Source organism: Thalia democratica, chromosome 3 (assembly GCF_965202585.1).
Source record: "Thalia democratica chromosome 3, ktThaDemo2.hap1.1, whole genome shotgun sequence".
Lineage (NCBI taxonomy): Eukaryota > Metazoa > Chordata > Thaliacea > Salpida > Salpidae > Thalia > Thalia democratica.
The window spans coordinates 50,894,796-50,966,884 of NC_139167.1; the positions used below are offsets into that span (position 1 = coordinate 50,894,796).

Genomic DNA, 72,089 nt, shown 5'->3' on the forward strand with positions numbered 1-72,089 from the left:
TGGCTAACATAGACCAATCAAAAGGTTGGAACTTTCCTCTTTACATATCTTTCCAGGTCGCACGCACGTAGGGTTGTTACGTCAGAAGGTTTGTCACTGATTTCGCGGCGGACTTGTAAGACAACCGTCTTTTAGAAAAGATCGCAATAAAGGGTGCGGAACTTGATTTCCATAAAGGTGAAATATTAGTTTTTTCCAATATTTAACCAAAGCATATCCGCTTAACTAGTTTATATTTTTTGGCAAAAGCATCTCCTCTTGAAGGTCTCCGCGGCGTTTTCCGGACTGGTCAAGGTAGTCTTCTTTGTTTTTACATGAGAAAATGATCAAGGTGATTTCGAGGAATTTGACTGAAGCTTCAATGTTGCTGAAAGATTTGTGTGTGGCTTTGTTTTCAAAGTTGAGAAGTTTGATTTTGATGAATTCGAATGCATAAAATCTACAGTGAAGAAAATTAAAGGTGATCGAATTCTTTTTTTTTTTGAGATTAAACGAGTTTTGTTTGACTTTGTTGTGTACCTTCAATAAAACTTTTTTTATGTTTATTTAAACTGTTATGTTGTATAAAACTGTTTTTGTTTACTGTTGAAACATTAACGAACTGCGCAAACTTGTTCATGTAAATTTTATACAAATTAATAATACTGTTGTATAATATATACATGTTCAAAGAAAGTCTAACAACAGATGTCGCTGAAAATTCAAATCAAATCTTATATACTAGTATTAGAAAGTGCCTGTAGGCATGACAGAAATTAAAAAGAAAAAAAAAATTAAAATATTTGTATAATTTCGATTTTTAGAGATAAATCCAAAATACTTAACCCTATCCTCTTAATGAATTTTAAATATTTATAAGTGATAATTATGCATGGAAAATAAAAGTCTCCAAGAGAACATTTATAAACACTTTTACAAGGTTGGAAATTTATGACAAGTTTTGTTTGAATAAAAGTTGCGTGATGCCAAAATAAAGTTTCCAAAGTTTAATAAACAGTGGGCTGGCAAGCGGTAGTTGACTATTATGATAACCAGATAATTAAACTTAAAAAGTTCTACTTTGTTGAAAAGAACTAGGTGCATTCTTTTTACAACTGCTTTTACTTCATTTCTGCTTTAAGTATTTTTTTAAGATTTATTAGTTTAAATTAGAACATTTAAAGAACAAAATACAGTTGAAAAATTACTCGAACTAACTCTTAATTTTACGTAAGAATTGTTTGCAACAAATATACCAAAATTCTTGAAAAACTTATATGGATTTATCCTTCTTACGTTTTTAAATTGTATGGTATAGTTCCCACTGAAAAATAGTAAAACTGCTGTTTTATTTAAAACTTCAAGGTAGCTTTAGAGCAGGGTCGGCAAAATGCGGCCCGCGGGTAAACTGCGCAAACCAGCGGGCAAAGGTTAAATTTGCGGCCCACGAGCATTTAAATGTGGCCCGCTTAGCAAAAATAAATTTCAAGTTCGATAAATTTGTTCGATAACTTGATTTAATTTGATTAAATTCGTTTTAAGTCCCTGTATAACATTTTAAACAATTAAAAGACTTTACTGTTTTAGCTTATAAAAGTTAAAAACACAGATTTGCATTCCACAAGGATTTTTTTTTTCATGTCCTGTAAAACATAATTGTGTACACACTACAGACACTTTTTAATCAATAAATATGACATAAATTTAAATAGTTTTTGTTAGGTGTACAATTTCATTTTTCAAAAAATGTTTTTAACAAATTAAGTTAATTTTTATGCGTTGCATCCTAATATACACAGTTGGTGTTTTTTGGAACTACCTATTTAACGCAAACTAGATTAAGGGATGATAAATCTATTGAGCTTGCACATTGTTAATCAAAATAATTCAAATTCAAGCAAATAAACAACTAAACATTGCCACACACTAAGACTATGACTATTTGAAGACTTAAAATCTCAGGCAATTTTAGTCATTTTTTTCAATTTTTGGCTTGAATTGTTTTTTGTATACTAAAATATCAGGCTAGTTTTTGATCACTCAGGCTGGCTTTTTTCCTTTAAAGAATGGCATATCAAACTTATAATTTCTGTTTTGTTGAATTCACAGTGTTGATTTTAATTATAATAAATGTCAAGTTGATATGCAGCTGATACAATTTGAAATATTATTTATATTAATTGTATACATATAAAAATGAACAATCAGTGTTACCAAAAACATTGAATCTCGGAAAATTTGTAATTGTAATTTGACAATTTATACTTAAAAAACCTGCAAAAACCTTGAGTTTGAGAATTTTTGAAAAATCCTGGAATTCCAAACTGTTTTTACATGTAAAGTAATGAAACTTCGATTTGACAAAAAGAATCTACCGTAAAGTATTTTATAACAAAAAACACATCTAAAGTAGCCTTTTTATAGTTCTATATTATTGAAGATCGTTTTTTTATCTTTAACTTAATTTATACTATAAATAGAAGTAAAGCTTTTACTTTCAAAAACTTTATATTGGTGCACTGCAACTTTGCTTTTAAAATGTCTTTGCCTATTGCTGTGCTTTGCATTGGAACTAAACCTAGAAGTTTTTCTAATATGTCAAAGTTAATAAAAGTATCTCTATTAAAAATTCTTAGATGAGCAATGTTTGTTGGATCAGTGCTTTCATCTCAACAGATTCATTAAAGTCCTAATTTGATTTATTCGGCTTTATAATCTTCAGAAATTTCCTAAACACGACTTCTTGTTATCATTGAAGGAATAAACAAAACACTTTTACTACCGCCAACACAAATTATATTGAAAGTTTAAAATTCTAAACGGTATCTTCTTTTTAGTAATTTTAATTTTGCTACTTTATAACCTACATTAACAATTTTTTTTGTCTAGTCTGTAGTTACTGAAAAAAGTTATGTGCTTTATTGGAACTGACTTAAGCGATTTGTTTTTTTCTTTTCTCGCAATAACTCCTAACTAATGTTTTTTAATTCTTGTAGCTCGTCTTATATTTCAAACTTACTCTTTTTAAATGCAATATTTTATTGCTCATAAAGAACTGCTATAAATATCAATAAAAATAAGTTTTTCTTCTTCACTACTGACTTCAATTTTTTTATACTTTTGTTAAAAATACTTTAGAAACTTACTTGTCCATTCAAGCTGACTTATAATAATTTTTTTGGCTATATGTTTAAATTCACTGTAAATAAACTTCGTTATTTCATTATTTTGTAAACTTAATTTTAAACAGGATTTCCAAACAACAGGCTAGTTTAAAGTTTTGAAAAATTCAGACTAGATTAAACCTGTTTGAAACACTTTTTAACAACTCAGGTGTGTGAAAGTTTTATTTCAAAAGCTTTGAATAAATCTTCGAAATCTCAGAATATTATTTATGACTGTGGTGTAGTTTACTAGTTGTAATTTTTTTGCTTGTCTACTTACATATTGTGATTTTTTTTATAATGATGATATTTTAGTTAGGTATCCAAGCTTGATTAACAGCAATTTTTTAGCTTTTTGAATTTTTAATAAACTTAGGTTGGTTTGTTATAACTCAGACATTTTTGCTTTTAAAGTGGCAACCATGTAAAAGACTAGTTAGTTACTAATAATATATTTTGTTAAAGTATTCGAGCATTAGTTATGTTAAAGAATTCGTTTTAGCTTTTCTACTATACAAAAAGGTATTAATAATTTATTTAACTAGCTACTGAACTACTTAAAGAGTGCAAACTATTTTAGACGCAAAAATTATTTTCAAAGGTTAATATCTTTAAGAATATGAAAAATTGGTTCACATAAAAAAAACGTACAAAAGTGACCCAAAAAGGTTTTTAAGCTCGGTTTTTATAGAAAGTTAGGGTAGAAGTAAATTAATAGAAATGTTAAGTTTAAACTATTAAGTGTTTAAGAAAAAACATAGTTCATTAAGACTTAAGTATATTACTAGTCAGTGTAAATTTTATTCTAAAAAATATTTATAATTTAAATAGGTATTCTATGTGTAGCTAAAAGTCATTTAAAATAATAAAGTGAATAAAAGTAGAACTTTCTCTTGTGTGACTAAAAGTAAAACCAAAAGATTCCTTTAATAACACTAAAACTAAAACTGCGGCCTGCGAAGATTTTTGAAACTTGAATTTTGGCCCGTGAACACCACCTGCTTTAGGGCAACTTTAGAGAATATTGAGGACAGTTATAAGATTTAACAGTTATAATTTTTTCACGCTAAAGGATATATAATAGAGAAGCTTTTTAAAAAATTTCAGTAAATTTGAGCTTGTAAAAAACACTTATTTAATTTGATGGTTTTGTAAGCAACAGTTTGATATATATTTACGTTTTTTTCGATAATATATTGATTGAAAAAATCTAAAATTATGAGTTATTTTTACAGATTATTTTTTTTTTTTCATTGAACAGTTTATAAAACTTAAGTTCTAAAATGCTTAAGCAAGCTATAGATATAAAGAAAAGGATGAAGCTGAAAACATTTTGTTAATAGGTTTTTTAAAGATTGCTAAAAGTTAAATTTCTGAACAAAAAATTGACATTTAGATTACAGACTAGGTTATACTTTTCAAAAGAGTGAACATTACGTATGTAAAAAAAAATTAAACATAAATCAACGTAAACCTCTTAATAAAAAATAGTTAAAAAAACTAAATCTCCCCAAAAAATCATGGAAGCAATTTAACTGAAAAGTTTGGTTATTTCAAATACTTAGTGTTACTATAAAAAAAAATTGTATCCTAAGATAAAAATTGCAATGAAGGTAAGGTCTATTAGCTAATTGAAACAAAACAAAATACTTTTCTTACAAAGCTTATACCAATATTTCAATAATAAAGAAGTTAAAATGAAGAAAAACGGTAGTTTAAGTGAAGAACCTTTTTTTGCTGAGTGAAGCTTTTTACACAATATTTCAGCAAAAATTTAAGAAATTGTTTTTAAATAAATTAGTCAAAAACTTTTTTATCGTCCGTTATACAAACATTTAAAAATCTAAAAACCAAATGGTTCAATTAACTTTCAAATTTTTAGAGATTAAAAAAGAGGTTATAATTTATTCTAAAATTGTTGAATATTTTACATTAATTTAATTACTACTTGCATCTTAACACAAATATACTTTTCATTTTCAAAAATATTGTAAAACTTAAAGCTTTTCGAATCTTATCTCTGAATATTTTTCAAAAGTTAAATGAAATTTTAAACAGTTTCGAAAAAGAATCATATATAAGATTTGTAAAGATTTAACTTTTGTAAAATTTTCAAAAATGAAAAATATGTTTATGTTAAGTTGCAAGTTGTACTTAAATACAACAAAATTTGATTAATTTGTTTTTAACTTTTTCAGAGAAATTATATTAGTGAATTTCTTTACATAGCTGCTTTGTTGTTTTTATAAAATTAAAAAGCATCAATTACCAATTAAAATATAAAACTATGCGTAAATTGTTAACTATTTTAAGAAAAATATTTTTTAATTTGAAGATAATAAAACTATACAATTATTTTTGACTGTAGAAAAGTATAATACTAAAATTATTAAACAAACGTTTAAATAAAGCATTTCACATTTATTTGATTTTCATCTTTTAAAAATAAATTACACTAAAACTTTAACTTGTATTTATAATCTATACAGCTTAATTTTATTCAAGTTTAGTTAGTTAGTTAGTAAGTTTATTCAACAAAAACATAATTAAAAGATGCTTAAAAACAAAAATTAGTATAAGAACCTTGGATTTTTGACTCTACGGATTAGGAAAGTTTTTATCTATTTATTTAATTTTTTGTGTAAACTATTTTGTTAATAATTGTAATTTTTTTTGACAATAAAACTAAACAAATGTTATCAAATGAACAAAGTAAGTAGATCATGAAATCATCAATAACGTATGTAAAATTTTTATACTACTCATATTTCCTTTATCTAATAAAGAAAAATATATTATTTAAAATTGTTCATTAAACTATGAAACTAGTTAATTTTATTGTGTTTAATTTGGTGTTGCATGAAATTAAAGAATGCATAGGTAAGTTTTATTGTTAATATGGTTTCAAGTTTTACTGTAGCTGATATATTTTATAAACATTTGCAGAAAATTTTTCTTTTTACTGATTGAAAAATTTCTGATAAAATATTTGTTTATTAAATTTTTTGTCAAAATATGCATATCAAAAATCAGTTAAAAATTACGCAAGTTTGTAAATCAACGATTTTTTTTTACTAATTAAATTAACTAACATAGAACTCTTAAATACTTGCCTAAACTTAAGAAAGCTATACAGTTGTAGTTTATTAGTCGTCTTAGCTAAGTAGGAGTTTGTTAAAGTAAACTAATGACAAATATTTCTGTTTAAAGTTTTTTTCGGTGTGCGAATCTATGACCGATATAACTTTTCGTGTAGCAATGTCTTTAGACCAAAGTTTTAAGCTTCGTTTTGTTTTTGTACAATAAACTTAATTTTAAATAATAAAACAATCAGTTTTTGAAAATAACATTTTAGTTAGAAGTTTTTAACGAGTTTGTATTAAACAATTTTTTTTAGCAATTTTTATTGTTATGTTCATAATTACTATTATTTGTCATTAAGAAGAGTTGTTTAAAGTTTGACACTAACGCTTTTCTTTAATTAGATAAAGTTTTATATGATAGTGTTCTATCAGAAAAATAACTTAAAAAGTTAAAAACTGACGTAAAATATTCAAAACTTGATTATTTGAAAATATTTTATTTTAAGTAAATTAATTTGTGGTTATAATAAAAAAATACTAAACAATGTTTGATATTAAGTTAAACACTCACTATTTTGTTAAAAAATAAGATGCCATATAAAAAGTAACTTAATGTATACTATAACTTTATTAAGTTTTAGTCTTATAGATAACTTTTTAAGTTACAAAATTTTTAGTTTTTAGCTATTCATCATGTTTAAGTTTATATATTATTCATTAAAAAAAAAAAAGAGCTGTATACTTTTTATTTATCTTCACTTGTATCTTTGTTTAAAGTTAACAAAATTAAAAGTTTTTCTTATTTACTTTATGATTAACTGTTTTGAAAGTAATTTGTTTATATGTAAATAGACAACAGTTTATCTTTTTACTTAACACAGATATTTATATATATATATACATATATGCTTACAAACAAAGATAAACATTAAAACTTAATTGTTTTATTTTAACTGTCTAAAAAACAGTTGTTTAGATAGCATTTATAAAGAGTTCAGTAGGTTTGCTACATCATTTAACACTAAAACTTTTTTTTTCATATTGCTTTAATAAGTGTTTGATAGCTTGTACTTTGACAGTCTCAAAAATTACCAATGATGCTTGTTTGCGTGAATTAGTTGTATTATATCTTAACCTAATTTACTAGCTTATCAGTTTTTATAAAACAAAAAAGTAATAAGTGTTTTGTAATATTGGGTTACATAAGATGTAGTTTAAGTTTTATAAAAACTAAAAAGTATAGTTTATAAAACTTAACTGACTTTGTTTTAGTTATAGGTAACAATTTAGGGTTAAGTAGTTGTTAAAATTTGAGTGATTTATAATTAAGACTAGTGATGTACCGGACCCACAATTTCGGGTCCGGCCGGACCCGGATCCGGACTTTTTTTTCAAACTAGAATCCGACCGGAACCGGATCCGGACTTTTTTTTCAAATTAGAATCCGGCCGGAACCGGACCCGGACTTTTTTTTCAAATTAGAATCCGGCCGGAACCGGATCCGGACTTTTTTTTCAAATTAGAATCCGGCCGGATCCGGATATCAGACAAAAATGGCAATATCCGGCCGGACCCGGATAGTGAGTCCGGTACATCACTAGAATAAACTAGCCTGAGTCAGAATGAGGTTTTTAAAAACTGAAGTAAAGAACTTTAATCTAATAATAAGTAGAACAGCTAGCCACAAGGTTTACAAATTTAGATGTTATTTACAATTAAAAATCTGAAATCAAGTTCATGAACAAAATACACTAGAAAATTACAAAATATTGAAAACTGGATCAGCTCAAACTCATTCAAAATCTAAAAGAAAACTAGCCTGAGTTTTTATAAAAAACTTAACTAGCCTGAGGCAGTCAAAGATTTTCTAAAATTCCCAAAAAATTTCAAACTAGCAGGGTTGCCACTGTTTAAGTCAATAAAACTAGCTAGAGTGAGTATAAACAAGCCTGAGTCAGAATGAGGTTTTTAAAAACTGAAAAATTACTTTATTCTAATAATCAGTAGAACAGCTAGCAAAGGTTGACAATTTGGTAGTAAAGTTGTGGACTGATTGTAGTACACTTAACTTATTAGTACTACCCATCATAATTAAATCCTACCTTATTTAATTAATATCTAACAAATACTAAATTCTAACTGAGACTGCTTTCTATAATCAGACACGACAGTTTTGAGTGATGAATCTTTTATATAAAACACAACAAGAAATACTAGCATATACAAAATTATTAATTACTTTGGTAACACTTTAAAAACTGGAAGCTATTTAAATCTATATCAAAAGACTTAAAACAAAAAACTAAAAATTAAATAAAACTTTTAGTAAACAAATAACTGTAAAATTTTTAATAAACAATTAATCTATAAACCTGGCTTAAATATTTAAACAACTAAACACCTGTTGAAATATTCACTTTTAAGACAAAACACCACTACTTACAATAAGCACTCACAAAAACGTTCAAGATATTTTGTTGCTTCAAGCTACACACCAAACTAACTAACTGCTTACATATAAACTGCCTGTCATGTTCTGATGTTTTGCTGCATCAGTATTTAGTTTGAAACATTTCGTCATATGATTCTCATTGACTCGTACATTCAACCGTATTAACTCTAAATATTCTCTGAGCTCGACTTTAAACAATAAATAATGCAAGTATTCATTCCAAAGTTTTCAATTTTACAACATATGTAAAGAGTTACATTTCATGAAATGTGTATTTATAGTTTAAATGTAAACAAATGTAAATTAGTCACGTGTACAAAATGAGCCAATCACGGTAGGTGTTTAATTTTAACTGATGAAAATGAATCTTATTAATTTTCACAGGGTTTGTTTTTGAAAAAATACTTTTCAGTATGCTCTTTTTTACTAACTAGATCCGGGTCCGGCCGGATCTCTGTTAGGATCCGGCCGGACCCGGATCCGGACTTTTTTTTCAAATTAGAATCCGGCCGGAACCGGATCCGGACTTTTTTTTCAAATTAGAGTCCGGCCGGATCCGGATATCAGACAAAAATGGCATTATCCGGCCGGACCCGGACCCGGATAGTGAGTCCGGTACATCACTAATTAAGACTAAGTGCGGACATACAACATTTTATACAAAAATAAGTCTATATAAAGTATAAACATAAATTTTTTAAACAAGTTGTTCTGCATTTGTATTAAAACATTTAGTTGCATAAATACTATTTTACTGTTACTGTGTAATACTATTTATATTTTTTATTACACCATAACTGTAGATTGTATGAAACAGTATTATATACAACATTTTAAGTTTTGAAATGTTTCTTCATACAAATTTTTGCTTTATTTTTTCTTGACTTATTTTTGATTATATGTACACACTTAATCTTTTAAAAGCTGTAACTATAAACAAACACCTTTTGAAGTTTTGATAAGAACTTTAGCTTAATTAAGTTTAGCAAAGTTTATAAACTTAAAAATCAGATGGATTTTTTTTATATCATCCTGAATTTTTTTATTAAAATTCAAACAAAGTCTTCGACTTAAAAGTACGATAATCATACAAAAGTATTACTCATCACGCATAACTTTCACAGGCGCAGAAGAAGAATGCGGTTTAGTAAAAATTCAACCGAACCGAAGAACTAAAAGAGTATCAAAAGGCTCCAGCTGCTATTATGGGGAAGCACCATGGATGCTCTCTTTACTAGTGAACAAGTAATTTTTCTATAACTAAAATTTGCGTAACCTGTTCGAAAATCGATAAATTTACACAGTGTACGGACATGTGGGGCTGTGCTGGTCTCCTCTCGTTGGGTAATCACCGTTGCACACTGCGTTGATAAGAGGTTCATGATAAGTTAAAAATTAATATAAACATAATAAATTAATAAATATATTTTATAAATTTTTTGATTTTTTTTTGATAAACAAAATTTTGTGTCGTCTGATGCTTTTAACAATTTTTTTGTAAGCAATATCAATTTTAAGATCAAACATAATGTTTGTTTAGTTTTGAAAAATATTTTAATGTAAATGCGCCACGACTAAAATGTTAGATCTTTTAAACAAAACATAAATTTATTTGTCAGAATGTTTAAGTGTTTCCCCGTTGCTTATTTTAAGTATTTATCAAAGTACACTATGATGTTCTACTACAATTGGTAAATAACACTGGGCGTTTTTTTATGCTAACCATAACTTAATTTCTAGTTACATGAACCCTAACATGGAATATGAGTACAAATTAGTGGCAGGTGACCATTTAGCATTATATACTGACAAATACGAAACATCTGCTTACGTAATAAAAACTACTATTCACCCAGGCTACAACCACGTGACTTTAGAAAACGACATTGCTTTGCTTGGTTAGTAGCATAGTTGTGAAAATTCCCTCTTTAAAAATAACTTTATACTTAATTGTTCTTATAAATATAAGAAAACTAATTGTAAACTTGTTTTTTAATTTACCAGAAACTGATGAAGCATTTATATTAAATGATTACATTAGACCGGCTTGTTTGCCTAAACACGATGAAACCCCGTTCCCATTTGAACAGTGCACAGTATTTGGTTAGAACTAAATTAAATATTTTAATATAATCTTATTCGAAAAGCTAGAAGTTAACTAAATGACGTAAAATTATACTTAATTTTGTTTAATTTTCATTAAATGAATTTAAAATCAAGAATATGCGAAAACAATGAAAGTTAATAATGAAAATGTTTTTCTTTAATTACTTAAACTTTAAAAGGTGCTTATAAGGGTGTTTAAATAAAAAAAGTACAATTACTTTTTCTATTTAAAAAAGATCTCGTTAAACTCAACAAAAAGTTTTACAAAATTGCTATAACTTTTTTTAAATAGCAACATTGCTAAATATATTTTCTAGTGGTCGGCTGTTTCTAAAATTAACTTAAACTGCGAAATATTTTTTAAAACTTTTACTTTGTTGTGGCTATTTTGTGAGAAAGTTTTTTATAGGGCAAATTAGTTCTAAAGTATTGAATTTAACTGAAAAACAAACTTTCAAAGCATGTTCTTAAGAGTTATTAAAAATAAAAGTTTTGTTGCAGCTTACCGACCTGTATACCGCAGCTTACCGACCCTTGTTTATAATTATGCTTAATTTTTTTTTCAAGTTAATTTATTAACTTTTGATTTATAAGCTATAGTCCAAATATGTTTTACGTTTCATTATTTAAACTAAAATTTTTAAGCGTATGTGTACTGTGTTCAAAATTTTTCACATATGTTTAATGTAGTTTAGTTAGTATTCAAACTATTCAATATATACTTATCACATGAAAAATAAGCTAACATAAAGAAAAAAACTTATAACGCTTTTTTAATCACAACTAAGGCTGGGGCTTCATTACTTCAAAAATCAAAGCAAACGAACTTCAGAAGCTGCAACTCGCCAGCCGGCCACACAAGCACTGTGAGGCGAAATTTTATCCGCATGTTGGCCTCGCGAGCAAGTTCTCTCACGAGATGATGTGTGCCAGTTTGCAGGAAGGCGGGGTTTGCGCGGTTAGTTACGTCAAAATGTCAAAAAGCAGCTTGCGTTTGAATTTGGCCGCTCTTTTGACTTTTTGTTAAAGTTTTTCTTGCGCGTGCGCTACATTTGTAATTGTTATCTGGTGTTTTCAACTATGGAAATGTTTTAATTTGTAACTTTACTTTTTCAATATAATTTCCAAAAGCTTGATTAAATGCTGATTAAAATACTATTGTTTTATAAACTGAAACTAAAAAAAAAACTGATGTCTTGTAAAGTATTAGTTTTCAATTTATTTTATTTTTTAGTTTTATAAAAAATAAAAACTTGTTATCAAACAGCTAAAGAATTAAGAAGAATGTTAAAACTTTTAAAACAATAATTTTCACTACATTTTTTTTAGTTATAAAAAAAGTTAAAAAATGTTATCATACAACTAAAAACATTAAACATAAATGTATACTATATTTTTTTTTACACAATTTTACAGTAGTTATTAATGTATACTTTTTTAATGTACAATATCAATCTTAATTTTTTATAAGATTAAGACTGATTAAAATTAAAAAATACTTTTGCTTGTAACACTTATATTAAAGTTTACTGTTATTTTGATTTATATATTTTTTGATGTATTAAAATTAACTAAAACAATTTATTTAGTTAGAAATAGTTTTAAAACATTACTGTTATAAATATTAAGCTAAAACCATAATAAAGACTTTATAATTCAAACCTAAACTAGGAGCTAAAATAATTAAGGACAAGTTACTATAATTAATATATAAGATTTTAAGGTTCTTTTGTTTTCTAAAAATAGCTGAAAATTTCTTTAAAAAAATAAAACTAAGTTTAAAATACACGCAAATAAAAATTTAGTTTTATAGCTTTTACAACAAAAAATAATTTAAAACTTCTGTAAAAAATAAAACTAAGTTTTAAAACACACACAAAAACAAATTTAATTTTACAGCTTTGATAACAAAACAAAAGTTTCAAAAACTATAAAACAAGTATCGCTTAGCAAAAAATTTCGAAATGTGTTATGTACTTGGTACTTGATTATGTTTAAGAACAAATCTTAAAAAAACATATAAAAGATCTGTACTAGTAAGTTTAACTGCCTTACTATTTTAAAACTTACTGTCGCGAGCTTTAAGAAAATCATAAGTTGTTCTAATAAATAATTTTTAAAAGAGTATTTTTTAATCAATAAAGATTTTTTTAACTTCAAACATTTTTTCTCTTTTATATTCTGTTTTAAAGTTTTAAATGTACAATTTCAAACTTAAAAATAGATTAATCCACCGTTTTGAAAATAACAATAATTATTATAGATAAAATAAAGCGTTAAAGTTTTTGCTCATTGAAACTTTGTGTTGTGACTAAAACATGTTTCATTATAAATTTGGTTCAAGTAAGTAAGCTCAATTAACTAAAAGAGAAACACTTAAATCCTAAAAAAATGTATAATACATATTTATTTACTCACTAAGACATCGTACTTTAAGACATTAACACATTTTTAAGCAACATAAAAAACTATATTTTTATTTTAAAACTTTTTAGGGTGACAGTGGTGGCCCACTCATGTGTGCGAGGTCAAACAAGCACCAGCAAGTGGTGACTGGTTTGACATCATGGACGACTGCGAAGTGCGAGGAGGGAGGAAAAAACACCTTTCCGGTGTTCACTCGAGTGGAAAGTTACGTCGAGTGGATCCAAACCATGATGAGTATGTTGAGGAACATTTTAAAAACAAACCATAGATTTAACGTTTAAAGTTATACCAGCTTTTTATTATACTTTAAAGGGTAATTAAACTTGGTAGCTGTCTAAATTGCACGAGCGTACATTATTGCACGAGGGGACAAAATTGCACGAAGATACTTTTGCACGAGCAGAACATTTTGCACGGAGACAACTTTGCACGGTTTAATTTTTTTTTAGTTTTTTTATTTATTTTTTTAGCTTTATTATTGGTTTTTTTAATTTAGCTTTTTTTTTTCACTGTTATCCCTAACCCTTACCCTCGGTCGGTAAGATTATTTTTAATTAATTTTTTTTATTATAATAATTTTTGTTAGGTTTTTTTTACTATCTTTGTTACCTCTAACCCTTACCCTCAGTCAGTAATTTTTTAAAATGTTTTTCTGTACTTTTTTACTCTCGTGCGAAATTGACCCTTGGTGCAAAATCGTCTTCGTGCAATTTTGTTCCCTCGTGCAGTTGTGTGCCCTAGTGCAAATTTTGCTTCGTGTAATTTTGTTCTCGTGCAATTTTGTATTTGTGCAATTTAGACCCGTTCTCTAGTTTAACAAAATAAATAGCTTTTTATATATTTTTTTTATGCTTTTTTAACACTTAAAGTAGAATAAAAGAGATATGTGAAATAAATACTCCATATAAATTATTTTAAGCTCAACTGTATAGATTTTCAAAAAAGACATTTTTAAATATAGTTCAAACTAAAAAGTAGTAATAAAATATATTTTTTATAGTTTTTTAATAACTTAATTGTATTTTGATATTTGAACTTTTTGTATTAAATTTATACTTAAAAAAATATTCCCATGGCTTTATTTAAGAAGTAATTTTTTGAGTGTACTTGTTTTAAACCAAATACCTTGTAGAATAAATAAACGATACTTTACTATTTTAAGTTATTAAATCGTTTACAGGAGCTACAATGTTTATGACTTTTAAGAAAATAAAAAGTACCATTACAAACTAATATTAGCATTTTGAGCTATTTTTATAGTTTTAGAGCTTTTGTTGGCTCAAACTCCATATCTAAGTCAACTAAATAAAGAATAAAATACATAGTAAACTTACTAAAACTACTTTATTTTCACCAGTTTATCAATTATTTATATAATAATGATATTTTGATGCTTTTAAAATAACTTTAAAATTAATTAAAACTGTTTAGTAAGTTGTTTATAATATAATCAATCGATTTATTTTTAGTTTTAGAAAATATAACTGTAAATTTTTTAATATTAAAAAAAAACAACAAGATTTAATGAAAAATACTAAATAATGTACGTACAAACATCGAAAAATAATCTTTCATTAACATTACATCAGGTCAGAAACCAACGGTGAATTCAGATCCTTGCAAAATGAGAGGCATAACTTATCTCGATAGATCTAGTGATGAGATAAGGAACCCAAACTTTGGAAGTGGAGACTACTTACCAAACAGGAAATGCTCATGGAAGTACAATGTAAATATTCAAATAATAACTACCATAAAAAACAATTATGAAACAACATAAAAACAGCGAAAACGAATAACTAAATTAAGAATTAGTAATTATTTTTTAATATAGAAGTGTCACGTTTCAAATTAAAGTACTACAGTATAACTTCTAAACTAATCGGCGACATCAATGTTATAATTACTAAATAAACACATAATAGAAAACAATCTAACGATTTTTTGGTAAGGATTTATGTACATTAATACTTATTAATTTTTTTACGTTCGATAAAGTAATTTCTTTTATAAACTTAATTTAGATAAAAACTTGATAGTTTTAGAGATTTAATTTTTTAAAACCTTTAAATCTTAGTTTTATTATTAAATGTTGAAAATTAAACCGGTTTAGATTAGAAAGTTAAAAAAAAAAACAATTGACTTTTTATTATTATGTATTGTATATACTGCTTAATTCTAGAGCTTTTAAGGTAACTTTAATACTTATTACAATTTATACTTTCTTTTTTAACCTTATATTATACTTTCAAGCATTTACTTGTTTCAGCACTGTAGTTACAAGCTTCTTGCAAAAAAAGTTTTTTTGATAGCTGCTAATTTCTTTTCAGCTGATAAATTATTTAAACAGCTGGAAAAATTCAATGTGAGCAAAGTAGTTATAAGATTTATCTACTTCGATTTAGAAAATAAAATAAACGGAATCTGTTCACAAGACTACTTGAGTATTTTCAGCGGAAAGTACTATAACAAACCGTTAGGTAAACAAATTTAATTTTGAATTAAAAATTGTGATTAAAAATTTAGTGCTAGAATAAAAAAAAAAAAATATATTATAAAAAACTGACTTAATTGGAATTTTGCATGCGTACATTGATAATAATAAAATATTGTAGCTGTCAGAATTAAATAAACAAACCACTTTTTTTCTAAATTATTATTAAAACGTAATTTTAAGCATAAATTTAATTTGGTTTCATTTTTTACCTTTAACTTATACATTTGCATTAAAACCAAACAGTAAAAAAAAATAAAAAGTTTTAAAATATTTCTAAACATAAATCTATAAAGAGCACTAAATAAATTTTAGGAACATTCTGTGGAAATGAAAAGATCAACGACATTACAATTGACATTAGAGCAGAAGAACAAAAAAACGTAAAATTTGACTTTATCTCTGACTTCAGTATTAACAAAGGTGGATTTGCGGTCACTTTTGAATCTTCTTAAAAACAAAGACTAAAACAACTTTTTATTTTATTTAAGTAGCGGTTTTGAACAAGATTTTATTGCGTTTCAAATGTTGGGTTTTAATATCCTTGACCTCGTATTCTTTTAGATAAACATTTAAGACATGATTAAACGTTTAAAAAGTATTTTGCATAAAATTTTGCTATACATCTAGTATGTTTTATTATTAAGAAATTTTAATCACAGTTTTTGTACTTTTAGAAATATGAACTTAAAAAAATACTATGCACAACTTTATAGTGTTAATAAGTTTCTGAGAAAATAGTAACTAAGTTATTTAAAAGTTTATGAAAAGTTATATGCTTGTTATAATAATTCCCATTACCTAAAACTATTTTGTAATTTACGTAACTTATTGATAAATTTCGAAAAAAGCAAAAATATGTCGTGTGATTACGAAAGCATTAGATTTGCGTTGTTTTGCGTTTTAATTAAATATGCGTGGTATATCTAGTGAACCATTGTTGTTTAACTTGTTGTTTTAACCAACAAAAACTTTTGTACGAATATTCAGTTCTATTAACTTTAAACCCACAGTAAATCAAAATTATCTAGTGTTAGATGCATTAGTGAGAGATTTTAGAGAGCTTAGACTGCAAAGTAAAACATTTCCGTATAAATTAGTTTTGGCCGACGTTCCAGGCAAAAATAACTGTAAGACAACAGCTTTACGAGCTCGTAAAACTTAATGTTGTTTTTTTATTTGATTTACTATAATGTGTTTTTGTTTAATTTTTTTGTTTTGTTTATTATTACTTTTAGTTTTAAAGTATTATACTTGCATTTTTTTCTATAAAGCAAAGAAATTAGTTTAATAAGTGAGTTGATCGTCGCGAAGCAATTTAGTTACAAAAACTTGCTAAGATTTCAAACAAGCTGAACTATGTTTTTAAACTTTCTTTAACTTTTTGTAGTTTTCAGTAGTAGTATATCTTAGAACAATCACTCCTTTGTTCAAAATATTATTTTAAATTTGCAAACAATTACAGTTTTGAAGCCGATGCTTTCGTTAATCACAATGTGAGACGTTTGCGCACTTTACTTGGAATTCAAAACCTTGAAAAACGCAAAGTTGCCAAGCTAAATTGGTGTAGATTTCTTATTTAATTGTAGTTTATTGCTATAATTGGTGTCAAGGCACATCAAGTTAATGTGTTGAACAGCAGTTTTACCAAGATGTATAATACCTTTAAACTCGGAGCTAAATATACTTTTATTTAAATAAAAAACTTAAAGTTTTTTCAAACCTTAAAAAAGTATTTCAAGTCAAGACGTTTTTTTTTTAGTTTTTAGAAAGATCGGAAACTACTTAGTACAGTACTAAATTATGTTTTGTCTGTGTAAAGATTAATAAATGTTTTGTCTGTGTAAAGATTAATAAATGTTTTAAATATCTTAATGTAAATTAACTTATATTTTAAGTTTATAGTTTATCAACTTCATCATTACTGCTTAATAACAGTAAATTGCTGAAAAAAAATTAAGTTTTTGAGAAAATTTTTCGACTTTGAGAAAATTTTAATAAAGTGCTTGTTTTAAACAAAGTTTTTGTTTTGTACACGAGATTGTATATTTAAAATTTTTTAAAGGCTATTGTAGTTTTTACTGCATTAAAACTTTACCCAAGTTTAAAAATAATATAGTTTATAAAAATTTACGGTAAAAAAAAATGACTACTAAAAATGTTTCTTAAAGTTTATTAAATTTAAAATGTTTTCATTTCATTTTAACAGGTCATGATTTAGAGTTTTTATAATTTAAAAAATATAAATATTTTAAACTTTACAAACATGTAGTTAGGTTCTAGAAATATATATTTTTTATATTTAAAGAGAAATATACTATAAGCTTACTTTAATAGTAACAATTAAATTTCTCAACTTAAATTTCAACGAGATAAATACAAACTTATTAATTCACAAATTTATTCATAAAACAACGTTTAACTCAATTAATCAAGGAGGTTAATTTAAATAAAGATGACGTACTTCTCATAGATTAAATGAGTAAAACATTGTTTTGTAAATAAGTTCGTGAACTAATAAGTTTGTTACCAAAAATAAATAATATGGTTTGAAAAATCTAATAATTTGGCATATGTAAATTAATTTAAAAAAAAAATGAACGCTAGCTTCAATTACTTTATTATAAATAAATATGTCAAGTATATGAGTGTATTATCACTTATCTTTAAGTTTACTATTATCTAGTTTACTATTAATTTTCTATGTAAAAGTAGACTGTGATACAAAAGTCTATTTTTTTATAAGATAACAGTTAGACTTTAAAAATATGGTATATAATTCTTTATTTCAAACGTGATTTGTGCTTTTTACACATTACTATACATTTTAAAGTAACTAAATTATTATCAAAATAGCATTCACACTTTTACTTATTTTTAAATCAACATTTTAACTAATTTACTTATAACAAGAAGCTTTATTTTCTTAAAGTTTATCGATATTAACGCTTTTTTAATCAGTACTATTAAAATTCGAACATAAAAATAAAAAAGGTAGCTGAGTTCTTGAAAAAGTATTTTTTATTTATCTATATGTCTACCAACTGTAAAACACATTTAAAAAAATTGGTTAAAAATTTAAACAACTTGGCATATGTAAATTAATTTAAAATTGAGTACTAAAAAGTGAAAGTAAGCTACAATTTTTGTATTTTGTAAACAAATAAGAATAGTAACACTGCACAAGTTAAGATCGATCAAGTTAGTTTATTTTTTATTTTCTGTGGAAGTGTATTTTAAAAATAGTACAGATCAATCTAAAATACTTCACGAGCTAAAATATGATCTAAGAGACAACAAAGTTTTCTTTTTAGGTTTAAGACATTAAGGTGATCAATATTCAAATTCTAAAACGTATTTTATATTCCTAATTTATGTTTTAATATATGAGTAAAAATAAAACGAACTATACTATTATTATTACAAATTTTTTTATTAGGATAAATAAAAAATATATTGTAAAGTATATTTTTAGTAATTTTCTTTTTATAGTAGTGGCTAGTAAAACTGTTTTATTACTTTAATTTAAACTTTAAAACTACTCTTTCTCACTACCTTTTAAAATGTTTACCTCTTATAATACCTCTATACGATTATAAATTTTAGTTTGTATTAACAATTATAAAAACTGCCTCAAGTAAACAATTAGAGTGTTCAACTTTTCTTAAAAATTTAGTGAATTTGCTATAACTTTCTATATTTTCAACTTATTTTCAAATTCCATCTTTTGATATAAATTTTAAGTATAGATACTTACTCTTATAAACACCAAAATATCAATTGCTGTACAAATTAACAAGAAATAAATTGACTAGATGTTTATGAAGACAAAACATGGAAAGCAGCTCTGATCTTATTGCGGTTAGAAACTTCAGTTATTCACCTGTTTTTAATTTTGATAGTTTTATTATACACTTGTATAGTATTAAGAACTACTTAAACACGTTAATAGTTGAAAGTTAATTGCTTCCAACTATTAAATACTAATATATACGTATTTTTTTATAGTAGACTGATTAGGAAAAATAATAAAAACGCTTATTTTGCCAATGAAATGCTTTTAGCGTTTAGTTGATTTGTTTTAGTCGACCAAACAACGAAGCTTTTTTAATCTTCGAAATTTTAAGGTACTTTAAAACATATGCCAAAATTTTACGCTAAGTAAAACAATTTATGACAAAAAGAAATTAAAGCAGTGTTACTTTTTACTATAATCGACCAAAATTTTGCAGTTTTAATAGTTTATAAAAAACTAAGTTTATTTTTTAAACAAAAATTCATTAAATATTTTTGTCATTTTTAATCCTAAATTTCAGGTGATTTCTTAGTTTAGTATTTTGATTGATAATGCTTTGTAAATAATATCTATTAACTTACTTGGAAAGATTTTATTTTAAGTAGGCAAAGTATAAATTCTATATCCTTGAATTTATCTCTTAAGATATAAATAACACATTATAAAATTGAAAACTTAATTATTAAGTATTACAATTGAAGCAGATTGTATTATTTTTATATAGAAAAGTTGTTGTAACTTGAACAAAAAATAAACTATATAAGTAACTTTCTCACCTTTACAAATATTCTAAAAGCTTGTATGCAAACTAAGTAACTGGATATTTTTAAGCTTTTTTGTTTTGATAATTTTATATATTTATTTTAATTTAATGTGTACATTTTCGTAATTTAAAAGTTTTTTCTCTGAAGTACTATGATAACGTAAAAACTTTTACAAAAACTACCAGTTTTAAAAGTTTAATTTCAATAGCACGAAAATTAAAAGAAATATTTTGACTCAATGTAACTTTTGAAATTGAGTTATTTTAGTCTGTTGGTTTATATAACAAGTTATAGACTTATATACATTTTTTAATGTTACTGTACGCTAAAATATTAGTAATTAATACTTTAAACTTTTAAACTGTGGTAAATTTAAATAGTTCGTTTATATGTTCTTATGTCTGAGATAATTTTCTATTTTTAATGTTATATTTGAAAATTTATATTTTTAGATAAAAGTTAAACATTTTAGGATACAATGTAAAAAATAGAAATTTGTCATTTTTGTAAAAAAACTTTTCTTTTACAAACGAACTATTATTAAGGAACTATTTAATTATTGTATAGTTTTATTTTATGGTGCAATATTAGTTTAAAACTCTAGAAGCTTATTTAATTCTTAAAATAAATTAAAAACAACCGTTTACACAATAAAAACCTTAGTTGCTGAAAGTAACTTTTTATATAATTAAATGCAATTTTAGATTGTATATAAACGTTTAAATTTTTGTGAAGCTTGATAGTATATTAAACAAAGACTAAGAAAAAATTAATTTTGTGATTAAAGAATTTTATATAATAATAAAGTTCAAATTTTTAGATAATTTTCAAGAGAGTTTAAAAATAAAATTCAAGTTATTTATACAAGTAAAGGTGAGAAATACAGATTAAAAAGTAAAGCTTTTTAAACTTTGTCGAAAATTTTTAAGTTTTAGTAGATTGTTACAAATGTTTTTTTGTTAAAAATTTATTCAGTTTAGTTTATTCAGATATAAAGTTTATAAAATGAGTTTAAGAGCGTGATTTTGAAACTTTTATACTTTCAAAATAATTTAATTCTTAACTAAATCAAATAAATTTTACATCATAAAAGGAATCCTGTTCAGATTCCTTTTTAACTTTTGCTTAATAAAACGAGTTAAAAAAAATATTCTAAAACTGATAAAAATATAAGTGATAAAGTTGTTTTTTAAACTTTTTATAGTCTTTTAAACCTTAAAAATCTTAAGTTTATGCCCATTTATAAAACATTATAAGTACAGTAAAATATCAACAAATACAGTATTGTCTTTTTTAAGCTATAAATGTTCACTGTACGTACTAAACAAAAAAATTGTTTTAATTTTAACTGCTATAAATTTAGTGATAATTTGCAAATTCTATTAGAACATTTTGTAATTTGAAATCAAATTTTTAATATAAAATAAAAAACTTATCAATCAAAACATTTTATAGTTACAACAAGTTCTTAAAGCAGTTTAAAACTAATTAAAATAAAAAAAAGTAAAGTAACGCGTTATAGCTAGTTTTTTACTACAATAAATGTTGTACTTTAAACAATTTAAACAATTATTTTTCAGAAAATACTATAGGTAAGTAGCATTGTCTGTGTCGAAATATTCGAAATTTTTACTTAAAACTATATAAAACAAACAATAGTATTTGTTTAAGCTAAGTCTTTTTCATTTTTAGCTCATTATAATTTTGATTAAGTTTGGGTATGCAACTCGATGACCGAGAGGTCTTTTTGCTATCCAGATCATTGAACCAAAAAATTTTTGAGCAATTTTTTTTTGTTTTTGTTCAACAAACTAAACTAAACTAAGCATCATAGTTCGAGCTATTAAATATTTCAACAAAAAATAACTTCAGTTAAACAGTATAAACTTTGTTTAACACAGTTATAAGTATATACTGATATTTACATTTACCTATAAAATATTAGACGGTCTACAATATATTTAGATAGATTATTTAATAAAACAAAATACAGAGAACCATAAAACTAATTTTTAATTATTAGCTAGAAACAAAACTATTCAATTATAAAATATTAACTTTTAATTTTTTTCATTGAACCGACAAAAATACTCTTAAATAACTTACTAAAAAACCGAACCTTGCTTTTTTTTGAAGAATACCCATAAAATACTACTTATAGTATTTTAAGTCATAAAAGCATTTAAAATAAATTAATATAATAAGTAGAAAACTCTAAACTAAAGTTAAATAACATCATTTTCAACCGCTATAAAAGTAGAAAGAATAAAATTTCAGTTATAATTTAAAGTTTCAAACTAATAAAATCAAAATAAAACCTGTTTAACTTTGTGCAAAAGAAAAACATATAAACGAAATAAAGTTAGTAATGATTTTTGTTACTTTTGCGCATAAAATTTAATTCTTTTTAGACACGGTTAAACCATTTTTTTATGCGCTTTAAACATCGGATATTTTGCTACTTGAATATTGAATTTACTTTTAAAGAATGAAACGTATAACTATTTTCAGAAAAAAAGTTGTAAATTGCACGTAAATCAGAAATTACTAAAATTTTTGCTAGTTAAGAAAAACAAAGAAAAATTACAAAAGCTTTTAATTTCTTTTTTTTCTTAATATTCGACGTAAGGATTATTATTTAAGTTATTAAAAAAGTCAAATCACTTCGCTTTACTTTGTATTTTTGTCTGATACTGAAAATTTAAAGCAAAGAAAAAAACTTTAGTAAAGTATGTATCGATATTTTTTTGAAGTATAAATAACCTGTATAAAAATTAAGGATTTATTAATTTAATACTTGACCTATAGTTTAGAAGTTTTTTTATCATGCAGTTAACTATCTGTTTAAAGTTACACTTTATTAGTATAAAAAATAAGATGGGGTAAAAGTTTAATAAGTTTTAAAGACTTATTTTGTGTATCAAAATTAAGAATTTTAAACAATATATTTCTTTTAAAAAATGAATTATAAAAAAGATCTTTTATTGAACAATAAAAACAACAGGGATTTCAAATTTCTTTATCAAACACAACAACTTTTATTTTTAACAGTTTATAGATCAAAATCCTAGAAAATGTTAGTTCCAAGTATTAACTTGCTCATCAAAAATGTTTTTCTTACCTTGGTAAGGCAAAATTTATAAACTCTTTCTGCTAAAAATTTATTTTTATACCAGTTTTTTTCTTATCTTAACATATACATTTATATATTTTTTAAATATTTTATTTTTCAAGGACTATTGTTTTCCCTTACAATTTATTATCAGTTGTCTTTCTTCGGAGTTTTTACAAACAAATGCTACAAACAATGCTACAACAAATAAAAGTAAGTCGAACTTTTTATGTCAACACTAAACTAAATTTAACATTTTTTTAATGTTTTAGATGATGAAAATTACTGTCCAACCATGTATGGTCTTTTACAGTGTTTTCAAAGATTACCCTTCGGTGGAACTAAAACTTACCAGTGTCCAATGGTCATACGATCGGGATTTAATGAAAGTTAGCTTTGCTATGCAAATTTGAAATAAGTTAGCTTAATTACGTCAACAAATAAATTATTCTTTTTAAGTTACATGATACGATTATAACTTTTCTACGTATAAAAAGGAAAAGATCTTTTTTAAATTCATAACCTAACAGTATAACTTTGAATTTTTTGTTGGGTGTATAATTTTCGTAAAAATTGCATGTTAGTTAAATAACTTCTTTTATTTTTCGTTATATTTTGTATAGATTTTTAGTACTTTGTAAGCTTTAACGGAATATTTTAATGAGAAACTATTTTTTTCTAAAGTAAAAAATATATAACTATTTGTGTTGGCTAAAAAAATTGCTCAATTTATTTTACTAATATTTGAGAGGGTCGAAATTTTTTCGCACTCAATTCTGGTAATAAATAGATTAGTTAATTTGCACTTGTATTATTATTTAAGTTGAAAATCTAAAATCGACTAGAATTTTCTGAAAAATCCTGGCATCAAAAAGTAAATTTTATTAACTAGTTTATATTTTGCATAGTTTCGTGGTTAGTTTTTTTAAATGTTATTGGCACTGCCAAATTGGCAGTACAAAAAAAAAGGAAAAAATAATAAATCAAAATAAACTTCTCCGAACTTAAGTTTAACCGAAAATCAATAGTTAATTTAAACTGACGTCATCAGGTCACGTGGACAACATGCAGCAGAACATTTCGCTTCACAACGTCACAACGTATTGCGACCCGATGACATCAACATTGAAAGTCCACCAGTACTGCGTGGACACTTCCAAGAAAAATACAACAACCGATTACGACATTGAAGTCACCGGAGTGAAGGTAGAACTGTTTTTTTATTTACTAATCTTTTTTTTATTTCATTTTTAACATTTATATAATTTTATGAACTTGTTTTTTTTTTATAAGTGTTATATTGGTTTTTGAATAGCTTACACTTGTTTTACAAAAAAAAAAGTTACTATTAACACCTAAAGTTTTATCTATATTTTTTAGCTTAAAATTTTGTTTAATAGAAGTTTATAATTATTGTTTAATAAATACATATAAGCATTTTACGATTATAAGTAAACAATATTTGATTTTCAATAAACAATGGTATAAAATTATGATTTTTTATAAAATTTAGTACTATCTTTAAATTAATAATTTTAAATCTCTTTAAATTTTTTTAGTTCAGCTTTTAATTTATATTCGATTCTTGATTATTAAGTTATTAAAAAACATTGTTAAATATAGGTTGAAGTACTTTAAAAGTTCTTTTTTTTTATATATAAACTTTGTTATATACTTTTACCGTATTTTTGAGCTGTTAATTAGATTAGTCTAACTAAAAATATACTTGTAATAATTAAAATTTATTAATTACAGTAGTATTTATTCTTATGTTATTTTATCAAATAAATATTATTAACAAATAAATTTGTGTGTATTAGACAAACTTGTTTTGAAATTAATTCTATAACCAAATTTGGCTTTTTGTTTACATTTTGTTGCGATGTAAATTAAACGCACAGTAGTATCTGTTTTTTATACAACTCAAATACAAAACTTCATTTGCTAAACAAAAATTGTTTAATAATGTTTGTTTAATTATTTATCAAGTATGTGTTCATAATTTATGTCACTAGAATATAATTCATTCATAACAGAAAGCCTACAATATTATGGGTCTCATCAGTAGAGTTGGAATGTCGTTTTCGCTCGTATCTCTTGTAATAGCTATCTTTCTTTTGTCTACATTACGGTATGTTTTATTTTCTTATCCAAAATATAGAAATTTAAAAATATGAAGCAAAAGTACGCTTTTTAATAAATATATAAATATACATAGAAAAATAAATTTACAAAATAAAAAAGTCAAATTATTTTGATTGTCTATGTGAATAAAAGAAAAAAGCTTGTTACTTGGTAATAAGTTTGCTTCAAAAATTATAACTAATGTGGTGGAACTAAATCAAGTATAATACTTACGTTTTATACAACAATTTTAACTTTTTAAACCCTAATAAACTTAAATACTTAAGTACTGTTTAAATATAAATTATGTCGATAAGGACAATTAAAGCACAATGATATTACTTTTGGTATTAACGCTAAAAAGTACAGTTTTTTTCAATATATAAAACTCTGTTTATAACTTTGTTGGTTATTTTGTTACTTTTTTTACAATTATTTTTGCTTAGCTTTAACTTATAAAGTATTAAAAAAAAAAATTTTCCTACCATACGAAAACTTACATTACTAGCACAACTGTTTTAAGCCTAAAAATACTTTTGCTCTAATTCAATTATGGTGAAGTTATGCAGCTTTTTCAAAATTTTGGTAATACTTACGTCATCTAAGTTTCTTCGCATACGTGCATTGTAAGTGTTCAGTCTGAAGAATATGAATTAGTATTCGTTCTTATATTTAGTAAAAACTTTTTAACTAATGTTTTAACGATTGTTAAATTTAGGAGTAGACTTAAGCTTGTTTTTCATATAATAAATTTTTAACGAATATTTTATACAATAATTTTTACAATATTTATAACAATTAATGCACTGCAGTATATTCAAAACAATCTTCTTTAACAGTCGACTACACTGTATGCGAGTGAGAATCCACCTTAACCTGATGATTAGCTTTTTGTTGAGAACTGTTCTATGGTTTCTACACATTCCGGCTTTTAAAAGTATGTTTACGTCACAAGTAGTTTTTGAAAACAAATTAAAAAGAAACTTTTAAACAACTGATTTTTGAAAATTTATATGTCTCGTTGCAAACAAAAACAGTTACTGCACATATTTTTGTATAAAAGTGTGTAAGCTGTGAATTTCTAAAGTATGCAAAGTGGCATGTATAGTCTTATTACAGCATCGACAAGTATTTCATACAATAAAGTCTAAAACCGATACTACAAACTATTACCACGAACTTACTTTAATACAACAGTACAATTAAGAAAACAGGTAAGCCGTAATCAATCAACAGTACAATTATTAACAATTGTTGTTATCAGAATAGTAAAAGGCGTAAATTCGAAAATTTATATACTTCTGGTAACTTTGGTTACTTTCTTGATTTGGTACTTAACTCAATTTAAAGTTAAAACTTAATGAGCTTGTCTATAAAAACAATTTTTAGAAAATTTGAAACATATAACGTTTCAAGTTTTCCAGGGTGATTTTGTGATTTTGTAGCTTTAAAAAAACTAATTGAAAGAACTTCTGACTGTCTTTTTTTTCTAATTAATAGTAATTGTTTAATTTTAATATTTCAATTAATCCAGAAACTTTTTTCTTTAAGAAAAAACATATACATAAATTTTAAAACAACAAATGATAAATTATATTTTATTAAACAAAAACAAATAAGTTACTTTAAATTATTTGTAATTAAATAAGAATTAACTTTAAACTAAATAATTTAAAATTGTTTGTAGAAAAACTAAAGAATTATAGAAATTCAAAAAATAAAAATAGCTTGATGTTTTAGCTTACTTTCCAATTTTAAAGTAAGTACTTCGCCTGATATTAATATCTAAAAGTATCGTTCTTTTTTAGTAAAAGAATAACTTCGTTTTAATAGTTATTATAGAGCTTAGATTAAATTTTAAGTTTACTTAAATTGATCTTACTTGACAAAGACGTTGTTTACCGTTTAGAAATTTAAGTTGTCATAAACTTATACTTTGTCAAAACTAACTGTTTAAGTACTTATTTAGAAACTCATACTACACATTTTATGCTGAATTAAACGTATTTTTTATCAGTTAGCAAACAAAATTTATAAATAAAACAAATGTAAATAATAAAAAATTATGATAGTTATTTAGTAGCTTACCTTTTATTTAATAAAGTTTTATAAACTTAGTAACTTTAGGTTTTTGTTTTGTAGATTTTTTTTGAAACAAGAGCAAAAAATATTGATATCTAGTAATTTTAATGATTACTATTGTCTTTAAGAATTATACTATACTTAATGTAGTTTAAATTAAGGACTAAAAAAAAATTCGAGACAATAAACAAAAGTAAATATTAATTTATTTTTCTTTACAAGTTTTTTATCAAAGAATTAGGTTCTATTTTAAGAGTTATATGTATGAAATAAATAAAAAAGGGTTTTTAACTAAAGTAGTTGATAGCTTTAGATATCATAATAAAAATTCATGCCAAAATAAACAAACTTTAAATATAAATTTAGTTTCCCTTAGCAATGTCACTGCAATCGAAGTTATTTAATCTTACTTAGCAGTTTTTAATGAACCGGAATAATTTAATTCCTTAAAGACTTTTAGAAATTTTTAGCTATAAAAAGACAAAGTATCAAATAAACAAACTTTTTTTTCTAAAACAAAATGTTATAAGTTTGATTAGCTTTATATAGTCAAATTAGTAATTATTTTTACAATAAATAAAAGTTGTGTGATACATAGAATATTTTAGTAAAGGGTTTCGACTAAAAAACCGATTAATTCATTAAGAGCTTAAGTTTATTCTAAAAACATTTCTTTTATTATAGACAAATTTATTTTTATATTTAGACGGTCAAAAAACATTTACAAGCTTATAACACACCAAACGTACTTAAGTACATAATCGGCTTAAGTAAAAAAAAAAAAAAATTTATTTTAAATAATGTTCTATTTAATAGCCGAACGACTGAATGATCCTGACGAAGTTGTTCGCATCTTGGCTGAACATCAGCATGGAGAAGACTTGCACGACATACAAAATATGTACAATTCAATTTGCCTCACAAAGAGTCATGTAGGTATAACTTTTAATTGTTTACTAAACTTTTCAAAACACAATTTACCTTAGCTAACTTATGGTCAAAAAAATTTGAATTAGTTTTTAAGCCGAAAAATATATTTGAATTAGAAAGCTTGAACTTTATATTGTCTCTGTACAAAAGCGTTTGTATAAAGCGATCTAGTAAACAAGTATTTCAGTAAATACCTTTAAAAAAGCAAGAAAAGTTCTTATCAATCAAGCTTAAGCTTAGTATAAACAAATTATATTTACCTGAATGCGACTTTTTAAGACATTTTAGTCAGGAAAACACGCATTGATGTTAAACAGGTCAATAAAATCAATGAGATCTTTAGTGTATTTGTCTCTATTAAAAAAACTCCTTTTTTTCTAGTAAATCTACTTTTTTTTCTGTAAGTTAACTTTTTTTTATATGGTCTAGACTCTAAAGGAATGTTTAAACAAAAAGTATTTATCCATTAAAGCCAAGTTTGTTTATTACCAATACTTGTATCCGATTTTAAATTACTCTAATTTAAATAAATAGTTATCATTTATTTAATGACTTAGTTTTTTAATAAAAAAATAGTATTAAGTTCGATGTACTCTGAACTTTACAGCTCATTTTTGAAAAGGTACTTTCTTAGTATCGGTATTTGAGTAACGATGTCACTTTATAAAACCATTTTCCTTGGTTGAAATTGTAGAAATATTTAGGTAATACGTATTTTGTAATATTCTTAGAGTACCGTCAAATGTTAACTTCCAAAGTCAAACCTATTATTTTTTTACAAAATTCCAATTATATAGTAATTGCGACTTTCTGTTTAATTGGAATAAAACTAATGAAATTAAAAGAGCTTAAAATATTAAACTACTTCCTTTATATTAACTTCGTTTTAGTATAATTTTATAAAATCAATATCTTTACACGAAACTCGTGATAGAATGTTTGGTTTCTTGTTAGAACTACTTGAAAAAATCAAAAACGTAATTTGAGTTACTATAGCATAAAGTATAAAATCAAGAACAGTTTAAAATCATAGTTTATAATTTAAAAAAAACTATTTATGAAGTTTATCTTTTAAATTTTTAAGATATTAAAAACTTTATTAAAACTATTATCACCAAGTAGAACTTTCTAAAATACATTATTGACATAAGTATATAAGAGTGTTGAAATATTTAACAGTTTCTAAACCAAAAGCGTTCCAAATATTTTACTAGCAAGTAATCAAATAGAACTTTATATAGTTTATTTTAACTTAAACCTATCATGGTAAAATTATAGAAGAACAAAATTATCAAACAAGCAGCTTTCATTAGTTAATTACTGTTAAACTAAAAAATTGTATACACAAATTTACTATATGAAAGGTTTTGCCGTTTAATTTTAGATTTTAAACCATTACTTATATTGATTTAAATCTAATTTAAATACCTTGCAAAACTGTTACCAACTGTCTTACATAAAATATGTAACTAAAAGTACTTTTTTAAATTCTATAATTTTTTAAAACTTTCCTTATGACTGTAAAGGTAGTCTTTGGTATTTTAGACGTTACAAGTGATTGAGCTTAGGCAGATAGTACTGGTGTAATTATTAAACGGTTCAATTAAGTATTGACCGCAAGCACAATTAAGTCCCATAAAATAAGCAAAATTATATAAGCCTCGTATATTAAGCATGCGTTAAAAATACATGTTATTTAGCTGAGTCAACATTATAAAAATTTAATTATGTGCATGAATTTTAACTAAAAATTAATAGTCTTAAAAACAAAATATCAAGTTGTAAAGTTTACCAAACTTTTTAAATATTTTTTTTACACTTTGCTTTATTCTTATTATTTTAGCATAACTTTTCTTAATATATACACTACACCCTCATAAAAATATTAAGTTACATTTACTTACTTTCTTAAAGTAAACAAAATATTAAAGTTAATATTAATGATAAAAATCAAAATTTCAACATCAACAACAAAAAAAGTAAAATGTTTGTATAAGAGTTTTTACTAACAATAATAACTATGCGTATCATTTTTTTGAGATCAAATTGTTCTTAATAAACACATTAATTTTCTTAACTTAAACTCTTAATTACACTCAGTGTAATTTTATGATTTTTACTTTTACAATAAAAAGTTTTTTAGAAGAGCTTATAACAGTATACTTTTGTATTTAACTTAATTTTTAAACGTGGGTAAAAGGTCTAAAATTCTAAATAACTTTCTTTATTTTTGTTTTCATGAAATAATTAAAAACGAAATACCAAAATAACACCCAACATTTTTCATTAATTTCTTTTAATTACTAGTTTAAAACATTTATTAAAGACGATACTAAAAGATAACTAACAGCTTAAAAAACTTAAACAACAATTAAATTACAGTATACCATGAAAATATCAGTTATTTTTGTAAATTTGGTTATACTCTTGAGGCTTTTGTTGTCAACTAGTTAAAATTATAACTTCAAGTTTTCAATAGTGCTGTTGTTGTACTTTGATAAGGATAAAAAACGACAAAAACATAACAGGCTACCTGCAGAGCATATACAGTTATAATGCACTACATAACTTTAGCAAACTACTTTTGGATTTTAATCGAAGGTTTTTACTTATGGATTTTACTTCGAGCTAACACTAACCTTGGAAGAAAAACTTTGATCTGCTTTACTTTGTTTGGTTGGGGTTAGTTTTTTTTTTGTTATAAATGGCATTCTACATAATCATTATAATGTTTAGAGTTTAAAATATTTTAAGACTAGTTTATTTCTATTTAAATATTAAATTTCTAAACTTAGTTCATAGTTTATATGACATAAATTCTTAAACATTTTTAACTTGATTGTAAGTAGTCCATTTTTTACTTTTTTTTTTAATACTGTTGAAAATTATAAACGATCTATCTGTAAAAACACGTTTGTTTTGTTTTAGTTGGACCTCTATTTCCAGTGTCTTTCTATAGCTACATGTACTATGATAAAGGAGAGTTAGTTAATCTTGTATAGTTTAAATAAAAAAAAAATTTGATTTTTAATAAAAAAAACTTTGTTTTATTAAACCTTTTGATTTTTTGTTGTTCGCTTAATTATGTTTCAAATTAGATAAATATATGTAGTCTAAACTAAAAATTAATGTTTTTATTTAACTTCTATAAACAAACTGCATTTCAAAAAAAAATAAAGACTTTTCATTGTTCGCTTAAAAATGTGTGCAAGTTACGCTCTTTTTATAAAAACAGTTTTAAATATTATAACTTAAGTAAATTTTGTCACATAACACTTTCGTATACATACTGATATTATTTTACCTTTGCGTATTTTTTTTTGTAGCTTTAACACAACTGTTTGAAATAAAAGAAGGATTAGCAATGACCTAGCATTAAATGAAAATAAAGTTTACTGAAAACTTGTAGTTTTATACATTTTTCATAGTTAAACGTTACTCCAGGTGTCTTGGTGTGACATCGTGCAATTTTGGTCTATACTGGATTATCTTGGCTCCCCAAGCTTTTTGCCTGGTTGTAAGTATTATAAAGTTTAAATTACAATGATAGTGCGTATTTTCGCTTTGATATTTTATCTTTTAGTTTTTGTTCTTTATACTTTTCGATGAGTTTTTGGAAAATGTATTAAAAAAAATTTATAACTCAAACGTTGAAAAAGTTCAAATATATATTTCAGAAAAGAAAAACAGTTTTAAAGCAATGCATATGGTCTTAACTTTAACATTCTTTAAAAGGATATTTTTATATAACATAACGCAAAAAGTGTTTAATAGTTTCTCAATAAGTAGCTTTTCCTCTTGCTATTTCTGCTAATTACATTACAACTTATTAAAAGAACTAAACTTTTTAGCGGGTATCTTAGTTTAAAGTGATATACAACAGATAACTACCTTATTAAAAACAAATTATCAGTTTAAATATTTCTATATTTTTGAAGTCAATTTAATTAAAAAGAATATAATGTTCAATTGTGTGATAAATTATTAAGTTTTTATTGAGAACGACTGAAATTCAGTTGTATAATTTAAAAACACTTGTTTGTGTTTTGTAGGCGAACTTGGTGTTTTTTGTTTTGGTTATAAAAATGGTGGCCTCAAAACTTAAATTTACACACAGTCTGACATCAACGACCAGTAACAATCGCATCAAATGGAGGTAAATTGTTTTTTACATTTTTCTTTACGTTTACTACAATTCAGTAAATTTTTATTAGATTGGCCAAAGCTACATTGTCACTTCTTCCACTTTTGGGAATTTCTTACTTAACTACCATTTTTTTACAATGCACAAACTACAAGAGTACATTTGTTATCGCACTTAAGTTTTTCGAACAGTCACTTCAATCTTTACAGGTTTGGCAGACTAAAAATAAGACTACAGTTGTATAGACAATACCTAAAGTATTTCAATGATAGATATCTATAGATTTTTATAATTAACAACAGTAATTCACTTATAAATTTTTGTTTTAATTTTTTAACATATATTCAAAAATTATGATTAAATTTTCACTTTATTTACCTAGTAATGTCTGAATATAAATTTAAAAGTTTGTATTGAAAGAGTACAACTAGTAAATCTAAATTGGCTAAATATTTCCTTTTACTTTTTTTGGATTTTTTTAAATTTTTTTTAAGTATAAAGCTAAAGTTTAAAACTCATTAACAATTAAAAATTAAACCATAATAGAGTTTAATTATATTAAACTTACCATCATAAAATCTTAAGTAGACCAGGCGTTCTCAAAATTTAAAGTTGTGCACAACTATTTACTGAGATAAATTTTGTGCACACTACGAAACTTAGTACATACTTTTTCACTACTAAAAATAATCTTATCTAAGTTTATAGTAAATCAAATACTGAACTAGTAAACACCTAAGAAGAACAAAGTTGTACTACACCTTTTTTAAGTTTCTGTACACATTAAAACAGTATCTAATTAAACAAATTTATAAATTGAAAAACAGTGATGTTAACGTTACATAGGTTACATAGGTGCACTAATTCACTTGTGCTTAGTACCTTTAAAACAAATACTAATTTCAGCTATATGTTGGTTGCTACACAGTTCTATCTTTTTTATTTACTTTAAGCTGTACAATCTCTTTTTTATGGTTAGAAAATTATTTATATAAGTTCTAAAGAAATATCTATTTTATTACTCTTATGTTATGAACATTAATTATGATGATATTCCACATTTAAAGCTATAACTAAGGTAAAGTATCAAACAAATTATATTAAATTATTTAGTTTTTCTGTTTAAGCAATCGCTGTTTTTGAGCAGCTTTGTTTATTTATATTAGTGCTTAAAATTTTATGTTAAACTTTTAGAAAAAAAAATTGAATGGTAGGACACTCTATTAAAGTTTAAAAAGCAATAGTATACTTAGTTTAGCTTATAAGTGTTTTGAAGAAAAGTTTTGTTTTATTTAAAAGCTAAAAACCCATGTTGATGTTATAAGTAAATATAAAAAATTTCATATGTATACTTATAAATTGTTGTTGCGGTTATTTTTTAAAAGTTTTCAAGAAAATTAAACTTTACGTTTTTGCAGATAAATATGTTTTAATCAATTGACTTTTTCATGTGTAAGAACTTTTAATTTTTATATTCGATGATTTACTGCTACTAGTATTATTATAAAACTTGAAATTATTAGACTATACTTTTAACAAATTAATGTGTATGCTAAAGTTATAACAACAATAAAATTAATGCAAAAATATATTCTTATTTTTTAGTTTAATATAAAAACTTTAATCTAACTATTATAAAAACTTAGTTGTTTTTATAGGGTTTTTTCGTATCGATCATCTACTGTTTTTGCAACTCAGAAGTAAGTATTAGTTTGTTTTTAATTGTATTGGAAAACTTTGTTCAAAATTTACTTTTTAAAACTTTGTTTTGAATTATAATTTAAAAGTAGATTACTTGAAAATAAACAAATACAGTATACCAAAGCAAAAATTAACTACCTGATACTTTTATTTCATTTTAAATCTAGTTATCTAAAATACAAAAAAAAATTAACTTTGACAATACTTTAAAATTAAACAATTGTATTTTGAAAGTGAGCCTTTGCTACTTCATCGTTGTCAAAAAAAAGAGTAACAAGGATAAAAGTTCAAGTCACTATATGCTACAGTAAAACTAAAATAGTGTATGTTTGTCTTCAAGATGAAAAACTTAAAGTCAATGTTTTTTAAAGTATTCAAATTATAAACGATATGTATTACAATTTTTTACAAAGTAAGCTTAAAGTTTTTATCTGGAAAACAAGTAGTTTATATATTAAATCACTAAATACTCGGTATAAAATGTTTGAATATTTGTTTAAATTTTTGAAATCTATAATATGCTAAGTTTAAATTGTTGCTCGAGACAACTTAAAAGTAAGTTTTTAATTTCAAGTATCAGAACATGTTACTGTTGAGTAAACAAAGCTTAAGTTATTTTTTTTTTAAACTTAACTGATAATGACGAAATTAAATGTTTTATTGCCGTTTTTATAGTCTACAATTATCAAACACAACAAACTACTTAATTTCAATCAGACTTTGTGGTTTAGTTTTATTTGGTATTAAGGTATTATGGATAAATTTTGGAAGTTTTAAATGTTATAAAACTTTTTTTAAGTAAAGCTTTTTTAAATTTTAGTTTTTTTAATATACTTTAAATTAAAAAATTATAATTTAAAAGGTCCAAGATGAGTTAGCAAAGCTAAAAAGGAAATGGAACACAAAAAAAGAAATAAAACGAGTCACACGAGCTACTAACAAACTGAGTACTTCTGCATACGACAGATCTATGCTGTCGACTACTGCCCAAACAAACTTTACGTTAGTAAGCAAAAGTGAACATGAAACACTACCTATGAGAAACTATGATGACTTGATAGGTTGGTTTATTAGCAGTTTTATTTCAAATGTAGTCTACACTGTTTTATATTTAAGTTGTATATTATTATTATAAGTAAGTATATTATAAGTAAGATTTTATAGAAATTTATCAAAACTAAGTTTTGTTTGTCAAAAAAAGTGTTTGTAAGATAAGGTACATTTAGATACACTAAAATTATCTAATAAAACTAACTTTAAAAAACTCAACTTTGATACTATTTCACATGATTTATTTTTATAACAAATTTTCCTGAATGTTAATCAAATTCAAACATACATATTTTTACACCTAATGCGTATTTTTTAGGCTTAAAAACAGTTGGCGTTTGGAAGTTTTACTTAGTTTTACTTAATCGTGATTATTTTTAGTAAGGATTTTTTAATTACAGTACTACAGTTTTTAAAACTTATTTAATAGCTTTAAAATGGTTTGCTATATTGTATAAATAAAGATTTAGTTTATTTTTATATAAATAAAAAACTGTTAGCTAATACACTTAAGATTTGTTTTTTTTCAAATATTTTTCAAAAAAATAAACTAACTTTATAAATGAATAACAACACAGATAAATTTACCTAACAAGTACATAAGTTAAATATTAAATTCTGAAGCATAAAAGTATAGGTGATAAATAATTGATGATAGATGTTTTAAATTATTATTTTTTGCATTGTAACTTTTTGGTTGCGTTAAATTAATATGTAGTTTTATATCTTTGTTGTAAATTAAATAGATTCCAAAGCATTAAACTATTAAATAAAAACAAGTAGAATCAAACAAAACACTTAAGACGTAAAAAACTTTAGTATGTAAAAATTAGGGTAAACAAGTTCCTAAAATAAAATAAAATAAAAAACATTATAGTTGTTTTTAGTTTTAAATTTCTTAAAACTGATTAAATATTGTTTAGTTTAATGTTCACAAAATCATTATGACCACTCAAACTTAAACATTATACATCTAATACTGTTTTATTAACGCTATTAGATTATAGTAAAGAAACGTTAAGCATATATTCGTTAAATTTTTTAATCCACTTTTAAGAATTTTACAACTAGTTGAACACTTATTTTAACTGATTTATACATTTAAATACAGATAACTATTATATGACTGTTAAAAACTTTTAAAACTGTAAACTACGAATAAGAAGTTCTCATTTTTATTGTGAATAAAGAAAATTACATCTTGTAAAACTTTTAGAAATAGTCGTCAATAAATCTTTTATTGTCACATAAGTAACTTATATTTTATTAACAAACTGTAAGCTATTGTTTGATTAAGTTTTTTTTTTATAAAAAAACTCTTAGTATTTTTTTCAACTAATAAAAAAAGTACTTAATCATGTTAATTGTTTTGTTTTTAGTATGAACTATACACAAAAGAATTATTTCTTAGTTAAAAAACTATTTAATGTTATCAGATATAAAACAGCCGTTAGACAACTAGGCCTCTAGATAAATAAATTAACAATTTGAAAACTTTTAGTTTTATATTCTTATGTAGTTTTTTTTTTACTATAACGTCGTAATTGTAATTTATTATACTTTATTCACGATGTAACTGTAAAAGTACATACAAACTACAATATATATAAAGTCAAATGATCAAAAAGTATTTATTTTTAAATAATTTTGATATATTTAACCTAAGCTTTATCTAAACTTCTGTTAATTAAATTTAACTAAATTTTTTAATATTTGTTAGTTCAAAATAGTTTTTAAGTTAAAGTAAAACTTTATCAGACTATTAGAAGAATAGTATATATGTGTCATCTTTTTAAAACTTGATTTTGTAAAACTGAAAGTAAAAACTTAAATGTCTTAATTCTTTAGTGTCTGTAAAAGCATGTGGTTTACGACTCGATAACCGAAAGGTTCCTTTGTAAACCAGGTCCTTAGATCAAAATTTTTAAGCGCTTTTTTTATCGTTCAATAAACAAACCATTCGGTAAACATCGTTGTAAAACAGTTATGAACTACACATTTAAAGACATTTGGACTTGCATTTTAATTATAAAAGATTAATTTAATCAAACAAATATTTGCATTAAAAAAGTTAACAAACTATTGTGCAGTATTTTTCTTTAATTAAACCAGTAAAACCCAGCAGATAGTTTGAAAACGAACGAAGTTAATAACACAGAAGAAAGAGTTGAAAGTTCATCACTTTTAAACAAAAGCTCTCCAAAACTTATTGACAATCATTAAATCAATTTAAAGCTGCCAAATACATCAATAATTCCCTAGTACTTTTTTAGTGTCGTATTTTTCTTTTTTGTTTTCTTTTGTACTCTTATTTCTTTTCTTCAGTCTTAATTTACTTAAATAAATTTAATTTTTCAACATTGTAAAAAGAGTAAACTTTGTTACATCAAGTATAACAAAATATGTTTTAAACCGTACTCATGATTCAAAAATTTTCGGAAAGTTTATTATGTTAAAAAAGTCTTTGCATGTTTAAATTCAAATCAATTTTGTTATTAAAAAACAGTTTAATGTGCTGCAATCTAAAACGAGTTTACTTTTTAGTTATACAGTTAATTATTTTATAATTTCCATATAAGGCTCTACACAACTATTATAGATATCAAAATATTAACTTAGTTTTAACATAAAAAATGTTTTGTGATATAATAACAGTTAAATTAATTTATTTGTATGTTAATTTTACATTAGCATCTAATTGTTTGAAAACTACTACAGCACAGAAAAACTTCATTGACCCTCAATTAGTAACTGATTTATTTAAACAAGCTTAAATTATTTTAAATCTTGAAGAAATGTTAATATACAAAATGTATTCTTTTGATTTTAAATAGTTGTTTTTAATTTAAGTTTTTTTTATGTGTGGGATAACTTTATCTTCCTAAGAATACTTAACGATATATTAGTTTATTTTTACATGTAAAACTTAACGTGAAAAAAAAATAATAAAGCACATGGTTTGTTTTAAATTTTATAAATTACTCTGTTTAACCATACATTCATTTATTTACTAAAACTTAAAGAGTTTAAAAACTAATTTTTTAGTGAAGTTTGTCTTTTTTTTAATATTTAGGAGCAAACATACTTCATGTTTTGTAGGACTCCTATTATTATTTTTCTAATTGAGATATTTAAACTTAAAAAGTCTTAACCTGATGTTAACAAAAAAAATATATTTTAATTTAGTTTACTCTTTTAATTCTCACGAATTTAGTTTACTCAATTTGAATGAGCTGTTATAAAGTATTAATTATAAAATAAATGAACGATATATTTGTGGAAAAACTGTTTCCGAAAGAAATCTGTACTTTTAAGGTTTACTTAACTGGTTTCTTAAAAACAGTTTAAACAGATTACCTTATCTATAAAGTTTAAATTGAATACATTCATAAATTTAATAGATAAAATTATGATTTTTATTTTGTAAGACCTATTAAAAAACTAAACTTTTAAGTAAAGATATTTAGTTATTGAGTTAAAAAACAAAAGACATACAACTACAACTTTTTATCTTAAAACAAGTTTAACTAAAATTATTAAAAACCATTTTTAGTAATATTTTTTTAAGCTTTGAATATAAAAACTTGATTGGGTTCTCTTTTTATCTTGAAAAAAACTTATTGTAGAAAATTTATATACATCAGTGTAAAACGAAAGTAAAAAAAAAATTGAAAGTACAGATAAAAGTTAAATGATATCACATTGAAACTGTTTTACAGAGGTTATTTGTTTTGTTTTTTTCCTAGTACTTCAAAATCCAAATACAGTTTTTAAACTTTTAATAGCTTATTTTCTTCTCATAATAAATTTTTTTTAGTTATATGTTAAATTTTCATGTAAAATAAATAAGTTTTTATTAAGTGCATTAAGTTTTGGTATAAAGTTTAAGTAGGTTTTTGAAAAACAAAATTAAAACATGATTGCTTTTCGGCTGAGTTGTAAACACAACACTTACCTTTAATAAAAGTACTTTAAGATATTATTTTATTTAAACTTTTAATTAGTTTAGCTAAATTTAAATTGACCAGTAGTTTTTTGGTCAATACAGTATTTAGCTGAGAACAAACACATAATAACAAAAAGTGACAACAAGGTACGTTAATACTTTGTTATCAGAATTAACTCATTCTAACAAAACTAACTAAAAAGTTTATCATTTTCCAATTTAAATATTCTTCATAATTTTATGATTTTTTTATCAAATAGAAATATTTAGAATTCGTCAGAAACAGAACTTACCATTAAATTAGGCCTGAATAAAGTGATACGTTAGTAATTTTGTAATAAAACTATTTAGATGATGGTTACCATTATTTAAACGATTAGGCTTTAAAAAAGTTTACCTACTTTAAAAAGTGTACATAAAATTAGCAATGAAAGGTAATTAGATAAAAAGTTCAATATTTTTTTTTAGATCAAGTTTTTTTTTTAACGAAGTCTACAATACTTTTACTTGAAGTATTTTCAAAAACTTGGTATTTACTTGAAAATTATAGGCTTTTCAAATTAATACCAAGTTTTTTAATGTAACACAACAAAAAAAGGTATTAGAAAAAAGTATAGTTGTTTATAAGTAAAAATTTTGAATAGAAAAACAATTAAGAAAGGACAAAAAAAGTAATTTTAAATTTTTTAGGACAAACTACAAATCTAATTTGACAAGTAATGTAGCTACGTTTGTGAACTACTAACAGATAACACAAAGTACTTGTAAAAATATTTTTAATTCTGAGTGGTTATCAAACTACCATAGGCGACTTGATTTAAAAGCTCGTACACAAACTACCTATTAAAATAAACTTGCTTAAACTGAGTTTCTAAAACATTGTTTGGGTTTGATTGTGAGTAAAAATATTTATTACTACATAACTGTTTAATTAAACTACTGGAGTTGTTTTTTTAGTACAGCAGCCTATGAAATATTTTTTTTATGAAATTAATTAGTTAAATTCAAAAAGCTGCGATAGTAAGGTTATCTAAAATATGAATACTGTGTAATTATTTATGTCATTTTAAGTTAGATTAAAATCTAGTAATAAAAATACAATTAAATTATTTATTAAAAGTTGTTTGGCTAATGAATTCTTTGTATAAAAAAAATAAACGAAATGTAAAAACTAAACAGAACTGCAGCATATATTTTTTTACACAGTAAAATTTTGCGATTTTGCACTTTTAATTTCCTAATTTGCTGGATTATTTTGATAAATCCCGTTTTTTTTTTTTGTTCGAATAATGCTTTTTTCAATACTACATTTCCATTTTAAAACATTATAAAATAAGTTTGCGAAACTTCTAAATTTATCAATGAGATTTTGTTATTAAATTTACAAAAAAATTAATTTTGTTAAGTAAAAATTCATAAAATTGTGGATTTTAAAAATATTTTTATCTACTAACTTTGAATTTTTATTTTATTTTAAATTTTTTTCAGTATTTTATTCGCATTGTTATAGTAAACATTTCGATAAACATGTAGTCTAATCTTGCAATTTATTTCAAGATTAGAACAGTTCTGGACAATGACGTTAAACTGTAATAAAATGGTGTACGACTGGATAACCGAAAAGTTCCTTAGTACACCAGGTCTTTAAACCAAATATTTTAAGCATTTTTGTCGTTTAATAAACAGTATGAACAATTTCTTTTTAATACTAAGAACAAAACTACTTGATTCTTTCTAGTCTGATGGTAATTTTCTATAAATTTTTACGTTATAGTTTATATAAAAACGTATAAGATTTTAAAAACTATAAGACTTAAATGTGTATAAATTACAAAATTTTAAGAGTCAGCTAAGCTTAAAGTTTGAAACAAGAGAAAAAATTTTTTTTGTTTTGCTTCTAACTTTATTTGCTTTTGTATGTGAAAAAACTTACTGGTACAATATATAGATAAAACTATCAAACTTTTTTATAGGTATTTTTGTTAAACCTATACATTTTATTATATACTATATGTATATGTATTGTAAATAACATTAGAGATTTAAGTATTTGAGTTTTACAGTTTTTCAATGCTTTAAAATTAAAGTAAAGCAGAGATAATTAAAGTTATTTTGTTTTTTTTGATTGCTTTTCAAACATACAATCAAAATTTTAAAGACTATATAGTTGAAAAATATGTAACTTATAACTTTTTTCTCTTCATATTTCTTATTTGTTTACTTAAGTAAAACTTAACTTTAAGGAATTTTGTAAATAAAGATAGTTAAGTTTTGATTACTGTCTAAAAATTGGATATTATTCGACACGAGTTGAAATTTACTTTAACTATCTAGATTAAATTTCTTAGATATGCAGATACTAAATATTTATTATAATAGAAAATCACTTTTCTTTGAATTTTACAAAGCTACTAAAAAAATCAGTTACCCTAGCGAAAGTTATGCATATAAGTAATTTTATTTTATTTTAAAGTGTTTAAAATAAGGTATTTTTGACCTTTAAATAAAATAGAAAACATAATAAGTAAAAAAAGATATTTTGGACTTTACTTTAATGATAAATAAATTTAGCTATGTCATCTAACACTATTTTATTTTTATGTTACAACTATTTTAAAACTTTAATGTAAATCTTTTAAAAGCTAAGTATTAACATTTGTTGCTCACAGTTTAGAAACTTAAGATCAGTATATGCAGTCTCTGTTACACCTCTTTATTTTGAATAGTTAGATAGTTTTAATTTAAAAAAAAAATTAAATATTAAATCATTTTTATCGTTTCCTTACAATCCAAATTCATAAAAAAAAATATAAGGGTACATATCTCAAAAAGATAACTTAAAAATTATAAAAGGCTAAAATGTACCAAAAGGTCAACTAAAAAAGATCACATTGGTAAAAATAAATTATTGGAAGAATTAATTTATAAATGCATAAAAAATAGCTATGTAAGTAAGTTTTTATATTTATTTTAGCAATACATCAAAAATTTATTTTGATTTATAAAAGTTTAAAAAACACAGGGTTTCAGTTATTTAAGATTATGATATTTGTTGAATAATTGAAAAAATTATATAAGTTACAGAAGATAATCTATAATAACTAAGATTTTGAAAAGTCGGATTTCGAATTTGGTTAGCCTGAAACCCAAATGCCACTACTGAAAAAAATTTAACGTTCTTATTTCTATAAAATAAAACAGAAAGTGTTTTATTGGAATAAGTAAGAAATAACTTTAAGTACTTTTTTTACAAGTTTACAATTATTGTTGAAAAATTTTTTAAAACTGTAGGGATTATTAAATATATGCAAATAAGTATGAGTTTATATTACTATACAAATAAGTTAAGTAAAAATTGTCACGTAAAAAAAGTTCTTATTCGTTTATCGTATTAATTAACTTATGACTGCTTACTAAGTTTCGATTTGGTTTGGTATTTCTTCCAATTAAACAATCCTGCTGTTTATGAACTCCCTAAAGTTTCATTATTATATTCTAAATTAACTTCTAGATTTATATTGTTCTAAACAAAGCTGCAATTCGGTTAGAGAAAAAAAACCGAGTCACTATAGATTAACATTAGATTGTTGAAAAAAAAATTTGTCTCCAACACAATTTACTTTTCATCAGACTTTCAAACTGTACTGTATATTATTTATAATCACTAACAGCACTATTGTAAATATATTTTTGTACCTTTTATATTGAAAAAGTTTAACAAAACTTGCTTTTTATAAAACTTTTTTTCTAAGTATTTATGTAGAACTGGTAGCAAAAATGTTTATTCTTAATTTATTTAAGTTCAATCCTTAGTTTTGAAAAAGTGTTATATAAACTTATCACTCTTAGTAAACGAAAAATAACAAATATACAAATAATTTAACTTAAGGTACAATATAGTAAGCTAAGTTAAAGTTGTTAAACTAAACATTATTTTTAATCAAACAATTTTTGTTATCATTTGAAATCTTAAACTTAGAACTCAAATAAAAATTTGAATATTTTGTTAAGCAGAGCTGGAGAAAGGTAGAAAATCTCAATTAACAATTGAAATCAACCCAAAAAGTAATGGTAGGGAACTATTTGGACACAAACAATTCATACCATAGCTATAACTTAAATTTCAACATAAAACCCTTTTTTATCTTTTAAAAAGCCAAGTTTTTCATAAACCTCAAAATTTCAAAATAGAAAAGATTGCTAGAGTCCGATATTGTTTATTAAATTTCATTTAATTAGTTTAAAAAAATATATAGTAATAATTATGTTTTTATCATGTAGATGTTGATATTAATTCTGTCATAATGACCAAAGAAATTTATTTGTAAAAAATACTTGGTTTAATGTTTGAGTAAATTGAACATAAGTATATTATGGTTTAGTTTCATAATCTCATAAGCTAACATAAACAAGTTGTCACATTTTATTAAACTGAAATAACGAAAAAAGAACTATTTCTAAACACCAAAAAAACACGATCTTTCAAAATATATTTACACAAAAATTCAATCACTATTTATGTTTAACATGAAACGAGATAAAAAAAAATCTGAGTAAAACTTAAATACAACTGACAAACACACCTAATAATTAAAATAATCAAAAAAATTTGAGGTGGGAGCTAAGATGTCAGATTGTTAATTCAAAACACACAACTAAATAAGTTCATAATCAAAATTGTTCGTGTAGATAAATACATAATTAAATCTAAAACAAATTAATTTACACATCTTTGTTCACTGAACATAGTCTAAATATAACATTTAACATTATTTGGGTTATGTTATTAATTTAAAATTATTTGAGAATTTTTTTTTAAATAGTGTCTTACTTTTGTAAACCTACAACAAAATAAGTAACATTAAAGCAGCTAGAAACAATAGTATTTGTAGATAAGTTTTAAAAGTCTAATTAGAATTGTACATTACTCAATTTTTGACTTAGTTTCGAAATTTAAAAAAAAATAGCTTAGAATTTTTTTTTATTCAAATATGTTCATGCACGTACATTGAAGAAATTAGTCTTATAGAGAGCTTTAAATAATCAAAAAGTTTTAACATAGAACTTAGCTATGATTGATTTTTAATTTATCTCTATTGTTTGTTAATAACTTTACTTGGTCAAAAAAGCTGCTTAAAATAGCTTTAATCAATAAACTACCAGACCAAAGTACTCCTTTAACATTTTAAACAGATACCAAACGAAACCATGATAACTGTATCATAGAAGTTGTTTGAAAACAGATTATGAGAAGATACTATTACAATCTGTTGTGTGAAGTAACACTGTACAATTTTAAAATGAACAGAAAAGAAAGAAAAAATAAGGCACATTATAAGTATTCTCGAGGATTATAATGTACTAAAAATCTTAGTAGTTCCTAATTTCGAAACCAAGAAAAAAAAAGATTTTTATGAATTAAATTTGAAAAATTTTACTTGTACTCAACTATAATTTGTATTAACTTAATTCAATATACTTCAAATTAGAGTAATTTTCTAATTACTTAACTTTATTACACTCATTATATAATAAAATGCATTAATTATAGTATTCAAAACTTCAATAAAATATATGTTTGTATGTAACAATATTTTGAAATTACATCAAAAAAATACTTAACTTAAAATGCATTGTAAAAATTATAACTACTGCAGAATCTACTGTAATTGATATTAATGGAATCAAGTAATAAGTTGTTTTTCGACTGCTCTTTTAAAACTGTTCTTTGCATCAACTAAAATTACTTCACAGCATCATTGTGTTTACAACAATAACAGTTTACAAATTGTGCTCTTTGATCTGCTGTGACTTTTTCCACGAACTGGTCAGACGGCTGTACTCTTTTACTAATTCTTCATCATTGGAAAACCATTCATCTTCCAAAGCTTCTTTAGCAGTTAAGCGCTCTTTCGGTTCAAACTTCATGACTTTTTTAATAAACTCTTTGGGATAAGGCGAGACATACTTCCATTCATCTCCAGAAAAATTTAGAGCAACATCCAAAATTTTGTTTTCAATGCTGTTAGGAACATTTTCATCTTCTTCAAATGGCTGGCGGGCAGTCAACGTCTCATAAGAAACCACTCCCGTGCTCCATAAATCAACTGCACTTGTGTAGCTTTCTTCTTCATCAACTTCCTCTGCGCTCATCTTGATCTTAATTATTTCGGGAGCAGCATGCTCAACAGTGCAATGGCTCATTGTCATTTGGTTTTCCGGTCTTTTTTTGTCTAGTTTTTCAGGACGTTTTTGATGGGAAGTTCCAAAGTCTGAGAGTTTCATTAAAGGAATGTACTCTTTACTCATGAGCAACATGTTCTCTGGCTTAATATCCCTATGGGTAACTCCGTTTTTATGCATATACTCAACTGCTTTGAGCATTTGAAAGATGATACACTTTGCCTGAAACTCATTGAGAGCTTTGCCGTAATCATTGTCATAGAGACGATCAAACAAATTTCCTCCTGCTGCATATTCAAGTTCTAAGTATAAATATTTGTCTGTGTCATAAAAACTAAATAGCTGAATAACATTAGGATGCTTTAGAGATTTAAGCATATCAAGCTCATCTGTACAATCTAAGCCTTCATAATGAGAGAACTTTTCTTTGTTAACTCTTTTTAAAGCACATATGTCTTTTCTATCCATACTAAATGCATAGTTTACAACTCCAGAGTAACCTGTTCCTATTGTGTCTTTAATTCTAAAACTTTTCTTAATGAAATCATCATTTATATAATCTTGATCAGGGCGAGTGTCAACAAAAAGGCAAAGCTGATTGTCTTCATTTTCAATGGCTATTCTCTTCAAGCTCCTCAGTTCGCACTTTTCGTCTTTTCCAATCAATTCATGATCAACGAAAACTTGTGAATAACTGTGGTTGTGCAAGTGCAATTGATAATTGTCACTCTTTTCTATCATTGTGCGCTCAATAGTAAAATGATTAAACTTTTCCACTGCATCATAGTTTTTCATTTGTCTGGCGTTTTTGTTGAAGGAATTTATTTCTAGTTTTTCATGATTAACAAGATACATGTCATTGCGAAGGCCGCTAGTTGTCAACCCATCTTTCTTGCTTATCAAATAAGCATAATACCGTTGACCTCTGCGACTGTTATATTGCTTTGAGTAAGGGTTAGCTGTATCATCAGAAACATTCTGATCTCTTTTTGATTTTCTAGGCATTTTGTATGACTTCTAGAGGTAAAATAATTCTGAAATATAACTGTTTTAAAATATAAATACATACATAGGGTATTACTTATTAATATATTTAACAATTCTTGTACATTTTAAAAAATTTGATGTTATGTAGTAAAAATTTATGAAATGTAAAACATTTAGCTGTACAATCATTTTCTTCAAATAAATAATTTAAGTTAGCTGGAGTTAATGATTATAAAACGCTGCAACATACTGATATATATGTAGCACTAGCATTATTTTCTAACACACTTAATACTTACAAAAGAAAAGTATGTGTCAATAAAATATAAAGTCTAATTAAAATTATCAGTATCTAAACTTAATATATTTTACATTACAACTCAGGCTTGATTAAATATTCCAAAAAATAAATCAAACCACAAAGTTTTTTTTTGCTTTTACAAGAATCTTTATAACTATTTTGTTATTTTTATGTATATAAAATTTGGCAAACAGTTTTTTTTTTCAGTTTATGGCTCAAACTAACTGTTATATTAAATTTAATTAGAATCAAAGGCCAAAACAGGCTAGCATGCTGTAACTCTGGCTAGTCTTTTTTGGTCACTCAGGGTAGCTTTTGTGCAATAAGGAATGACAACCTTGTTAAGTTCTAATGTTATTTTACTAAAAAATCAAGCTTGATTAATAGTATTTTTTTAGTTTTTGAGTCTTGTTACTTAGGTTAGTAATTAGTAAGTTTAATTAGTCTTTTTTTTTAAACTCACGCTGACTATGGTTAGTTTGATGTAACTTTGACTAAATTTATGTCACAGAGTATACTAGCAACTTGACATATGAAAATAACTTTTTTATGAATATTTTGTTAAAAATACGTAGGAAGAAAGCCAAGACCTTAGCGCATTTAAACTTCAAACAAAATTTCAAAGATCAATTTAGATCAGAAGTTATGCCAGTTGGCGCAAGACAATTTGAATGATTTTTGCATAGGTCAAATTTTGTTATCTTAGAATTTTAAACTAATATCCAAAAAAAAAAACTTTAAAAAATACTTGTACTTTGTTTATTTTTAACTTAAAAAAGGTACTTTAAAGTTTTATCAAGTTATTAATTTTATCAGATACTTCTGACTTGTTTTTGTAGATAATCTAGTAAAACTTTTTTAAATAAGGTATTTTGGGGATAGGGTGAAGATATAATATGTGTATATCTTTTAAAATCTTAAAACTAATTACAGTTTAATTAAGTTTCAAAAACATTTCTATTTAAATCACTTTTTTTATCTTTTTTATTCAATTTTTAAAATTACCCTATAGAATTTTTTTTTATTATCAAAGCTTTACATTTGACATGTACAAATATTTTCTTTTTTAAGCTGTTACAAAATATATTAAAAAATAAGTCTTATTTGTTTTATTTTAAAGTCTAAATAAACCTAGTTTTGATTTTTTAAATTTGAACAGCAAAAACATTTCAAGAAGCTATTAGATTAAGTCTGTTTTTTTTTTAAGATATTTCTATTTAGTTAGAAAAACTTAATTGATACAATCTTTCCTATATTAAAAAAAAAATTAACAAGATTTACAATTATTTATTAGATACAAAACTTTACACCTTATGTTGTTGATTCATAACAACTAACAGAGCCTAAGTATGTCATGAGATAAGCTCAAGTTAACATAAAGATTTGATCATACCACCTTGATTATCAGACCACAAGCTTTCTGTATACTGAAACCCGGGTTTTGTTATTATTATAACTAGTCAGTCAGCTGCAACCAAAAATTCAATCTACAAACTGTTAATCATGTTTAACAATGAAGTTTGCTGGTATGATCAGTGAACTCAGGTTTTTCTCTTTGCTGTGCAATGTTTAATACACTTTCAACTAGGCAAGGCAGCTGGTACTCTTGTTTCGACTAGGATTGTTATCATTATCAACAAAAGAAATAATATAAAACTCAAGTAATCTATTGAAAAATAAAAAATCATTTTGGTTGGTGGTAACCCAGATTAAAGTCAAAAAATATAAGGTTGGTCATTAGTTTGAAATTAATTTGTTTTAGGTTTCCTGATTTTTTTTTAGTTTTTAAGAGTAGAACAGGGTTGCCACTAGTTTTTTCAAAAAATTTTCCAGGTTTTCTAATTTTCTTTCAGGTTTTTAAAAGTACACATTTTTGGGTCTATTTTCAGTTTAAAGTTAAGTTTTAGGTAAAAAACTGTGTTAAATAGTATAAAAACATTGGAAAGATACTGTAAAGCTACTGTAAATATGTTTTTTTTGATGATGACCAAAATTTTTTATCTATATGACTGATTTTTTGAGTAAAATCGAAATTTTACTACTCAACATGTGAAAATTGTTAATATTCTAGGTTTTTTCAGTTTTTTTTTTTTGCCTAAATTGTCAAATTTTAGGTTTCCAGGTAAAGTGGTAACCCTGGTAGAAGTTTTCTTGTCTGTTTTTAATAAAAATTTAAATTAAAAGATAAAAATATGTTTTTAAAAAGGTAAAACTACTGAAAAGATAGTTATGTTGCTTCAATTTGATATTATAAAAACAACTCTGAACAATATATTTTATTCAGTATATAATAGTCATCTCTTGTATAATCATAATTTTAGTATTTTACGCTTAAAAATTGTTTAAAGTTCCAGGTTTTTTTTAAATAAAACTCCAAGTAAAATAGCCATATAGAAAAAACAAATGAGGTTTTTTTGTCATTAGCATTTAATATCTGTAAACTCTATTTTAGGACTTCTATAGTAGTTATTATTAAAGGACTGGATTGTATACATATGACCAGTAGGGTACATCTGGTGCCCTAATCTTGGAATATTATGGTGAAAGTTTTCCTAGCTTAGCAAATTATGTAAAAAAAAACAGAAAAAAAACTAGCTTTTCAGCTTTTACAAAACTTAGCTAATTATATTTAATAATTAGGTTTTAAACACTATTGTTATAAGTTTAATGAAGGGGGGTTATTGTCATTCTTTTTACAAGTTAGTTTACTTTTTTTAATTTTTAAGTTATAAGTTGTTTTTAACTGTTATTTAACACTAATTTTATTTATATTTATCAATTTTAATTTTAGAACAATTAAAATTTGAAACTCAATTGGTTTTTTAGGGTAGAACATAATTACAAATATTTATTTTTGTTTTTGTGAAGATACAGATTTTTTTTTCAATTAATGAATTTTGACTTCCTTGCTTGCAAATGTATTATATTTAATTGAATTTTGAAATGAACAAAGGCTCAAAATGGACCTAACATATCTAGTTATTATACCAATAATTCTAAACTTTTATTAGGGTATTGTTAACATTTTAAAAATGAAAGTTTTCCATGATTTTTAAACTGAATACAATACAAAAAATTATTTAAAATACTGGTGTACTGTTTTACTTTTTTTTCATTTTATTAGTAGTATCATGTAGCATTTATAGCAACAGAGTTAATAAAATCACTTATTTCAGATTTACTCATTATACATTTATGAATTAAAAACTAACTAGATTTCAAATATGACTAAAATTCCAAATTAAAGCAGTTCTTTTGCAAGTACAAAATAATTACCTGAAGGGTTGCCAAAGTTATTTTGAAAAACTTTTTCATGTTTTCTAAATCTATTCCAGACTTTTAAAAAATATAGTTTATTTCTATCCATCTTTAATTTTCAATTAAATTAAAGGTAAATAATTGTTTACACAACATACAATAACATTTAAAATATACTTTAAAGCTACTAAGATGTGTTTTTTAATGATATGTGAGCAAAACTTCATTATTTAACATGTAAAGTTCGTTAAGATTCTAGGTTTTCCTGGTTTTTTAGTGATTTTTGTTTGAAATTACGGGTTATTCTAAATTTTTTTTTCTCAAATTCTAGGTTTTTTAGCAACCTTTATCTACTGATTTAGTAATGAAGAGTTTTTAAAACATTTATGCTGTATTTAAGCAGAGTCCCCCACCTTTTTTAGTATGTTATTTTTAAATTGACTTTATACTTTTTAACACTAAGTCATTTATACTGAATCTTTTTTAAAATGAGTTATGTAAGTTCTAAATCAACTTTTTAATAACCACAACATTACCAAGGTAATATTCAAATAACAAATTTAAAAGAAAATAAGTAAAATTCTAATGTTTTGGCCCTTAAGGTTTTTACAAGGTGGTCACTGAATTTTTAAAAGTTAATTCTAGGTTTTGTTGTTTTCTGCCTGGTATTTTTAAGTACAAGTTTTGTTGTCTCTCTTTAGTACAAAATCAAATCGAATGTAAAAAGTGTTTTTATTAGTATAAAATTACTGAAGTTATACTGTAAAGCTACTTTAAATATGTTTTAATGTAACTAAAACTCTGGAATATTTATTTTAAACTGAGTGTTATAGTTATTTCTTATATTATAAAAACTTCATTATCTTCCATATGAACAATTTTCAAAATTTCAGGCTTTAATTTGTCTGTTTTTTTTAATTCTACGTTATAAGATGTTTTTCAAGGATTCCATGTTAAATGTACACCTTGTTTCTAAACACTATTGAACAATTTATTGGGTAATTATTGTTGAAATGACTACTTACACTTATAAATTTAAATGATATTGTGGTAAATAAACACCCTTAATATCTTTTAGATAGTAATCTTCCTTTATTCTACCAACATATGTTTCTGTGTGTCAACGAATCAACACACTTCAACTGGGTTCTGTAAAAAAATAATTACTGTAATGAGAGAATAGAAGCATAGAATAAAGTAGGTGTATACATGTTTTCAATATAATAAGATATTTTCTACAGATAATAGTTATTAATAGGTAAAATACTTAATATTAAATCCGACTGTTATAAAACTATATAATATTTGTGATTATTAAGTCTAAAATAAGTAAAGTAAGCTAAATTACAAAACAAAATTTGTTTCATTTCAGTTAATTAAAGCACTGACAAAGTATTGTTTTAAAAGTTAGTACCAATTATTTATAATTTATGTATACAAAGTTAAAGCTGCTTTTGAGTAAATTTCATTTAGTATTTTTATTACAGAAACCAACTTTAAATAGAAATTATAAGTTTAAAAAATTAGTAAAAAAGTTCATAGCTTAACAAGACTTTTATGTATTTAAGAAATTTATGTATTTAAAAAATTTTAAACTTGCATTCAAGCTTAAAAAAGAAAGCTTTAAACATTTTTATAGAATTTTCTATTAAATCACTGTATAGTTAAAGCCTAGAACTTTTCTGACTGTATGTTCTGATTATGTTGCCTTGATCATATGGTACTTAGTTCAAAGTCCTTTTTTTATATTATAAAAAGTTTTTTTATAGTTTATATAGTCATCTTTTTTACAATTTTGTCCTAAAAAAACTTAAAAACTTTTTACAATATTTATTGTGCCTTATTTTAAATGCCAGTCTCTTTTATCTAACTTATAATTAAGCATTTTGGGATTGGAGTATTCTATTTGTTTAAAATTAACATACAACAGCTGATTGTGGTACCATTTTGATGGGAGTGTTCAGAGTTAGATTTTTAGTTTATTTATTGCAAGATGGTCACTGTTCAGTTAATAAATTTCTTCTAGATTGTTGAATAAAAAACTTTTGTTGTATTTTTGGTAAAAAAATTAAAGATGTATTTAATAATATCAAGCTTATGAAACCATATTATAATGCTAGTTACACAGTGTTTTATAAAAAATTCTAAGCAAATTGTTTTTTTTTTGGTAAAAACAGTTAATTCTTATTTTATTCACATTTTATAAGTTTACTTATAAAAAGTGTTGAAAGTTACAGGTTTTTCCATTTACTTTTCAAAAACTTTTTAACTCCAGATTATTTTTGCCAAATTTCAGGATAAATAACCACCCTGTTAATGGTTTCAATGTAACCAAAATTGGAAAATTGAGGTTCAGATATTTTCACAAAATTGAACATGTTCTAGCACATTTAAAAGCTTCAATTTTTTTTTTGTATTTGTTAATATTTTTTTGTCTTTTTGTGTTCTTTCTGTTTATGTTCGATAGATAGTGGTAATTTCATGTCAACAATTAACATTATACAAACCTCAACATTACTACCAATGTAAAATAACATTTTAACTTTTTCTTTTGTATTTTTATTAAATGATACCAGGAGTTAAACAAATTTTTTATATTATATCACAGTAACATTGAAATTTTATGGTAAAATATTGTTTTTGTTTCTGATGAAAATTTTTACAAAACAATAAAAAACGAACACCATAATTATATTTCCATAAAAATACTAAAAAGAAACAAATATTTAAAAAAGGTGGTTGAATTTCATTGTTAATTGAAAATTATAGGGAATCTGCTTCAAAATTATAATTCAGTGTTGATATTTCAGCTTGTGGTTCTTTACCAAATAACTAGCCTCAATAAGTTTCCTTTTTTCAATAGTTTTTTTTCTTGAGTAATTAAGTTCAAGTCATTAAAAGAGTAGTTAAAGTAATGCTTGATGAAAGTTACTTGGTTGACTTTGGCATAACATATCTTTGAAGAAGGGAGAGTAAGAATAATATTTTTCACTAAAAAGAACACAAATAGCCAGTCTAAATAATAATAATAACACTGTTTTCAAATAAATAGAACACAATAAAGCAATAAAAGTTTATAGTATTGATTTTTTAGATGGTTAAATATGGAAATGTATTACAATTTTATATTTTCGAAAACTCTTGTAAGACTCTGGTTTTTATCTCAAGAAACTGCATAAAAATTTGCATTCAAATAGCAAACATTTGAAAAGGGTTTCTAGTATAAAGTCCATTTTAGACAAATCCTTCGAATAGAAGCTCTAGTAGACTTTTTTAGCACAGGCTTTCCCTAAATAAATCGGTAGATGTAATATTTTAAGGGTAAAATATTTGCACATAAAAACAAAGTATTAAATCTTAATTTAAAAACTAAACCGTTTAATTTATCTTTAGTGTATAATCCTAAAAATCTAAAATAATAATTTAGTTTTTTTGGATATAAATTTTAAACAAAAGTTATCAGTCTATTTTACAACTGATAAGCAAAACAAGTGCTGCCAAAGTTCCAAAAATAAAGAGTGCTTAAAACTAAAAAAATTTTAGTTTTCAAACATTATAAAATGTTATGCTCAAGTAGTAATATGACGACTGATTGATAGGAATCTGGCAACTTATAGCAAAACTTGAAACTATATGGGTTTTTTTACTTAGTATTAGATTCCAGTTAATGTTTTTTTTTTCTAACTGGTGTACTGTTTTATAAGTTTTTTTTTTCGAATAGGTAAAGTTATTTTTACTTGATTTTATTATTTATTATAAAGTTTAAATATTGCAATTTTACCCTTTTAGTAAAAAAATTATTCTTTGCAAATCACTTTACCTTACATCGAGTAGTTTTTTTTTTTGAGATTAGAAAAATGTATTTCTTTATTAAACACGATAGAATATCGACGCTGAAATATGGTCAAAAAAAAAGAAATATTCAAAAAATATTTATTAGTTATTAGCTATCATTTAAATTTTCAACAAGAATATTCTTTAGAAAACTTATTTTTGTACATTGAGTTTTAAAAAATGTATACTTATTTTTTAAAGCTTAAAACATAGTTTTATGTATGATAAATCATTTTGCCGTGTAACAACTAAGCAGTAATTTATATCAAAATAAACTTTTTTTAATTAGTTAGACTTATGGTGTATTGATTAAAAATCAATGTCATCACAAATGAATAGTTTTAAAAAATGTAAGTTTTTATGTTTTTTCTTGCATTTTTTGAAAACGATATATATTTTATAAAGATTACTGGTTAGTAAAATGACGTTTATCTAAAATAGTGTATAATTTATAAACACTACATAATAAATTAGTTTTACTATTTCATTTTTCGTAAATAATTTTCATATATCGTTTTTCTCCTACTACTAAGCTATTATTATGAGTTTCGCTTCTTTTTTTTTTTGCTCGTATAAAAAGGCCAACAGCAAAGCGTAAAGTTAATTTAGCGTAGAAAAAAGTAAAAATGTTAATACATGGTAAAAACATTTTGGTGCTCTTAGTCAATTTGGCAGCAATGAGTATAAAAAAAGTAATTATCATTTTTAAATTAATAAAAAGAACTTATTTAATATATGTTAGTTGTGTTTTTAAAAGTTTAATATTTTGTTGTTTAAATCTTTTTGTTTGACTTACAAGTTACATACAACAGTTAAAATGAATAAGTAGCGGTATCAATTTTACGATGTAGCTCGATAACCAAAAGATTGTTCCCTGCACCACGTTTATTAACAATTGTTGTTTATATAGGTGTTGTTTTTAACCCATTACACTTAAATGTTCTTCATTTTTCAATATATTTCTGCAGCGTTATAATCCACTATTAACACCAGGTAGTAAAAATCCTATATCAAACATAAATAAAAGTATGTTAATTTACCAATTCAGCTGCTGTAGTAAAGCAAGCTTTATCGGATTGACAACAAGACATCTAAGGAAAAGGATAAAAGAGCATGTCCTAAAGAGTGAAGAGAATTTTTACTTTTTAAAAAAGAAGGATGTCATTAGGATGGTATACCGGTCAAAGTTTTAAACTCATATAAACGTTAAATTTAAAAAATTGAAAAATTAAATAATTATCAATAAAATATAAAAAAAAAAAGATTTCTTATCGTTATTTTTGCATAACACTTTTATTTTTTTAAACTTTGTTTATACAGAATCTTTTAAATATGACTAGGAACATTTCCTAACCGTTTCAGGTAATTATCTCAAAAAACGTAGGAGAAAATAAACTTTTAGTGAAATAGTCTTTTTTCCCCTTTTTTATTATACCGATATTAAGCAAAATTTTCAAAATTAATTTGCTCCAACAGGCTTAAAGCTAGGAAGCTAACTTTTTGTGTGCTGTCTATTTATGTGATTTCCCATCGTCAAATGATGTTACCAAGCGAAATTTTAAAGTTTTAATTTTTGAGGGGCAGCAGATGCACCCTACTGGTCAGTTATGTTCCATTAATTAGTAAAGAAGAGGTGAACATTTTATAAAGTTATTAACATGATATCAAACTGCATTTAAAATCTGTTTTAATTTAATGGAAAATTTTGAGCTAAAGTTCTTGTTCATCCAAGCGCTTAAGATTTACTCTTTTACTGTTGAAATTTCGATTTATTTTAGATAAGGAGAAAATAAAGAGCAGTCACAAGCTTAACTGATGCAAGTTTGCATTTCATTATTACAGCAATGTAAAGAATTTCATCTGTTGGAGCAGGAATTCATTCTAGTCACAGCCTGCTGCAGTATACATGTTATTCAAGAATTGACATTTATATGGTTTTCTTGTGTTAAATAAAGTAGTTTTTTAGCAGTGATACTTTTTATAAGTACTTTTTATTTAAATTTCAAGTATTTAAATCTTATTTTATACATTTTTTGAGTTTATTCTTGTTAGATTTGATTCTTATGTAAAAGTTTGGACCACATTTAAAGTATTTTCTAAAGTCAAGTGTTTTTTTTTATATATTTGTTAGTGTTTGTAGTTGTTATTTATTATAAAATATGTTCCTTCATGTCATGCCTAGAAATATATAGAGTAGTATTATTTTTAAATAAATATTAGTTAGGTTAATCTTATTATTTATTATTGTGGCTTATAGTGTAGGTTTAGAAAACACTATCTCAAGTAACCCACACAACATTGTATATTAGGTATATTAGGTGTATTAGGGGTTTATATATGACATTTGGGTAATTTTATTGTTTTTTTATTATCTATCTGTTTTTTAAATGCTGCAACCTTATAGTAGGTTGTAAGACATTTAATAACATTTTTGAAACTAAAATGAAGTTTTGAAGTTCTGGTAAATCTTTTTTATTGATTATTAACATAAAATAAAAGTTTAGAAATAAAAGACTATTTAAACAAAATTGTTTAGTTATTCAATTTTCTAATATACCCTAAAGCTTTTTTTGAAAAACATTAACAATAGTTTTGAGACCAAGTTACATTTTGACATGTGGTACTTTTTCTTTCTTGTTTATAAAGAAGGGTAGTTTTTTCTTCCAACAAAAAAGCAGAGGAGAAGTATAAAGAAGATTTTTTTTCAAAAGTAGAAGAAGAACAACTCTAACAGGATACCAAACTGCACTTGATAACTGTTTTAATGTTATGGAAAGTTTTGAGTTAAGCATTTAAGAGAAAGCTCGCAAGGTCACGTGTTTTACTGATGAAATTTTGATAAATTTTAGATAAGGAGAAAATAAAGAGCAGTCACAAGTTTAACTGATGCAAGTTTGCATTTCATTATTACAGCCATATAAAGAATTTCATCTGTTGAAGCAGGAATTCATTCTAGCTACAGCCTACTGCAGTATACATGTTATTCAAAAATTGACATTTATATTGTTTTCTTGTGTTAAATAAAGTAGTTTTTTAGTAATGATACTTTCTATAAGTACTTTTTATGAAAATTAAAGTAGTTAAATCTTATTTTATACTTCTTAAAGTATATTCTTGTTAGATTTTATTCTTATGTAAAAGTTTTGACCACATTTAAAGTATTTTCTAAAGTATGGTGCTTTTTTATATATTTGTTAGTGTTTGAAATTGTTGTTTAATATAAAAAATGTTCATTCATGTCATGCCTAGAAGTAACTAGAGTAGCCCTAAGTATTATTTTTAAATCAGTATTAGTTAGGTTGATATTATTATTTATTTATTTTGGGTTATAGTGTAGGTTTAAAGTACAACCATCTTAAGTAACCCACACAACACTGTAGGTTATAAGTATAATAATTAGTATAATTTTATAAAAAATTAAATTTGACAGTTTCCTATTATTTTATTGTATTTTTATATTAAGCTGGATGCTTGTAATTTAAATCTAATTTTTTTTTTAAGTTGTATCATATTTAGTGATATTGTACTACAAAAAAAAACATATGTTAAATATTACTTGCTCAGTTTTGTACATCTTTTTATATATAGATATATGTAAATTTTGTTATTGATTATTTACTTAATAAAAATTTATTATACAAATACTCTTTATATATCATATTTTACAAATATACTTGAAAAATAATTAGATGGTAAAATACTATAAAAGTTATATATACTTAGATTTTAATTGTCTTATCGAACTAACTATAGTTACTATTTTTATTATATTTAGAACAAAAGGGCTCTTAACTTAAGGTTAAACTAGCTAGTGTATTATACTGAATAAATATTTTAAAACTTCTTACTCAATGATTTGAGTGCTTAATTAATAACTTATTAAAATACTATCATTCTAAAAGTTTTTATTTCGTTTTTTTTTTGTAGTAAAACTATGTGTTGTTTCCAAACTTATAGTCTTTAAACTTTTTTTTATTAGCTAATTATAACTACCTAATAATTAATCTTAATTCAAAAATAGTTTTTCAACAAAAACTATTTAAATTTATCATTATTAGAACTCACTTTATCTAGAAATGTTAGTAAATTTTAGTAGTAATATTCATCGAATATGTTTGGAAAAAGACTTCGAATAGTTAAAAAATTATGTTAATTTTTTATGTAATATAAAAAAAAATTAAGAAAATAAATCTTACAAAAAGTATATTTAAAAAACTAAATGCAAGACAAAAGTCCGTATTGTTTTAGCAAAAAATATAAAACCTTTTAAATGTAGCCTGTTATAACTTCTAAAAATAAAGTTCAAGTAAATATAAACTAAAATAAAAATTAATAAACTAATATATAGTTAAGTTTTGCAGTTGTATGGTTACACTTGTAGTTTACTTAGACAAGGTTAGCATAAGATAACAAATCTTGTTGGTTTAACTAGACTAAAATTTAATGCATTATTGTAGATTTTTATAACTAATGATAAGTACTTCATTTGATAACATATATACGACTAAATTTGACTAACGCGGTGTTTTGTTTATTATTTAGAAACATGAGTCTTTTTTATATATAAATATTTTATTATAAAAGTTTTATCTTTTTAGTTAGAAAATTATCTACTTTTTGAACTAAAAAAAAATATCTAGAGTATTTTCTCTCTAATATTCGTATGTATAGTGCACAATTTATTAATTTAATTAGTAAAAAAAATCTTAAAATGTGAATTACACAGCTTTGATTTTTTTTTACATAAGTTAAAGATATCTGAGTATGAATAATTTTACAAAATTTAAACAAATAACAAAAATCATACATTTGAAAGGTACTAGTTCTAAAAAGTTAATACAGCTATGGGCAACGATACTGAGCCGTGTCATAAAAAGCGAAAATCTGCAACAAATTACGACAGTCCAGCGTCTCAAAAGAAATGTCTCGAGTTTTTTCAAAGCCTCCAAGCCAAAAAACCAAGGGCAAAATTTCCTGACTTTTTCAAAGAGGGCATCAAACTTGCCGTGCACAAATGCTTCGGTGGTGACTTTGAGCATTGGAAGCCGCTGCTCGTTTATTTGAACAACGAGAACAGCTCGTTCAAGTTCACTTTTGCGTTGCATTCCATGTCGAAGGCGGAAGTTTTGGAATTCATCCACAACAACTTTGTTCCCATTTGCTTTGATATCACTGAGAAGGAAACCAGGGATGAGGCGTTTCAGACAATACAAAGTGAAGTACCTTCCGCAGCGGCCGTCTTGAGCAAAGTTAACATAGAATCTTGCCCTTCTGTGGTCGTAGTCCGAAAGAATGGCCCGCACTTCCAGGTCACTTCGTACGCATGCGAAAAGATGTGCGATAACTTTCTCGAGGTGATTTCCCAGGCCCGGGACCTGCAGGAAATTTCAAAGGACTCCATGCGGAATCAGCTGATCAGGGACGATCAGAGGAAAGCGTACGAGGACTCGCTGAAAAAAGATCAGGAAAAAAGTCGAAAAGTTCTCGAGCTCCAAAAGGAAGAAGAATTAAAAGATCTCCAAAAGAAGAAGGAAATGGAAGATCTCCAAAAGAAAAAAGAAAGGGAAGATCTTCAAAAGAAAAAAGAAATGGAAGATTTTCAAAAGAAAAAGGAAATGGAAGCTGAGATCGCGAAGAGTGACGATGTAAAGCGGCTAAAGCAGATGGAAGAGTTCAACAGTAAACTCAAGGAAGAGCCGAGCGCCGAAAACAAAGAAGCGTTCATCGTGAAAATACAAGTGCCGGACGGTAGTGAGCTGGAAAGAAGATTTTCGAAATTCGATACGCTGCAATCGCTGGAAGACTTCGTCGCCTCGAAAGGCTTTCTAATTGGAAAGTTTGCTATTTGGAGGCTGTTTCCTAAAGAAAACATATCTGGTAAGTGTATAACTTAAGTTTAATCGTAAGTTGATGTAAGTAAAACGCACAGATTACTTAAAAGAAGTTTAGATGTGCAGAATCTTATTAAAAGAATTATTTATTTTCAGATAAAAACTTGGAAACAACATTCGAAAATAGTGATTTACATCGTCGAGAAAAACTGAAGCTTTTGATAAAAGAATAAAATTTTCAAGCTTTAAGTTAATATAAATTTTGTTTAAACAAATTGAATTACAATGTCTTAGTTACTTTGTGCACGAACTGTTTTTGTATAAGTTGATTTTGTTTTTGTGAATAATTTATAATAGATTAACCATAAGTTGTAAAAAATTTGTTGCATGTATAGATCAGTTTAAATGATTTCGTAGCAAGCCTTAAAAATGCTTAGTAAATTTAATTTGACTTGAACTCTATTAAAAGCATGAAAATTGATACCAGTTTTTTTAAATTTATTTGTCTTATACTTTTTTAAACTATTTAGATATAATATCGTTAGAGCTATAAGGTGATAATTCAGTATTAATGAATATTTAAAGATTTCTAACATTTTAGTACTACACCGCAATTTTTAAGTTAACTAATTTATACAATACGATTGATGTTAACATTTAAAAGATAAATTAAATTGAAAATTTAACTAAACTGTTTTCTTTAAAAGCAAAGTTATCAGTTTTTCGCTAAGTACAGTAGGGACCTCGATAAGCTACGCACTAAATCTAAAAAATTTAGTACACAAAGTCATAGTAAAACTGACAATTTATTAGTATAAATTAGTCTTAAAAAGTGGTGACAAATTTTAAGTCCCAGTGAGACATGTAAAATTTCATGTAGGGCTCTGTTTATTAATAACTATGACACAAAAACAGTAAAATGCTGAAAACTTTTAGGAATAGGCATGACATTTGAGTGACTTTTGTTGTGTTTTTATTATTTATCAATTTTTTAAATGCTGCAATCTTTATAGTAGGTTGTATCACATATATTTTATTTTTAAAATTAAATTGAACTTTTAAAGTTCTGGTAAAAACTTTTTATTTTGAATATTAAAATTGATAATAGTTTAAAAATAGTTTAATAAATGCTTTGTTATTTTATTAAACTAATGAAGTATAATTTAAACGAAAAATTGCAAAAACATAACCAGAATATGACCAAAACAAATATAACCCGTTTGTTTTCGAGCAAATTTTTCTTAAGTAATTTTATTAAATGAAATTGAAGCATAATAATTTGGTCAAAAGATTTGTGTATATAAATATCTCCTGGTAATCAAGCTACACACCGCTTTTTTACTTAAACAGTTTTGAGCTAAAATATAAAGAAAAAAAAATATTTTAAGATAAAACAAATGTTTATTTATATTAATGAAGATATAGGAAAAAAAGTATACATAAAGAACAAAACAGTATACGACATTTATTTCAGAATAGCTTAACATAAAAAAAAGGTAGTATAAACTAAAACCTATTTATGATTTTTACAACTAAAAAATGTAGTTACACCTTTCGATTCGATATAGAGATAATCGTAGACTGTTCACTATAGTAAATTCTTAATAAGAAGAAAATGAACAAAAAAATTAGCTAAGATCATCTAAGATTTTACATTTTAGCCTCAATTTTAATTGACAATTTAGCTACTAAACACTTTTAAGCATTTACACAAAACAAATATTAACTAGTTAATGAAAATTTGCTAATAGTCCAAATGTACTAAGAATTAATACTAATTGCTACAATCTAGATCGGACCAAAGTCGTTAGAACCCAATTAGCACACTCAGGACTACCCTTAAGCAGGGTTGACACTCGGTCAGGAAATCAGGAATAGTCAGGAAAAATTTTTAAAAATGACAAAAGTCAGGAAAAAATGGGGGGTTTTGAAAAAAAGTCAAGAAATTTCAAAAAAATTACAAAAAAGTCAGATTTTGTCAGTTTAAATTTACAAAATTCCTTGTTTTCCAAAGCCTTCAAATGTTAAAAATTAATTAAAATTCCTTTAAAGTCAGGAAAAAATTCCAAAATTTTCCTAGAAATTTACAAAAATATTTAATTTTATTTCCAATGCCTTCATCTGGTATAAATTAGTAAAATATCCTTTATAAAACTGCAAAAATTTTCTATTAAAATATTGAACAAGTACCCTACTTGAACAAGCAGATTTTGTAAGCTTTTTAGTATTGATGATCTGTAGCAAGGACACTTCCATAGTGAAACTGTGATATATAAACAAAAGTTTATCTAGCATCATTTTAGAATCAAAGTGTTTTTTTGTTTAAGTAAATAATTGAGTTCTTTATAACAAAGCAGTTAGTTTAGTATTTTATGTAACAAGTTAATGTGTATATTGAAGCGGAATGCAGACTAGATGAAGGAAACCATATCTTCATTAGATGAAGAGGTTGAAGTGCTAATAAAAAAGCGGAGAAAATAATTTCTAGGACATACATTAAAAAAAACAGTATTTGATTTAGTTCTTAATTGTTTAAATGTTTTAACTGTATAAGTTCGTTATTGTTTTAAGGTTTGAGTTGTGAAAGTTCCTTATTGATTTAAGATTTTAATTGTAAAGTTCCTTATATGTCGTTTATTTATCTAGATATATTTATGCTAGGAAAAGCTAAAAAATTGTGCCTTTTTTAAGACAAGCTGTGTTTATAAAGTGATAATACAAGTATTTTGCTGATAGAGCTGTTTATTACAAACATCAATCATACACAGATGGTTTAAGTGATGTACTGGAAGTTTGATGATGGAATTCAGCAAAAAACTGTTGTTTTTAACCTGTATTAGAATTAGATTGAAAGCTTTATACAGTTTAAAGTGTTAGGTTATGTATTTTAGAATAAGTTTAATTTAAGAGTTTGATTAAGAAAAGTCAGGAAAATTTTTGTAAAAAGTCAGGAAAAGTCAGGAAATTTTTCTCAGCTTGATCAGTGGCAACCATGCTTAAGTATAAAGCAATTATAAGTATACTTAAGAATTTGTGAAACTACGGAGTATGTGTAAAATATAAAATTTTGCACGAGGGGTCATTTTACCACGGCTTAAATTTTTTTTGTTTATTAATTACTGTTTTTTATTACTACCACTGTTACCCTTGGTCGGTAACTTTATTTTTTCTTCTTATTTTTTTAGTTGTCACTACACATCTAATCTTTGTTATTCTTTTTTTAATTATTAATGTTACCCTTTTACCCTTCGTCAGCTTTTTTTTTTCCTTTTATTAGTTTTTTTTTTTATTAATTTATTTTTTATTATTACTTGTACACCTACCCCTTGGTCGATATTTTCTAATAATTTTATTGTTACTACTTTTTTTTTCTTTCTACTCTCGTGCAAAAGTGACTTTGTGCATATTTGACCCGTCCCCGAAATTAATATTCATACTGCAACCTACTTATACTACATTAACTTAATTTTTATTTGAGTAAAAATCCCTCAGATCAGCCTAATAACTTTCAAGATGACCTTGGTATTTTAAGTCATTTGGTAGTCATGTCATGTCCTTATATTACTATGCTGACAAGCTAGACATTTACGCACATGTCTGTTACAGTTTGGTACAGATTAAAATTTTTTCGAAAGGTCTTGTTAAGTGGTTATGTACTTTATCTATATCAAAAATAAACATTTGAAACTAAATGGTAAAAACTCGAATTTAAATTTACACATAAAGATACCTAGCTTATATTTAAATTAGTTTTAAACATTCATTAACTTTTTCGTTTTTTTTTTTGCTTTTTACACTTTCATCAAATCTTTAAAAATGGAAAAAATACTTAATCAATAATTACACTGATTTTAAGTTAAAAAATTAGAAATGACCGTATTTTATCACAAAAAGAAATTAAACGTTATTTGGTGTGAAAAAAATATATTTTTATCAAAACTGAAAAGTACGCACTTCATGTTAAGGACGTACTTTTGCCTTGATTCAAGGTGCGTACCTTATCGAGTTAAAAATATAAATTTGAATTTTTAGTCATTTTATTAGAAAAATTAAATTGAATAACTTTGATACATAAACAGACATACCCTATAAAGAAATAAAAAGTAAAAGCAATCACTAAAAACTTAATTTCATTATTTAAGTTTTACTCTAATTTAATCAATTTTATAGAAAGTTTTGTATTAGAAGTTTTCAAATATTAAAGAAATAGGATAGTACAACGGCAGTCAATTTTTTTCTTCAAAATGAGCACTTTAGACTTTTTTTAATGCGCATATGAATTTTTGTGAGCAGTTTAGCTGTTTTTAAAATATGTACAAAATGTAGTATTGTAATCAATCTTAGTATGAAGACTGCTTATTTACTAGTTTCAAATCTATTTTAGAATGTTTTTTATGAAGTACTACCATCAAAAGAGTATTTTTCGACAAAATAACCATATTTGTTACGATCTAGTACCGGGGTTGGCAGCCTTATATAAGTAACAGTCCAGTCTTTCTAGAAAAAGTTGCTCGCGGATTGCACTGTATAGAAAAAGTCTTCCGTAGGTCTCAGTTTTTCAAATTATTTGTATTAACTTTTAGAAATACTTTAATTTTATCTGTAAATTTTAACCAAAAAAGCTACAATTTTTTTGTTTTGAAAATTATGTTCTTAACTGAAAAGTACATCGCCGGTCGCAGCTTGCCGACCCCTGATCTAGTAGAACTGATATTTTTAATCTATCGACTGTGTTTATTTTAAAGGTAGTTTGATAACCACCATATAACGGTATCAGTAAAAGTTACAAGAACAGTTTAACATTGTATGAGCAGAGTTACTACAAACATAAGTTGTAATATGTCCCACTTTTTACAACTTTTTTATTGTAATAACAATACAAGTGTAAGTCTGATTATGAAAATTAATGACAAAAACTTAATACTAAAAACAATGTAAAAACTTTATTGATTTTCGAAAACAAAAAGTTTATCTAGTGTTAAAGTTAGACTACTATACTGGTAGTATAAATACACATCGTTGATATTCCAAGTCAGGTATTGGCAGACATTTAGTAGTCGTTAGCCATAATTCAAAACCAAAAATCTTCGTGGGCCGCCGTTGTGGTTTTAATTACAACGTCACCTTTTTTACTCTCATTTCACACCCCAGAATATCTGCTGTAGCTTTTGAAAATACCAGACCCAAAAAATGCAGTGTAAATTTCAAAAAATCTCCAGTAAATTGTACCTGGTAACTTTTCATTTTGCTCTTCATTTCAGATCCTAAAATACCTAGTGTACGTTTAAAAAATTTAAGCCGCATTTAACTTTTCGCGGGCTGCATTCCATTTATAATAAAGTCATGCTCGAGGGCCGCAGTTAGTCCATCCTTGGTCTAAGTATTTGCAACATATCATACAAAAATATTTAAGCAAATGTTAATATTAATGCAGTAGTCGGCGGGCATTTCGCGGGTACAATTACAAAAATTATATTATTCACGGGTTGCGGTTTCTACTATCTATTAAAAACAACATAATTTATATATATATATATATATATAAATTGATATTAAAATATGTTTTATTTGTGAAAAGCTGATGTCATAATTTATGACACCAGCTTCATAAATGACATTGAAAATTGATTTTGAAATCCAAAACATAATCAAACAGTTAAACTTGTATATTTATACTTGTATTACAAACAAAAAATTATTTAAATTGTTAGACTATTTTAATTCTACAAGGTATGATGACCAAATCTTTCTAAGAGTTGCACGATCAGTAAATAGATTTACAGCTACCAAACCAGTGCTTGAAAACTTCTGCTAAACTATGTATTGATAAGATCATTTTAAAGTTTACTGGAAACCTACTTCTACTATTCAGCAATTATCAGTCAAAACTTATCTTAAAAACCGAATGCTGAAAAGTATAACCTGATTTTGAAACATTTGATTGAAAGGGTTCAAAAAAACTCAATTAAAGATAGGAGTTCTTTAAAAACTAAAGCTTCTTCAAAATCTCACAAACTAATTCAAAACATAAGATCGAGTTCGAAATTTTCAAGCTATTTTTTTATTAGAAGTGTATTTATTTCTTATAACTCTTAGTCTACTTAAGACTTAATAAGACATTTTTTTATCTAAAACTTTAGTTGAAACTAATCATAGAATTTAAACGTTGATATGATGCTATAAAAAATAAAAATATCTTCAATCTAATCAATAACTATGTTAAAGAAGATATTAAGACTTTTTATACATACTTAACGTAGTAAAATAGTATTGAATAAGTTTTTTATATAAGCACTGACGAGGTCTTTGACCTAAACCGAGTTTGCATTAAAAAGTCTTGAAAGAATAAAAATTTATAATATTTCTCCTCTAGAACTTGAGATCTTTTTATTTGTATTCAAACAATCAAAACATATAATAGTATTAAAATAGTTTTAAAAATTTAAACTTTACTTGAACGTTATTAATTTTTGTTCTAAGTCGAAGAAAAGATGAAAGTGTAAAAACAACAAAAGATGGAAGTGGGTTTGTGCAAGTCTAAGATCAAATCGAGTAGTTCTGAACTTTTTAAACCTGCTGCCAGTATTCCTTGCTCAAACAATTACAAAAAAAGGAACATGGTTGGCTTCAAAAAAGTAAGCAGAAACCAAAACAAGAAAGTTCTTAAGATCAACTTTTGCAGTAGAAAAAAAAAACAAGCTATATTTTGCACTGCAAAGTTTGCAGCAATTGTAATCCAATTAAAAACGCAATTGTTACTAACAAAAACTATACTGGCTTGAAAAGAAAGCTAAATGATATAAATTTTCAGTTTCAAAAAGGTAGAATAGAAGATGCAAAAAGTACTTTTCAAAAATTGACGGGCTGCTAAAGAAAAGAACAATATTAACAAAAACGGTTTGAAAGATGTCATAAAAATACCTTCATAAATCCAAAACATAGTCAAAGGTTATTATTCAAACTGTTATTACAAAGTAAAAAATGTTTGATTATTTCAGTTCCATTAGAGTGGTGAACCAAATACTTGCAAGAGTTGCAAAATCAGTGTTTACCTTTACAGATACCAAACCAAAACTTGAAAGCAAAAAAAAACTTAACCAACTAAGTAGTAAAAAGATTATTTAAAAGTCTTTTAGAGTGGATAAATGTAAAAGGAGATACTCTTTAACACTAGATGATAAGAAAACAAATCCCATGATTTACATAACTCCTACTACTTTTAAAAGCACTAAAAACTCTACTTTCATAAAAAAGAAGCTAAAAAATTAGAACTTACAGCTTTGAAGAATTAAAACATAAATGCAAAATTACCATTCAAAAAACGACAGGTTGCTGAAAAAAAAACAGGTTTAGCAAAAAAGAGTTAAAGAATCAGTTGTACCTTTAAAGCTTTAATTAGAGGATCAAAAATGTTAGTTGAAAATAAACTGAAGGTCGAACATAATAATGAAACCAACTTCTATCATTTTGTGATTGTCAGCCATTATGTATCTTTGAAACCAATTGAAACAGAATGCAACCTAATTTTGAAGCGTTTAACTGAACGGAATGATTCAATTGAAGACCAAAGTATTAGCATTCAGTATAACTTCAAACATAAGAAGTAAAAAAATTTTACTTTTATTTAAAACATTACTACTCTAAGTGAAATGAAAAAGGACCATTATCATGATACACGTTGATAAAAAAAATTAATGAGTTTCAAAAAAAAAAGCAAGTTAATAAGTGTTGAAGCTTGACAATAGAAGTCTACATGACATGCAAAATATTAAAGTATATGCAATTAACTAATATTTTTGTAACCAGAAAATTTAAAATTATCTGGTAAACTTGTCTTTGACGTCAGATTAAAAGACGAAATCCAAAACATAATGAAACAGTTAAAGCTTGTATATTTATACTCATGTTACAAAGAAAAAAATCTATATAAAATGTTTATTTATTTTAGTTTTGTGAGGTATACAAACAAAATTCTTGAAAGAATGCACGATCAGTAAGAACCTCTACAGTTTCCAAACCAATGCAAAGAAGCTTATAACCAACCAGGTAGTGATAAATTTGTTTTAAAGTTTACAAGATTGGATAAATGTAATTGGAAATGCTCTTCACCATAAATTTTATTAAAACCTTATTCACCAAACGCAAATGTTAAAAACATCAGACTTCCTCTACAGCGATAAATGTTTAGTTACCGTCAAGAACTCTACTACCTTTAAAAGAACAAATAAAAAAATAGAAAAATCTAAACTTCAAAAAGGTATGATAGAAGATGAAAAGTTACCTTTTAAAAGACGACGGGCTGCTGAAAAAAAAAGGTGAAAGAATCAGTTGTGGTTAAAAAACGTCTAGTAGAAGATCAAGATAGTTAGCAAATAGGGCTGAAAATAATCAAAAGGTAAAGGACAATGCTGAAAATGACTGCTGTTGTTCAGTAAATGTAAGCCAAAACTTATCTTTAAAAACAAATGATGAAAAGTATAATATGATTTTGAGACTTTTGATTATAAACAATGAACTTTACCGCAAGATCAACAACAACAGCATCCGAGACAATCCTACGACCGGTTTCGTCCTTATTAGGACTCATCAGGCAGGAATAGGAATCCTAATAAGGACGAAACCGGTCGTAGGATTGTCTCGGATGCTGTTGTTGTTGATCTTGCGGTAAAGTTCATTGTTTATTATCGATGGCATAAAACATCTCAACTTGTTGATGATGGCCGAAATAAATACTGGCTGAGACTTTTGATTGAAAGGAATTAAATTGAGTTCTTCGAAAACTAATGCGCCTTCAAAAATAATAATATTTATGTAACGTTTTCGTAAATTTAATTTTATAAAGGTTTAATAAAAGTTTTTTGCTTAATTATTAACTACATAAAACTTTAAAAAAGTTTTTCTAGATTAGTGAAAATTACTCTTAAGTTAACAACTTATTTTAAACTATCAAACTGATATTAACTAGCAAAAACAAACAATTTAATAAATGAAAGTCTACTAAAATATTGTTATTTTTAGATTATGTTAAAGCTTATAAAAAATAAATTAAAGATTTTGTAAGAATTAAGTTGAAACGAAATATAGTAGTGAAGAACATAATAAATAAAAGTTCAAGAAACAGTTCCATTATCTTAAATGTTTTAGTGTTTCCATTTTGTTAGAATTTTTGTAAAATAATTTTCTTGAAATTTTAAGATATTGTTTTTATTTGTATGTGTATATTACAAGAGGTATACACTTTCAAAAATTAAAAGTTTTTAAAACTAACAGTTTTTTTATTAATTTGTTACTTTTACTTTATAAGAAAAATATAAGACTTTGCTTGAAAGTTTTAAGACTTATTTTTGATTCAAGTAATTTGTACAATAACTTTATTCTAAATACCAAACATATAAAAACTAATTCTAAGGTTTAGTTGCTATAATGAATTAAATTTATATTTTTTTGACTAACAAACTAAACTAAAAGTATTTTAAGGTTAAATTTTGTTCTAAAACAACATATTGTTTAATAAAAAACAAAAAAAAAGTCTCAAAAATTTTTGTTGAAGGTCCTTGAATACGAAAAATCTTTAGGTTTTCGAGCATAAAATCTTATAACAGATTTTATTTTATGAAAAAATTTACTTCTAATGACGCTTACTTATTTAAGTTAATAAATTTATTTTTTGGTTTTTTAAATCAAGCATCTTTTCTGAGTCAAATAAAAGTATAAAATAAGGGTAGGCAACGTACCGTCCACGGGCCGGATTCATTCTGCAGATGTTTAAATTTAATTGGAATCTGGCCTGCTAAAGATATAACTGCGGCCCGCAAGCATATAAATCTGTTTGCAAAATCAATTTTTAAATATACACTAGAATTTTTAGGACTTAACATTAAAATCCAGTATGTGTACAATTTATGGAAGATTTTAAACTTATTCTAAATATAGTAAAAAATTATTAAAGAATTAGCACTTTTTAGAAATGAAACAAATAAAATATATAATAAAACACATTAAACTTTTTCTTAGATTTATTTGAGTACTTTCGAAGTAAATCGTTTCAAAAATTTAGAAGCTAATCACTACATAACAGTGTTGATATAAAAGGCTTGATATAAAATTGAAATTTAATAAAAACTGTCAGTTGAAAATATTAGATTGTTTAATAACTATTTGAAACAGTTAAAAATTAAATTCTAATATTAATGTATACTTTTTAATCTTAAACAAATTCATGGAGACCCCATTATCTATTACCAATAATTTAAAACCGAAATAAAAGAGTATCTTAGAAGTTTAATTTGCTCTATGTAACTTTTTTTTTTCAATTTCCGTTTATTTTGAAATATCAGACTATAACAAAAAGCTTAGATAAAATAATTGAGATTCAATAAAAGTAGCACAACATTTCAAAATAAGTTAGTTTAAAAACAAAATCATCTTTTTTTTTTCACTTTACAAAGAATATTGTTAAATAACTTAGAGTTATCTTATTAAAAATAAAACTTGAGGTAATAACTTCTTATTTGTTTTATTAGTATTTAAACTGTAATTTAATTAAACGATATACTTAAGACTAGTTTGTATTGATAAACAACTATTTTGATATTAAAGACATTGTTTACTAAAATAAAGTGTTTTTATCTAAAAATAAAGATATCTTAAAGTTAGCATCATCAAAGTGAACACAAAATCCAAAAGAAGACAAAAATGAAGTCATAATATGCAATAAATTCTAGTACAACAAATGTTCAAATAAATTTTAAAATCAATGTTTTACCATTAAAAAATGTTTTTCGACAAAGTATTGCTGAGTTTTATAAAAAATGATTTTAAAAAAACTTTGCTTAAAATACACAAATTATACAAAAGGAATTGTTCAAATACTTCAAACTATACTTTTTATACTTATTACTTTTAAAAAGTGTCGGCAAACTTCAGCCCGTAAAGCAAAATTCTGCGGCCCGCGAGGTAATTTTTAGCTAAAAACAAGTTTTTTAGATTACAACAACCATTTTGAAATAAATGCAGTTTTCCTATACAGTGCTACCCGGTTTTTTTTAGATAAAGTTGGCTGAGACTTATAAATTGTCCTAGCCCCTGATTAAAATGTTTTTAGTAAAGTTTAAACGTATTATAGTTAAAATTAACAAAAAAATGACAGTCTAAAAACAGTTTAATTTAAAACATCACTTTAAACGTTGTTAGCTTTAAAATGTTGGGTATAAAAAACCATCAGTGAAAATATATGTTACTTTTCTATGCGTTACTTATAACTACCACAACTGTGGTAACTATTCCAGCAACAATAAGAAAAACTAAAAGGTAAAAAATTATTTTTCTCCGACGATTTTCTGGCTTTGATCTTGATACACTCTAAAAAAAGTTATCACATATTAAAGTTGTTTTTTTTATATACACTTTATGAACCTTTTACTATAACTAAAAACTATATTTTGTTGTACTTTGGGTTTTGTAACACAGTTATAAAGGTAAAAGTTTTGTAAAAATTAAAAAAAAAAATTATAACGTCTTAAATTTATTTTTTACTGTTGAATTATTTTTTAAAGCCTGCAAAAAATTATAAAATGTTTATATTATACACATGTTTATACGTAAGGTGTACAAAAAATACAAAAAGTATATTATTTTATAAAAAACTTAATACTAAATTCAGCTTTTTCAACGCAAATAATTAGTGATTTTTTTATGAAAAATACTTAAAAATATAAAGTTTTAACATATTTAGTGTTACACTAGATTTAGAAACTTTTAAAGCTCTTTTAACTATGTATGTAGTTACAAAAACTATTAAATATCAATTTATTACAAAAATACTTCAACTATTCACTTACGACTTCGTTGTTTTGCCGGGTCGGTGGCGAAGATATGACTATGATGTCATTAGGTAGTATAGATGTTTGTTGAAAATTGTCAAATGAAAAATGTCGAGTTTTGTTGCGAGTGTCAACGTCCAAAATTTTCAGTATATCGCTTTCAGTTATGAAACTTTCGTTGCTGGAAGTTGCTCTTAAAGTATTATTTCCTCTTGAAAAATTTAACGTTTTAAAATGTTCATTTGTGATACCTTTTCTATTTGGTAAACTTTTGTCAGTTATAGCCTCAGTCTTTTTAAAATCTGTAAAGCTTTCTTTGTTTTCTTTTTCTATTAATTGTCTTCTCAGTTTCTTATTTTCTACTTTTGAAAGAGTATTATAGTTTGTATCGCGACATTGATCAAAAAAACTGTTTCTGGTCTCTTGATTTGTTTGTTTAAAATTTAACTTTTTTTGGAACTGTTCAAAGTGTGTTTGACCTAAATTAGAACTTTCTGTATCAACAAAAAATACCTTTGT

General features: G+C 24.8%; 4 protein-coding genes across 5 annotated transcripts; 3 read left to right on the forward strand and 1 right to left on the reverse strand.

Annotated features, from left to right (window-relative positions):
• Window positions 1-322: 322 nt before the first annotated feature.
• Window positions 323-16,160, forward strand: LOC145832369 (complement factor D-like). Its single transcript, XM_082939688.1, has 10 exons — window positions 323-407; window positions 9,803-9,923; window positions 9,983-10,054; window positions 10,419-10,576; window positions 10,683-10,781; window positions 11,573-11,742; window positions 13,280-13,445; window positions 14,801-14,940; window positions 15,562-15,691; window positions 16,021-16,160. Exons 1-10 carry the CDS (start codon window positions 323-325, stop codon window positions 16,158-16,160), a joined length of 1,281 nt encoding a protein of 426 aa, XP_082795814.1.
• A 7,517-nt stretch (window positions 16,161-23,677) lies between these two features.
• LOC145831903 (parathyroid hormone/parathyroid hormone-related peptide receptor-like) lies at window positions 23,678-37,700 on the forward strand. 2 transcript variants are annotated; one of them, XM_082939257.1, is made up of 13 exons: window positions 23,678-23,766; window positions 24,429-24,583; window positions 25,414-25,508; window positions 26,341-26,438; window positions 28,400-28,515; window positions 31,042-31,195; window positions 31,442-31,496; window positions 31,958-32,030; window positions 32,566-32,669; window positions 32,728-32,866; window positions 34,316-34,357; window positions 35,221-35,419; window positions 37,531-37,700. In XM_082939257.1, the coding sequence occupies exons 1-13, from the start codon at window positions 23,739-23,741 to the stop codon at window positions 37,629-37,631; spliced, it is 1,359 nt and encodes a 452-aa protein (XP_082795383.1). In that variant the 5' UTR covers window positions 23,678-23,738; the 3' UTR covers window positions 37,632-37,700. The 2 variants fall into 2 exon arrangements, with proteins under 2 accessions (XP_082795383.1, XP_082795384.1); XM_082939258.1 differs by having other exon boundaries at window positions 37,534-37,700.
• Window positions 37,701-44,260: 6,560 nt separating this feature from the next.
• On the reverse strand, window positions 44,261-46,565 carry LOC145831222 (myosin light chain kinase A-like). The gene has a single exon (XM_082938371.1). The coding sequence runs from the start codon at window positions 46,540-46,542 to the stop codon at window positions 45,136-45,138; it is 1,407 nt and encodes a 468-aa protein (XP_082794497.1). The 5' UTR covers window positions 46,543-46,565; the 3' UTR covers window positions 44,261-45,135.
• A 12,196-nt stretch (window positions 46,566-58,761) lies between these two features.
• LOC145832370 (UBX domain-containing protein 3-like) lies at window positions 58,762-59,981 on the forward strand. The gene is made up of 2 exons (XM_082939689.1): window positions 58,762-59,794; window positions 59,905-59,981. The coding sequence occupies exons 1-2, from the start codon at window positions 58,762-58,764 to the stop codon at window positions 59,979-59,981; spliced, it is 1,110 nt and encodes a 369-aa protein (XP_082795815.1).
• The last annotated feature ends 12,108 nt before the right edge of the window (window positions 59,982-72,089 follow it).

Excerpts from the sequence above, each read along its gene's own strand:
- LOC145832369 (XM_082939688.1), top strand. The coding sequence starts at position 323 with ATGATCAAGGTGATTTCGAGGAATTTGACTGAAGCTTCAATGTTGCTG. Across the intron at positions 10,782-11,572 it reads TGAACAGTGCACAGTATTTG|GCTGGGGCTTCATTACTTCA; the intron begins GTTAGAACTAAA and ends ATCACAACTAAG. Across the intron at positions 11,743-13,279 it reads AGGAAGGCGGGGTTTGCGCG|GGTGACAGTGGTGGCCCACT; the intron begins GTTAGTTACGTC and ends AAAACTTTTTAG.
- LOC145831903 (XM_082939257.1), top strand. The coding sequence starts at position 23,739 with ATGGTCATACGATCGGGATTTAATGAAA. Across the intron at positions 26,439-28,399 it reads ACACATTCCGGCTTTTAAAA|CCGAACGACTGAATGATCCT; the intron begins GTATGTTTACGT and ends TCTATTTAATAG. Across the intron at positions 34,358-35,220 it reads ACTGTTTTTGCAACTCAGAA|GTCCAAGATGAGTTAGCAAA; the intron begins GTAAGTATTAGT and ends ATAATTTAAAAG.
- LOC145831222 (XM_082938371.1), bottom strand. The coding sequence starts at position 46,542 with ATGCCTAGAAAATCAAAAAGAGATCAGAATGTTTCTGATGATACAGCT.
- LOC145832370 (XM_082939689.1), top strand. The coding sequence starts at position 58,762 with ATGGGCAACGATACTGAGCCGTGTCATAAAAAGCGAAAATCTGCAACA. Across the intron at positions 59,795-59,904 it reads TCCTAAAGAAAACATATCTG|ATAAAAACTTGGAAACAACA; the intron begins GTAAGTGTATAA and ends ATTTATTTTCAG.